This window comes from Podarcis vaucheri (genome assembly GCF_965113315.1).
Source record: "Podarcis vaucheri genome assembly, chromosome: 8".
In the NCBI taxonomy this organism is placed as follows: domain Eukaryota; kingdom Metazoa; phylum Chordata; class Lepidosauria; order Squamata; family Lacertidae; genus Podarcis; species Podarcis vaucheri.
The window spans coordinates 81,867,611-81,939,513 of NC_138766.1; the positions used below are offsets into that span (position 1 = coordinate 81,867,611).

Below are 71,903 nucleotides of genomic sequence, written 5' to 3' on the forward strand. Positions count from 1 at the left end.
TATTTCACACCTTGCAACATTTCTCTGATGGAAATGGGGACGTCCTAATGCTATGTGTGATACCTTTGAACTAAACACTACATTCCAGCCACGCAAGAGCCAGAGTTTTCTACTCTTCCCACAGTCCAGAAAAAGCCAGAAATGTCATGTCAGGGGAAGGATACATTCCAGCAAAAAAAAAAAAAAAAAAAACCAAGGGGTTTAAAGCAGGCCAGAGGTGGGATATGGCCTGAGGATTGTCCTGTAGGTCAAGAGGAGAAGTCTGGCAGGATGCATCCAGTCCACAGGCTGAAGATTCCTCATAGGCCGTACCAAGCAAGATGGATTGATAGTCCATCTCTGCATCAGGCAGCTTCTTATGTTCCTTTGGGAGAACTGCAATAGTCCCTCTAATCCCCCAATTGTTCTGCACGTCAACATCGAAAAGAGAAATCACGGCGATTTCAGAGTTTTAGGTTTAAAAGGAAGGGTAAGGAACGCGGGGAAAGAAAGCTCAGCAGGAAAGCGTGTAAAAGATATTATAAATATTTTATTTCCTCTTAATAACTAGGCAATGCCCTTCATTTTGAAGGAAGTCATACAATCAGGAATCTTCACTTTTCCATGGAAATAACTGGTGTCTGAGCAAACAGCTTTTCAACATTCACCGACGAAAGACGGTAGTGATTCCCAAACCGTACGCCTGGGGCACACTTTGTGCTATGAGATGGGTGAAAGTGGGGTGCCCTGGGGGGAAAGGTCAGAAGTATCCCCATTGTCTGGAAAGAACTAATCCCAGTCTTGAGGCCTTGAAAGGGGGAGATGCCAGGGACAATATAAACTCTCCCCAAGGAAGAGAGTCCACATGGATGAATTAAGAAAACACACACCTTTTGCAAGAATGAAGTGGGCCTTCAGTTTTAAAAACAAAACGCTGTACCCCACGATTAGAAGTTTCGGAAACACAAACTTACAGAATTAACACAGTTCATGGAGAAAACAAGAACTATTGTTGTGGACAGTATCATGACATGTCTTCGTTACATTAAAAAATATAAAGCAAACCTTGCGATGGTTAGAAATACCTAGGCTGAAGTCAGAGATCATCCCAATTTTCATTCACAAGGCTACATATTGTGGATTAAAAAATAAATCATCCTAAGCCATTCACTGATATCCAGATACTCCCTCCAGCTTTTGATTTAGGAAACTGGTGGATGGGAAACAAACCAATGAACAGTGGGGGAGAAACTGGGAAGGAAAGGACAGCTGGCTATATATAGTATATAGTCTAATCTGCTCTACCTGTGAATGTACTCGATTCTGTACAGTACTGCCTTTTATTAAAAGATCTTCATATTTTGCTTTCCCATTTGTTCCTATACTCTTGCTATCAGGAACTGTGAATGGATAATCATTGAAGAGCACAGGTGTTGAAGCAACTGACAAAACAACCCTCTACTGCCCTTGGGGAAACTCTAGCTGTAAATGTGCTAATATGGGGGGGGGGGGCAGTTGGTAGCATATTCACTTTCCAGACAGAAGTTTCCAGGTCTGATTCATAGCATCTCCAGTTAAGGCTGGCAAGAAAACCCTGCCTGAAATCCCACAGATATGCTGCCAGTCAGTGTAGACAATACTAAGTCCTATGGACCAATGGTCTGGCTCAGTATAAAGCAGCTTCCAACATTCCTAGCATTTCACAGATGAACTGCAAAATTCATACCTCTCCTCCGATGAAACCCATTGCCTGTGTTGTAATTTGGAGAATTCAGGTGAAAACAGAATGCTTTATTAAAAAAAACAACAAGGTTGTGATTTGCCAGTATGAAGCAGCATTTTATGTACTGTTTCCTTTAGTAACCTGATTTTTGTTTTTGTTTTAACATCCCTCCTAGATGTTCAAATGTTGATTTTAGTCCTCATGTCAGATGGGGAAAGGTAACCTGGCTGCAGGTTAAGAAATTTTACTTTTGCTTACAGACTTTGTCCCTGATTAGCCAGATTCCAGCCACTGTACCTAATCAGCAAGGCTGTGTACACACAATACATACAAAGCGAATTGTAGTTCACCCACCACAGAGCTACAATTCCCAGCACCCTTCACAAACTACAGTTCCCAGGATTCTTTGGGGGAAATGTGCTCTTAATGTGTGGTGTGTATGGCAAGTGAACAGTAATGTTAGGTTGCATCACCCTATCCTCTTGATGTGGTTTTATCATGAGACGGGGTTCATCTGAACTCCCTTCCAAATATTACAAGGAGGGCTGCTGTTCAAAAGTGTCTACTGGGCTGCAGTTCAGTGACAGAGCTTCTCCTCTGCATGCAGAAGGTGCCAGGTTCAAGTTCTGGCATCTCCAGGTAGGAATGTCACATGTCTGAAGCCCCGAAAAGAAGCTGCCAATCTGTGAAGACAATACTGGGGCTGCCCTTGAGACTGACCCAGAAACTCCAGCGGGTGCAGAATGCCGCGGTGAGACTCCTTATGGGGTCCTTGCTGCAGGATCACATTCACCCAGTGCTATACCAGCTGCACTGGCTCCTGGTGGAGTACAGGATCAGGTTTAAAGTGCTGGTTTTAACCTTTAAAGCCCTATACGGCCTAGGACCCTCATACCTACGGGACCGCCTCTCCTGGTATGTCCCACAGAGGACCTTACAGTCTTCAAACAAAAACATCTTGGAGGTCCCGGGCCACAGAGAAGTTAGGCTGGCCTCAACCAGAGCCAGGGCTTTTCGGCCGTGGCCACGATCTGGTGGAACGCTCTGTCACAAGAGACTAGGGCCCAGCGGTACTTGACATCTTTCCGCAGGGCCTCCAAGACAGCTGTTCCACCAGGCCTTTGGCCAAGGCACAATCTGACCCCGTCCTTTGGTAATCCTCACAGAACTCTAGCCCAATGGTTGCCATTAATCTGATTTGAACTTATAATGAACTGATTTTAGAATGTTGTATCATTTTAATGTTGTTAGCCGCTCTGAGCCTGGCTTCGGCTGGGGAGGGCAGGATATAAATAAAAATGTATTATTATTATTATTACTGAGCTAGATGAACCAATGGTCTGGCTCAGTAGGCAGCTTTTTATGTCATACAAAGCTTTCCATGTTATATGTGGTTCAAAGGCACAAGGCGACAGTCCCAGGGGTGAGGCGATGCCATCTTTTCTTATGCAACATGACCAAATCACTGAACCTTTATTCCAAGGAAAAAAAGAACTCCACCTACATATTCCCCTCCTGTCACACCAGATAAAAAAAGGCACAGAAGCCCTGAATGGGGGGGGGACACACCAAAGTGCGTGTGAGTGTTTGGGGTCCCATAATTAGGATTTTGATGGCCAGGTTGCCAGCATATTTAATATAACTAACAAAGTATTAGAACGTCTGGCCAGAATATTGATTTTACACGGAGCTAGTCTTAAATCAACAGATGATCATGGGGTAAAACTGTTCTTGGAGTTTAGCCCTTCAGGGTACATGTAGAAAGGGTTAGTGTTCAAATGTCAATTCTTTTTTAAAAATGTGACAGAGAAGAGTTCGAGTTGAGCCTTGTCCCTGCTGTGCTAGCTTTCTGCAAGCGGTGATTTCCTCTGCAGAAGGCATGCCACCCCCTGATCTGTACCCAGACGTAGTACAGACTGCCATGTGATCTCTGGCTGGTTTAAAACAGCTCCCCGCAACCGGACAACCTCCAGATGTTCTGAACTACGACTCCCATTCCTGATGCTGGGCTGTCATGGCTGGGGCTGATGGGAAACCTAGCGTGGAGCAGCCCTCGCTCCAGACTAGCCCCAGGGATGTCAGTGACTTGTGCTGTACTGTGTAAACAAGCTACCCCTATAGTTGCAAGTTCTGCCTTAAGGGCTTCTTGCAACACAAGCTACTTTCATTGAAAACACGGTGCTGTTGATTTCACTCAGCCAGCCAGGAATGGCGTACAGACCATCCCTTTTCAGTCATGGCAATGCACTCAAAACAAAACACACACGAGAGATGGATGCAGCAGCAGCAGCAAGCTCCTCCCCTCAAACACTCATATGTATTAATTACACACATGCATTCCTGGAAAAAACAAAGCTCTCCATGGAAACAGTTGCATGTCTGCAGGGACCTTCTCAGACAGTACAATGAATGCTGCCACATCAGGGTGGAGCCTACTGTTGCAACGCAGCCACCACCCCCGTTCCTCCACGAGGATGTCTGGAATAGAGGACCACTTGCTTTGGACAGAGAAGGTTCCCGCTTCAACCAGGTAGGGCTACAAAAGTCCCCAGCCCAAATCCCCGGAGAGCTTCTGCCAGTCAACGTAAACCTTCAGATGTTTGCTAGACTCCAGCTGCCATCATTGCTGACCACTGGTGGGGGCTGATGGGAGTTGGAGTCCAGCAACATCCAGAGGGCACCAGGTTGGTTACCGCTGGTATAAGCAGTACTGAGTGAGATGGCACACTTGCCTGCATATTAAGGCAGTTTCTTGTGTTCAGTTTCCTATACCTGCACGGGCCTCTTTGCATATGCAAGGTAGCCTGAGCACTAAAACATCTTGCCCTATTCGTTTCTCTTGAAAAATAGGGATAATATTGATCAGGCAAATATGCAGAGAGGAGACACCATGGATACGATCCTCTTAGCTGCCTGGTGAGCTGACTTTCCTATCATCCCATCTGCCCAGAAAAAAAATCAAGCTTTTCCTAGAGATGTGTCAGAAGGGCACAATCTTTGAATCAAATGGAAAGTGTGACTTGTTTCAAAAACAAGGGTTCTTTAAAGGCCTTTCTGCTTTCCAATGTCCTACGAATCACCACTTCCTGCAAGTCCAGACAGGCAAATGTGTTTTAAGCTACAGGCTAAAGGTTTCTTTTATAGTTTTTTTTTAAGAAGTGACCTTTTTAATAAGGCATTGGAAACCAAAGCCTAGTTGTGCCCAGGCTACATGCAAATGTATATCCTCAAAGCACTCGTGAGTCATCCCATTAGCGCTAGCCAAGGCCAAATGATTCAGGGAAGGCAGAGTGGGCTAAAGTGTCACCTTGACAAATAGGAAGTTAAGGCTCAAACATTCAAGCCACTTACTCCAGAGGAATCCCATAGGCATTGCTGGGGGGCAGGGACTCAAAGTTAAGCAGTGGAATTCAACACAGTGCTAAGGTCACATTCAGACCATACATTTGAAGTGCTATAAAGCCACTTTGATCAGTCGTGGCTGCCCCTCTCCAGAGAATTCAGGGAGTTGTAGTTTAAGGGGGCTGAGAGTTGCTAGGAGGCCCTTATTCCCTTCATAATTCCCAAAGTGGTTTAATAATTCACTCTTCACAGGACTCTCCAGGAATTGTAGCTCTGGGAGATAAATAGAGGCCTCCTAACAACTCTCAAAGGGATGCGGGTGGTGCTGTGGGTTAAACCACAGAGCCTAGGACTTGCCAATCAGAAGGTCGGCAGTTCGAATCCCCACGACGGGGTGAGCTCCCGTTGCTCGGTTCCTGCTCCAGCCAACCTAGCAGTTCGAAAGCACGTCAAAGTGCAAGTAGATAAATAGGTACCGCTCCGGTGAGAAGGTAAACGGCGTTTCCGTGCGCTGCTCTGGTTCGCCAGAAGCGGCTTAGTCATGCTGGCCACATGACCAGGAAGCCAATAAAGCGAGATGAGCGCCGCAACCCAAGAGTTGGTCACGTCTGGACCTAATGGACAGGGGTCCCTTTACCTTTAACAGCTCTCAGCGCCCTTAACAAACTACAGCTCCCAGAATTTTTTGGAGGGGGGAAGAGGCATGACAGTTTAAATGGGAGCTCTTTAAATGGGAGACTCCAGGAACACAATGGGGTTTCCTCCTCAAATCTACCCAAGAGGGTCAGGTGAAACCCAAAAGCAGAACATGGGGGGAAGAGAGGGGAGATGATTCCATCACTCTGTTAGTGCTAAAATTAAGTCCTACTAAGCGTGGACACACTGAAATTAATGAAATTAGCCATGTCTACTAGCTTAAATGGATCTACTCTGAGTAGGACTAGCACTGAATGCCATGTAGTGAAACAGAAGGCATAGCTGTATCTTGGACACATATAATAGTCATCCCACCCCCACCCTTCACAGAAACTGAAGAACCATCATTGGTGATGGAACCTCCATGGTTCTTGGTGGGAAGCCACAGCAATTACACAACTGTAAGTGCAGATATCCCCACACAGCTCTACTTGTTCCCAGTTTGGGGACAGACCGGTCAAACCAAGGAGTGGAAAGCTGAAGGCCAAAGAACACACACCAAAGCGCAGTCCTAGCAGGCTATTCTTCAGCATCACCAACTCAACGTGTGGACAGGCAGGGAAGCAATGGACATTTGACCAAATCTGTGTCTACACCATGGCTGGGAGAACCTCCCATTCTCCCAGCACAGTGATGGCCAAACTTGGCCCTCCAGCTGTTGTTGGACTACAACTCCCATCATCCCTAGCTGTGTCAGGGATGATGGAAACTGTAGTCCCAAAACCGCTGGAGGGCCAAATTTGGCCATCACTGTCCCAGCACCTGCCGGTGCCTCACCCAAGGGAGGTTTGCCTTGTGCTTTGAGCTCTTGGGACACCAGCAGCCTTCTTATTGAAGTGGAAACAGATCCTACAAGGAGAGAGGGGGAAGATAAGCATGTTTTCAATTAAGGGAGCAGATTATAGCCCCATCTGCAGTACAGCCCCCAGCATGGAGCTCCGAGGGCTGGTGCAGCATTCATAAACCTGCAGACAGCCCTGCTAGCTTGCAAACATCTGCCATCATTCCTGGTCATGTCATTCTGGTTGAGGATTTAGAAAACAAGGAGCTAAGGTGTGACATGGGGTTAGTTCAGGCCTGTATGATTTGTCAGTCACCAAATTCCTGCCCCTACCCTAGACATGTATTGTGGCCCTCCATGGGGCTTGACACGCCTAATTTTGCTGCAAAAAAGAAAGTTTATTGAGGACCTAATGGTTTGTGTTCAACTTGGCAGGTCTCAAGTCATGTGGATCTACTCTCATTAGTAAGCAAGGTTTTCCCCCACCCCCCCTTATGTATATTACTCACAAGGTGCTAAATAGGAGAGTGACTTGTAGTGACCTCCTACACAGAATATTAAGGGGAGATGGTTACTACAGCTTCTTCCTATAATTTTCTGCTCTACAGGGTGTTGTGGGGGCGTTTTTGCAGCCTTTCCTGATCTTTCCATCTGACCAACTCCATGCGCATTAAGCATTTGTCAAGATAAAAGCATGATCATTCCAACACGTCAGTTAACAAATGAGTTTTGTTTAAACCTGAGCAGCTGTCCAACAATGAATAAGTATTTGCTTTTACAAATAAAGCACGTCGTGGTTTTTTTGGGGGTGGGGGAATAAAAGCTGATGGGAAAAGGTCCTTCCCCCAAAACCATCTTCAGTGTTTCGGACACACAGGGGAAAATAATTTTCACAGTAAAGTTACAGTTTAGTACCTTGTAGATACATAGATTCACAATGTTTGACATTTATAGTTTCTTTTACAGTAGATTTATGACCTAGAAAATACTTTTAGATCACCAATGACAAAAATAATAACCGATTTGGAGGATATTCTTTTTTTTTTTTTTGCGTGTGAAAATAATACAACAACTTTCAAGAAATGTAAATATTCTCATTATAGGCTTTCTTTCAAAAAAAATACTTGCGTAAGAAAATATAATTTTACAACCACTCGTTACATAGTGGAATAAATCTCGTCCTACACAAAACTGAGGACCGGAATCATTAATAACTTTATAGAATCGACTCTGGAGCCAGGATACAGTTGAAGGATTTAACAGAAAGCCAAGGCTCCGTTGTGCCTTTAATAGTGGTTTAATGAAAGGAGAATTGCAGCAGGTACTGCTTCCTCACCTGTTATGGCACCAAAGTGCTGGAAGAAGGTGTCATCTGCCACAACCCTCCCTTCTGTAGACTTCGGACAGAGGCCTCATACCGAAGGGAGAGCTAAGTTTTCAGGGGAAAACTCAGATGTGTGACCACCAGAAAAGCTATGGAGGGGAAAGGGGAGGAGGAACATGTGAATGCTTAACCCAGGGGTCAGAAAGGTTTACTGGCCATGGGCTGGATCACTCCCATGGAGATAATCTGTGGGCCGGACTGGTGCAGAGTGAAATCACGTCTGCGCATGTCCACGGTGCCAGAAATCGCTTCTGCGCATGCCCAAGTGATTTTCAGCATCTGGACATTCGCAGATGCAATTTCTGGTATCTGTGCATGCGCAGATGTGATTTCCAGTGCCGCTCGGCGAGTCCCCGTGCTGCACCGGTTTAGCGCAGTGCGCGGGGGACTCACCGAGCGAGCGATTCGGTTAGGGATTGGCTCGTGGGCCGGTAAAACAGTCTTCAAGGGCCGCATCTGGCCCATGGGCCGCACGCTGCCGACCCATGTCTTAACCCTTCCTCCACCTGCTGCTTTTCTCCTACAATCCCTCCCCACTGTTTTCCTTCAGGTGACACTGCACGTCTATGGCTCAAGGGGCAGGAAAACAGCGAAACAAGACATCGCTTCCCACCCACTGCTTCACCCGTTAAAACCACACCAGTCTCACACGCATCCCCTTGCCAAACAAGATGCAGGTTCCAGGATAAGCATTGGCTCCTCCAGCATCAAGCCCAGTTCCGAGACATTGCCCTATTTTAAGGCATCCTTAAAACCTTTTATTCCACGGGGGAGAAGGAGGGAAGAAGCCACTGGTTTCTGGGGAGGCACAATGACAGGAAGTACTCAATTGGTGCTCATAAGTGGCTTGTGTATATAGGAATTTGGGTTCCCCATGATGCTCAGGTGCCATTTCCATCTCACAGGGACAGAGACCAAGCCCACAGCTCACACCCACCAAAGGGACGACATCACCGGAAGCAGGATTTTTCTGGCGTAGGCAGGTGCACCGACAACAGCCTCAGAAGCATGCCAGGAGCCGCATCCTGCTCCTCAATGCCACCTTCAGATCTTGCGCATTGTGCACAGCTGTTTAGGGGGTCGCATGGTCTGGAGCACACGACTCGGAAGCTGGCCCGTGTTTTCAGACACCGGTGGCTTCCTCGAGAAATTAACGTGAACTTTCCGTCATCTCAAAACGAAAAGCTCAGAAACTGGTTGGTGAAATAATAGCATTGCTATCCCTCCACCCAAAAACAAACAGCGATGCAACAGCCCACAACCCAGCTAAGTCAAATCAAGTGTGGGTTTGCTTGGGGTGCAAGAATCAGACAAGCGCTGCAAGTTTCTGTGGAGTTCTACATTCAGCAGAATGAAGCAGCAACTTTGTTTTCCTGGACTGTACTATTTCAAAGTATTGGGGGGGGGGCAATCACATATCTTGAGTGCCGCATTGGATAAGACTCTGTTTACGACACAGAGAAAATTGTGATATGAACATTTGTGGCATGCGTGTTCTATGCTAAGGGAAGGTTTGTGTTTGTTCTGGGAAGAGAAGCATCCAATCATGTGACCCCCCCACACACCTGCAGCCTAAAGTGGTACAGCCCTGGAAAGCTTCTACCACTTTTTTCTGTTGAATGTACAATCTGCTGTCTTCTTTGAGGTGCACCACTAACTTCAGGTTTGAATACTTCAGAGCAAGCCACTTCGGGATTACTGTTGAAAACGGCTTTCAGGACGCCATATTACGTTGGTTTAAGACAAATGATCTGGCTTGTGGGTTTACCTAGTTGCCGCTGCACCAGAACAGTGTATCCCGAGAACAGACAGAAAGTGTTAGGGGAAGCTAAGAAAGCGTTTCCTATGTGCTACAGTTTCCTTAACTTCAGAGTCACGACAACCGAATCAAATTTGAAATTCCTTTGCCTTCCAAACTACTCGCAACCCAAAAGTTGCTTGCCCTGGAACAGACCTGCTAACTCTCATGGGAATACCCCAAAGTATGTTTCATGAGTAGTACAGTCCACTCTCTCCAATTACATGTGATCCAATCTTGCAATGGACAAGGGAATGGGCAAGGGAATTTTTTCTGCATCAGGTAGTGGAGAACTGCAAGCTGTAAGAGAGGGGGAGGGGGGAATATACTATATATTCTGCTTAATTCCATTGAAAACACTTTGCTTTCAAGTACAGTACTAATTCTTGCTACCTCAAGTCAATCCGGTGGCTCATTCAAGAAATAAGCTCTCTCTTCCTCACCCCATTTGTGTGAAGGACCCTGTTGTGTTCTCTGAATGCTAGGAAGTGGGATGCAATTCTCAGGCAGAAAACAACCCATCAAGCATGGCTATTACATAAACCCCATTGAAGTGAAGAGAGCTTTCAAAAAACAGGGCCAATTCAATTGTTACCCTGCACTAGCAAGCCACTACAAAGGAAGGCTTTGCATCTCTCTCCTTTTGCAACTACGATCCCTTGACGAGTCAAAATGGCTTTTAAAAATCAGATCTATCACCAAAAGGAGAACAATTGCTCCCTCTTTCTTCCCCCAACAATATCGTTGTGGCGCAGCGGCACATGGGGATGAACTTAAAAAGGCTTCCGGAGGAATCTACGTGCAGCAGGTGAAGCCAGAACAGAGCTTGAAAACCCACCATAACTTCAGGCAACAGATAAGCCTAGTCTACTGCCAAACCGCTACTCAGAGAGGGAGAGGGCTTTCTACGATCTGCAGATCTTACTGAGGTGCAAAGGGAAAGGGAAAGGGTGAAAAAACCCCAACCTTTCAGAAACAGGTTTCCTGGGATCCTGAAATCAATTTCGTAAGCAAACCAAATTACAATACAAACTGACTGAGACAACCAGTTTCTTCCAAATCACTAAGAACCTGATCTCCAAAAGCAATTAAATCAAAGTATGTCTGCCCTCCAAGCCAACTGTCATGCAAACCCAGAAATTTTGGACCCAGAGACCTTAAAAAAAAGGGGGGGAGGCTATCAGTTCCTATTGTGCAATTAAATTGTGTAGAATTAATTCACATTTTGCAATAACATAGATGTGCCCAAACATTATGTGGCTATGAAGCCAATTCACATCCCAATGGTGCCACGTGGATTTAATCCTTCTCCCACTGCCACCAAAATAGTATGATCCCCCCCCAAAAAAACCCCCCCCAACTGGCCTGTGAGATATATTGAAAGTGGGTCATATGGCTCAACAGAATTCAAGGGAAAGCTTTGCTAACCATTTCAGTAGCACCCGAAGGAAACCTGCCCTGCTACCAGGAAACAAAAGCCAACTTTCTGCCAACATATTTTAGGCTCCTTGGTTAAAAGTGAAAAGAAGTTGCAACTGTCCTCCTACACCAGGGATGTGGAACCAGTAGACCTCTAGATGTTGCAGGACTCCAACACCCATCGTCCCCCAGCCAACATGGCCAATGGACAGGGATGATGGGAGCAGGAGTCTAATAACAAGGGCTCCTTCCAGAGATCCCACAAAGGGGACCCAGGAGCCTCCATCCCACAGCCTTCCAAAGGCTGGCTTCTCTTTATTAAGGAGCCAATACAAACAGGCCAACAACCCCATTCTACAGCGTTAACAGTGATTTAGCCATTAGATCCTTGGAGGAATGGGGGCAGGGGAGGTTGGGGAGGCCAGGACTGAAATAGATTCCAGAAATGCCAATGCAAACTAGGAGGTAAAGGAGGGGGAAAACAGACAGCAGAGGGGAACTTTCCGACTCCGCATTTTAATCATGTAGCCCAGAGCCACTGGACTTCACCCAAATTTAAAGCTGCAGGAGCTAAAAGCACAGACTTGGAGCTGGCTGGGGGAGAGAAAACCACGCCAGAACAGAGAGGAAGGAAGATCTCCCTGAGTTTTAACCCTTGACCAAAAAACAAAACAAAACAAAAAAGTAAAGTTGCTGGTTCTACCAAGCGCGGAAGGAGTTAAGTGCTAAAGCACAGACACTTAATCAGCTTCCCCCCCACACACTTCCCTTCACATGTGATTGGAGTGAAGCCACCCTGAAGCAGCCCAAAGGGGCTTATAACAGCTCAGTTTCTCCGCCTTCAGTTTTAATCCATCACCCAGGGTGGGCCCAGCGGTGCAAGCCCCGCTTACTCGTTGGCTGTCTGGGCCCCGGGATCCTTGCCGTCGGCATCTTCGGCCGGCTGCAGGTGGCTGGACAGTTCTTGGAGGACGGCCACCTTCCCGATCTGGTCATTCCTCCTCTTCTCCATGATGAGGTCCTCCAGACTCTGGAATTCCAGCGTGTGGCTGCGCTTCTCCCCCAGCTGGATCTGCAAGCGATAGGGCTGCTTGCCTATCCGCAGCTCACCGCCGATTTTGAACTCGCGCTTGCCGTAGCGGCACCAGGCGGCAAAGCACTCCGAGTTCCTCCAGCTGAGGTCCCGGTCCTTGCAGCCCACCTGGTCTAGGGCGTTCCGCACCACCGTGGCCGGGCTCAGCGGCTTGTAGTGGTATAGCTGGTTAGCAATACGTCCCCGTCTGCCCTGGCTGGCGTCAGTCAGAAAGCTGTTCACTACCTCCAACCGGTGCAGGTGCACGACTTGGAAATCCCCAACGTAGACCACCCAGTGAGGGTACTGGGCCTGGCAGACAAACTCCACCACGTCCCCAGGCTTGCACTGGTTCAAAAGGTTTTCTGGGGTGTAGGTGGCCAGGTGGCCTCCTCCTTCCACCCCGTCGGACATCGGCGCATCCCCAGAGAAGCTTTTCTGGTATATGCACTCGTCGCGGTAATAGATGGAACATTCCACTTCGTGAAGCCGGGGGTCGTACGGCTGAGACGTGGGGTGCTCTCCGCCTAGGTCAGGTGCCACGGAGTCGTGCTGAGGCTCCACGTCATCGTCGTCGTTAGAAAATATGTAGGAGACCCCAATCCGGGGGCCCTCATCCCTGTCCATGCCCGTCGGGTCTGTGGTGGGAACCTCCTTGTAGTTTAAGTGCGTCAGCTTCTCCACTTGGTTCCCCATGCCTGCTGAAAGGAAAAACCAACAGAGGCATTAGTGCAGGCAGAATCCCCCAAAACTCATCCCTCACTTCACAGGTTGCAGAACTGCATGGCCATTTATCACAATATAGTGGTACAGTGGTGCCTCGCAAGACGAAATTAATCCGTTCCGCGAGTCTCTTCGTCTAGCGGTATTTTCGTCTTGCGAAGCAACCCTATTAGCGGCTTAGCGGCTTAGCGCTGTCAGCGGTTTAGCGGCTATTAAAGGCTTAGCGGCTAAAAGGCTATTAGCGGCTTAGAAAAAGGGGGGAGCGGAAAAAAATTGGAACACTTGCAAGACGTTTTCGTCTTGCAGAGCAAGCCCATAGGGAAAATCGTCTTGCGAAGCAGCTCAAAAACGGAAAACCCTTTTGTCTAGCGGGTTTTCCGTCTTGCGAGGCATTCGTCTTGCGGGGCACCACTGTACCTCGGGTTAAGTACTTAATTCATTCCGGAGGTTCGTACTTAACCTGAAACTGTTCTTAACCTGAAGCACCACTTTAGCTAATGGGGCCTCCTGCTGCTGCTGCGCCGCCAGAGCACGATTTCTGTTCTCATCCTGAAGCAAAGTTCTCAACCTGAAGCACTATTTTTGGGTTAGCGGAGTCTGTAACCTGAAGCGTATGTAACCTGAAGCGTATGTAACCTGAGGTATCACTGTACTGCAACTCTTAGGGGAAAAGTGGGAGATCTTTTCCAACCCAAGGGTTCTTTCTGGGCAACATTTCAGGGGCCACATGCTAGCAACGGACAGGGCCAGAGGCAAAAGAGAGCAGGGCAATGGGTACGAATTTTACCCTTATCCAGTCGGTGAGTTTCTGCATTTGCTTCTCCATCCAGCCAAGAAAGAGATGTTATTCAAGGAGACATTCCAGCTAGGCAAAGCTCTAGAAAGAGCCCTGAGGGCCAGGTTGAAAGACATGGAGGGCCACATTTGGCCACCAAGCCTGAGCTCCCCCCCCCCACCCGGTGTTACAACCACCCCAGTGTCTCTAGTTCAGGCATGGGGGAACCTGTTTCCCTCCAGTTGATGCTAGACAACAGTTTGTAGTGTCCCTGACCATTGGACATGTTGGCCGGGGCAGGTTTTAGTCCAGCAAAATCAGCTGGACTGCCTGAGCTTAACCACCCCAAATCTAGCAATCATACACATGTCCAAAAGTAAGAGACTCTTTTGTGTAACTTGACCTCTGACTTCCAGCCCTCCTTGATGAAAAGGAGCCCCTGGGAACTGCAGCCTTGGGTGTCTAAATCTACCATCTGCTTCTGCCCTCCCTACACTGCTTAGTGACCACTCTCAGGTCCAAACTATACCGGACCGGAGCATTTAAACCCAGGGCACCTCTACCCTGACAAACAGCAGCTCTGTAGGGCCTAAAGCCAAGGATCTTTCACAACTCTGCTACTTGAGATTTCTGAAGCCGAAATGCCAGCGCTTGCACCGGAGATCTTAGACATGCAAAGCATTTGCTTTAACACTTGTGTGTAGGTGGCTGAGCACCTCCCCTAACCCCTTGATCTGGAAATGTACCTGCAGAACAGGATAAAAGCTCCCCATACTGCACAGGCAGGTCTAAAGAGAACGGGGAGGGGAAAACAAAAGAGCAACAACTGACAGAGGAAGAAATATTTTTGGTTATGCACAGAACAGAGTTTTTGAAGAAAGATATTTCAGGCTTGAACTAGGCAGGATGTTAAATACGTCTTTGTGCTGAAACGGCTGTTTTTATAAAAATGCAACAAGCATCAGTTGAGCGGGGTGGGGAGAGGCTGGGGGTGGATTCCCCTTCCCAGCAAACACCAAGGCTAGAAAAGGGATTTTGCTAAAGACCTCAGCAGGAGAGGAGAGGGTCTCATCCCCCCATCTGTTTGCTGCAATCCCCATAATTATCACACACACACACACACACCTCTCAGCTGATGCTCGGCATTTCAGTGCCTCATCTAGGCTCCCTAAGACCACATTAAGAAGACGTGGTGCAAAGGAACACAATGAGCAGCCAAGAGGGGTTGCTACAGAAAACATGGGGTGTGTAGGATGAAATGCATATCGGTTTGGAAACTATAGGGTGTGTGTGTGTGTCTCCAATCAGCAGTTTGAGCCAGTTCCAACTGTAGCAGGAAACAGACTTAAGTATCACATGGTGCAAAGGATGCTGGGAAAGGGAGCTCAGGTAACAAGAAGTTTCCCCACCTGTTAGAAGAGGGAGTTGCAATGCAACAGAGAGAAGAGGAGTTTGGATTTGATATCCCGCTTTATCACTACCCAAAGGAGCCTCAAAGCGGCTGACATTCTCCTTTCCCTTCCTCGCCCACAACAAACACTCTGTGAGGTGAGTGGGGCTGAGAGACTTCAGAGAAGAGTGACTAGCCCAAGGTCACCCAGCAGCTGCATGTGGAGGAGCGGGGAAGCGAACCCGGTTCACCAGATTACGAGTCTACCATTCTTAACCACTACACCACACTGAGAGACATGGGATGAATCTGCAACAGGAACAGGAAGGACTAGACATCACAGAACAGGTGAGAGCCTGAAAGGGTACCACTTTTCCACCTGCCTAGGGTTGCTGCCTTGACTGAAGAGCACACAAAGCAAGCACTTAACACAATGCAGAAGGAGGCCAAATTAAACCCGGCTGCTTTGACAAGGGATGGCTCCCATATATCAGCTATGTAAACAGAAGTGATGCTGATGTCAGACCGCCAGCTGCTTGCTTATAGAGAAGCTATGGGCAGCTGAAGTCTTGGCATTGCACCCTATGATTCAGTTATTTGACAGCTCAGATTTCCCTCCTTATATGTGACTGATGCACACATGCAACACTCTGCAGGTTTCGTTGATTAATGTCATTTTTTTGTATCAAATGTGGTAAAGGAAAAGACAAGGCAACCGCTGCCATGATTATCCTCCCTTCCACCTACCCCCCGCCCACCAAATCATTTGCTACTCTTTGGGAAGGATGAACTTTGAGAGGATACTTGTCTCAATTTCATTGTTGCTAAATGAGATCATATCAGCATACCATGTTACTTTATAGCAGTGTTGCCAAAACCTGGGTCCCTAACAATTTTTGAACAACTCCCACCATTTCTAACTACCAAGGGATGATGTGAATTGTAGTCCCAAAACACCTGAAGACCTGGGTTTGGGAAACACTGCTTGATAACAAAGTTGGCAAAGCTGTGGCCCTCTGGACTCCAATTACCATCAGTCCCAGTGATCAAGGGTGATGGGAGTTGCAGTCCAGGAATGTCCAGAGGGCCACAGTGTACCCATCCCTATAGAACAGGGTTTCACAAACGTAGGTCTCTCCAGTGGTTTTTGGACTACAAATCCCATCATCGCTGACCACTGGTCCTGCTTAGCTAGGGGTGATGGGAGTTGTAGTCTAAAACCAGCTGGACATCCAAGTTTGGGAAACCCTGCTATAGAGTAACAGGAGCAAAGCGACAGGCTCCTTAATCTTAACGAACCACCTACATCTAAAGAGGAGGGAAGAAGCTATCAGAGCAAGGAGAGGAACCAGAAAGGACAAGGGCTGCTAGCCATAAACCTGAGCATTTTATTTAAAGAACCTGGGAGTCAAAGCAAAACCCACAACAACCAAGTCGCCAAAACAAAACAACCCTTTGTTCCTACTTCCCATAGCACCACCAGACGCAAGCTCTGGAAGAGGAGCTCTGGAGCAGTTCCACAAAGCAAAAAGGTTCTACTGCATTACAAAGCTAGGCTTGCAGTCAGTTGTTGTTGGGGTTTTTTTTGGCCCTGTGGCAAGCATCAATAGCCAGTGTTAGAAAGTCGGATAGCTAAGTGCCAAATGTCTCCTTAAACCAGGGTTGCAGTCACCAAAATGGAATGCCTAGTTTGCATTTTGGGAAAAGACTGCTCTAATTTTTCAAATGAAGGACTGGCTGTGATTGATTCTCAATTAAATACCTGGCTAGTTCAGATGACAACCTTGAACTTCAAGAAGAAAATTCCCTTGATCCAGGGACAGTCCACATATATATTAGCCTATTCTGGCCTCTTTTTCTTAATGGTGACATGGACCATTCATAACATAGGAATATCCTTCACAAGTGTGGGCAGGGCAGTTGGGTGGGATAAGTGAAGACAACAGTTAACTGGAATGTTGTTCACTGCACAGAAGGCTGCACAGAAAAAGCATTTTGGTTCTTGAAATTCATTCTGATTGCAGAGATAAAATAGAACTGATTGAATTCTACAGGATGTGTTGCTCGTGTGTGAAAACAATCAAGACCCAAGGATCCCAGACATGTACCTCCAGATGGTGGAGATGTCAGGCACCCAGGCATCTTCACCTGGTCACAAGTGGCCAATAGAAGCCAGGTACAAAATGTGCCTGGCTTAATTCTTAGACTGATCAATACCATGATCTGGCAAGGCCTCAGGAACCCAGGGGGACCATAGAACATAGCAGGGCTAGAGGTTAGAGACGATGATCCACACAAGTCAGAAGCAAGGCAGGGTAAGTTTCAGGCTCCAGCAAAATCTCACTTTGACTCTTGCTGCACAGAGTTTGATGTCTACATCATTCCATCGGCCGACTCCTGTGAGAAGGCCGAGCAGAGCTGAAGGGACCCAAGATGAAAATGCTGCTCTTGCTAGGAGTTTGATCCTGAGGGATTCTCAAAATTCGCAGGGGTGGCCCCTTCCATCACTTATGCCCTTTCTAGTAAGAGCACCAGAAGGATGTTACTGGGTCAGGCAGAGGCCCATATCTGCCTGCTTCATCATCCCACTTCTGACAGTGGCTAGACAGAGGAAGGGCAACTGCTCAGTGGACAAGCACCTCAGGTCTCATGATCAGTCCCTGGTATCTACAGGATGGGTAGCAATGTCCCCTGCCAGTTGCAGTAAATGATACTGACCTAGATGACCAAACCATCCCAGGCAGCTTCCTATGTCTCTGAAGAGCAGATAAGGGCATGAAAAAATAAGCAGCAGTAGAAATGGCAATTAAATGCCAGTATTAAAATTCTGCATTTCTTCCAGAGTCTCCAAAGCACTTCCCATACACCAGTGGTTCCCAAGTGGGAGTTCGCATAACCCACACAGGAGGGACTGTGGTACTATTCACATAACAAAACTACCCAAGAAATACATTAAAAAAATTCAAAAGTAGGGGGTCCATGGCTTGGCTTTTGAAAAACGGGGTCCACAGGACTTAGCTAATTAGGAACCACTGGCATAGACCATCATAATCTAATCAGTTCATCCGACAACCCATTAAGGAAGGCCATTCTTCTCTCCATAGTGCAGAGGAGAGGCTGAGGTTGGAACAGCCCCTTGTCAAGGGCCACCAGCGTACACTCTTATTGAGAGAATGAAGTCCAATTCCATTCAGTAAGACTTCATTCCAAACATTTAGGGCTCTTAAGGGGCAAGACACACATTCTCCTATCAGTATATATATATATATGCAAACGGGACTCTTACAGCGTTACTGAAGCGCCTCTTCCCGAATTGACTTGGAAAGCACCCGAAGGATAACCAAAGCCTTAAAATGCGACTCCACGTCTGGGCTAACTTTGCCTTTGCCTACGAGGCTGTTGATTTTTAAAGGGAGTGTTTGCCGGAGAACACGCTGAAAGCCCAGCCCAGTTGCCGGCCACCTTAGTTTATTTATCGAATCGCGGGTGAGTTTTCCCAGCGGGATCTTTTTCTCCGCGAGCTGCGCTCCCCCTCGCGCTCCTCCATCACATTCTTCCTCCAGCGATCAAAGTTTTTTGGGGGGTGGGGTGGGGTGGGGGAGGGGAGGGAAAGGAGGGGCGGGGTGCCGCCGGCGGCGGCCACCAGGTTGCCCAGCTACAGCCCGAGAGAGACGCGAGCAGCCAGCAGCAGCCCGAGAGAGCCACTCACCTCTCCCGCCGCCTTCTCTGCACAAACAAGCCGGAGATCAGCCCAGGTGTGCCTGGCTCCCGTCACCTGATCCACTCCCCATACCTTCCCCCGCTCCTCCTATTCCTCCTCCTCCGTCCGGAGAGCGGCTGCTGATGGTGGCGACGGCGCTGGAAACTTACCAAGCGACGGCGCTGCTGCGAGGCTCCTGGGGAGCCGGTTAGTCCGCCTGGTTCCTGGAGGCTGGGGGGATTTTATTCGTCCCCCCCCCTTGGGGGGGAGCAACAGCCAACAGAGAGTTGTGGCTTCCCCCCTCCAGCTCAGCCCGGCCGCAGGTGGCTCATGGTCGCCGCGCTGTGCGCTCCGGCTGCGCGCCGCGCGCCCGCCTCGCCAGCCGGCCTGAGCAACAAGCGGGAGCCGGAGCGGGTGGCTGGAGAGAGCGAGGCGGGCGCTGGAGTCCCCAGCATTTAAAGGCACGGCTCTCCCGGGAGGTAGGCGGGTGCGCGCTTTCTCGCCCGCCCGCTTTTTGTTTCCCAAACGCACCAAAGTCGCGCGTCTTTGGTGGCGCTTCCTCCTCCGTGCGCCCTGCTCGGTGCGCGCAGCGCCGATCGCAGCCAGTGGAGGGAGCTTTGGTTCGGGGGCGGGCAAAGATCGGCAGGGGGGGGGGAGAGGAGGAGGAGTTAAAGCAGTCGTTGGTGTGCGTATCTCTGTGCGTTGTTTTTATTTTTTTTTCGCGGGGAGGTGCTGCTCAAAGAAAAAAAAACCCGAGTCGTATGCAGTCAGAATCGGAAAGTACCGAGTTGGTGCGGAGGTTGCCAACTTTAAAAAAACAAAAGCCCAGCCGCGCCGCCTGCGCCTTTAACGGGGAATTGAGCGGAGGGTGGAGGCAGACTGCTTCGTAAGCACATGAGAAGCTGGATCAGGCCATTGCAAAGGAGTTAACTCCTAGGGGCTGAGGTCCTCGCGGTTCCCCCATTAAAATATCTGAGTGGACCAGGTTTCCCCAAAGTTGATGGGCGTTGCCATTTCAATGGTATGTGTGCACCGGGTCTTGTGACTGATTATGCAGGATGGCCCATTTAGATAAGCACCCTGTTTCCCCAGATGTCCGTGGGAAAACCAGTAGGCAGGATTCGAGCGCAGCAGCACTCCCCTCCTGTGGTTTTCAGCAACTGCTGTCCAGAAACATCGCTGCTTCAAGCTGTGGAGGCAGGGCAAAGCCATCATGGCTAGTAGCCGTCGATGAATCCTCTCCTCCACCAATGACTTTTCTCCTTAAAAGCCTCCTTAAAAGCTTCGCCAGCTCTTCGTCTGTAAAATAAGGCTGCTGTTAAAAGCCACGCGCCCAGCCAAGGCTGGATTTCTCCCCGCCCCAATCAAGTGGCGATGCTAATTGCCATCTCCCCACCCACCCCAATCAGCCGATGTAAAACATCGATTCGATGCTCCAAAATTAGCAGGCCATGATGTTTATATCTCCATACCGTAAAAAGTATGTGATTCATAAGCACCAAGCTGTTTTTTTAAGGCACAGGAGGAGCCCAAGCTAGGTTTAAACGACAACACTCGCAGCTATGAGCAGGCCATAGCTCAGTGGTAGAGCACATGCTTTGAACTGGGGAGGGGGAGATATCTGCCCAAGACCCTGGAGAGCTGCTGCCAGTCAGAGTCAATGATATTGGGGCTGGTGAACTGACCCCTGTTTCCTGAGATTGGTGTAAGTGGCACAGGAAGCAAAATTTTAAGCTAGCAGTTCTCAAACTTTTTGTGTGTGCAAACCGCTTGACAATTGCTGGGGGTCTTGCTTTTCCTTTGGCATCTGTATCTTCATCGAAACCAGTGCTGTATTATGAGTGATATTCACAGGCCTTAGGCCAGGCTCCTGGAAAGGACTCCTTTATAATGTAAAGTTGGGGGTGGAAGGATAGTTATATTGACTGGAGATTGATTGATTGAGGATGGCAACATGGCCTTTTCTGTGGTGGCTCCCTGCTTGTCTCCCCTGGCAGGCTCTCCTGGTGCCTTCCTTGCATATCTTGATGTGCCAGGCAAAAACATTCCTCTTCTCCCAGGCCTTTGGCTAATTAAGCAATCTATAGTAATAATAATAATAATAATAATAATAATAATAATAATAATTTATTTATACCCCGCCCATCTGGCTGAGTTTCCCAGCCACTCTGGGCAGCTCCCGATCAAGTGTTAAAAACAGTACAGCATTAAATATTTAAAACTTCCCTGAACAGGGCTGTCTTAAGATGTCTTCTGAATGTCAGGTAGTTATTTATCTCTGACATCTGATGGGAAGGTGTTCCAAAGAGCAGACGCCTTTAAATAGCCTCTAAATCATTGGTTGTTGTTTTTTTGTTACTATGGAATGTATTTTTATCTTTTTATATTGTAAACCATCCTGCCATCCTTGGATGAAGGGAAGTATAAATTTAATAAATTTAATAAATAATAATAATGAAAATTGCTGGCCTGTGTTCAGGAGGGCATTGCTAGCCAGTTGGATATAATCCATCCCTGGTGAAAACAACCTGGTTCTCCATCTTCACACAAAAAAAATTAGCAGCAGGGCCAAGTTACAAGAAAGAAGATTCCAGCTAAGCACCAGGGCTGGGTCGAAGAAGCGTTTCAGTTTAAAGCGTTGTAAAATGAAACAGGGAAAACAGGTAGAGAAAAACCAGGTCTCCACATCGCCCTCTGGTGGCACATACAACGTGTATAAATCGCTTTTTCTTCACCACTCTAGCTGAGTCCCAGGAAGAACTTTCTGATGGCAAGAGCTGTTTGACAGTGGAACAGTCCCCCCACGAGAGGTTGTGGACTCTCCATCCTTGGTGGGTTTTAAGAAGAGATTGGATCTGCCATGGATGCTTTAGCTGAGATTCCTGCATTTCAGGGGGTTGGACTAGATGATCCTTAGGTGACCCTTCCAACTCTATGATTCTTTCACAGTTCTGCAAGCTTTCCGTGGACCACTGGAATGGAGCGAACGAGCCACGGCTTGAGAACTTCTGCATAAGCTATAAATGTTCCAGGCATATATATATTTTTTGGACTGCGTTGTCTGCTGTCAAGTGGTGTGTGGGCAAGTGCTTAATTTCTAAAAAAGAGAGATGCCGGCGTTCAGGCCTATAAGGAAGCTCTGCCATCTGCCTTGGAAGCTTTGTACTTCCAGACAAGCAGGGATGCAAAGTATTTCCTTGCTTGGTGATGAAGGAAAGGCAAGCTGCACGTGCCCATAGGTAATCTTAAACACTAACAGGGTACATCTGAAACTGGCTCTGGAATTGGCACTGGACACCAGGGGGAGGGCTATAGCTCAGTGCCAGAACATCTCTTTTGCATGCAGAATGTCCCAGTGCCATTTCCTGCCATCTCCAGTTACGGCTGTGAATGTACCGAGTCTGGAATCCTGGAAAGACTTTGCCAGTTGGCATAGACCATGGGACGGACGTGGGTGGCGCTGTGGGTTAAACCACAGAGCCTAGGACTTGCCAATCAGAAGGTTAGCAGTTCGAATCCCCACAACGGGGTGAGCTCCCATTGCTCGGTCCCTGCTCTTGCCAACCTAGCAGTTCAAAACCACATCAAAGTGCAAGTAGATAAATAGGTACTGCTCCAGCGGGAAGGTAAACGGCGTTTCCGTGCGCTGCTCTGGTTTGCCGGAAGCGGCTTAGTCATGACCCAGAAGCTGTACACCGGCTCTCTTGGCCAATAAAGCGAGATGAGCATCGCAACCCCAGAGTCGGTCACAACTGTACCTAATGGTCAGGGGTACCTTTATCTTTACCTTTATAGACCACGGGTAGGCAAACTAAGCCCCGGGGGCCGGATCCAGCCCAATCGCCTTCTAAATCCAGCCCGCGGACGATCCAGGAATCAGCGTGTTTTTATACATGAGTAGAATGTGTCCTTTTATTTAAAATGCATCTCTGGGTTATTTGGGGGGGGGGCTGCCTGGTGTTTTCACATGAGTAGAATGTGTGCTTTTATTTAAAATGCATCTCTGGGTTATTTGTGTGGCATAGGAATTCATTCATTTTTTTAAAAAAAAATATAGTCCAGCCCCCCACAAGGTGTGAGCGACAGTGGACTGGCCCCCTGCTGAAAAAGTTTGCTGACCCCTGGCATAGACAATACCAGGCACAATGGAGTAATGGTCAGACAGTGGTATTTTTCTAGGTGCCGGAACTCACAATTAACACCTCCCTCGTTGTCTTAGAATGGCAATGGCACTCACCTGAGAGGTGCTGGAACAGCTGAAAAAAAGTCTTGGGTCAGACACCATGTAAGGTAGCTTTCTATGTTACTATCATAGGCATAGGGGGAGCGGGTGGCGCTTGCTGATCAGTTGGAGATCAGCGGTTCGAATCCACTCGACATGGTGAGCTCCCATTGCTCTGTTCCAGCTCCTGCCAACCTAGCAGTTCGAAAGCACACCAGTGCAAGCAGATAAATAGGTACCACTGCAGTGGGAAGGTAAATGGCGTTTCTGTGCGCTCTGGTTTCCGTCAAGGTGCCTTGTTGCTCCAGAAGCGGTTTAGTCCTGCCGGCCGCATGACCCAGAAAGCTGTTTATGGACAAACACCAGCTCCCTCGGCCTGAAAGCGAGATGAGCACCGCAACCCCATAGTCGCCTTAGACTGGACTTAACTGTCCAGGGGTCCTTTACCTTTTTGACCCATCATAGGCGAACCAGTTCTTGGGGATTTGTTCAGCCTTTCACCTTTTAAGTCTTAACAGATGGCAAATTTGAAATGTGATCTGCTCTTTATTTATCATGCATTTATTTATTTGCAGATTTATACACCGCATCACAACGCAAAGTAACCAAAGTGGCACACAACAGAATAAGATAAAAAACAACAACAAACAAAATAAATAAATATAAACTCGGTGCAATTAAAAACAAGTGTGCAATTATTATTCCATGAAATGACTGGGGCAGACTTCAGGGAAAGCCTTCTTAAACATTAAAAATGTATTCAGTGCTTGCCTAAATGACAACATGGTATACATGCTTGTCAGATTTCTGACCACACTACACTATACGGGTTCTTTTGCGTAGAGGTGGTAAGCTGATGCTATCGTGAGTTGTAGGGTTTCTGTAGACACAGAATCAGAATTGTAGAATTGGAAGGAACCCTAAGGATCATCTAGTCCAACCCCCTGAAATGCTAGAAGCACAGCTACCATGCCCCTGACATGTGGTCATCCAGCCTCTGGTTAAAAACCTCCAGTGAAGGAGAATTCATCACTTCCTGAGTCCATTCCACTCTCAAACGTGCTCTGGTTAGAGTTGCCACCTCTCTCTCCCTCTCCTTTTGCCATATTTCCCCCATTCCTGATCTTTTCTCCTGGTCAGCGTCTTGGCCAGGAGTTCATATACCGTGTGTGAAAGCATGTTCTCCTTCATGGAGAGCACGTGTTGTGGTGGGGGCCGCCAGGACACTCCAAAGTTGTGGGGCGGGCTAATTGATCGTTGGCCACTGATGTGATTGGGCTTCCCTTGTTGTTGGGAAGAAGTTAATGTTGCCATTTGTTGATTGACAGCCAGAAATGCTAAAACTCCTTGCACGAGGCTAGGGCTTCCTCTTTTCGCGCATGCATCGGATTGCCCGTCCTCCCCCCCCCTATATTTAGGGTTGTTCGCTTTGACCTTGCTATGCCTGTCATGGGGTCGTCTGCTCTTGGGGCAGGGGCCCTGTAGGAATTTTGTCCATCTGGCTGATTGGCTGGGGCCATTTGTTTTTTGCCTACTGCATAGCAAATCGTCACAACTTGTAAGGTTGCGGTTAGGCATTGGTTTATGGTTTGGTTGGTTGAGGGGCATGGATTGGCTGTGCCTGCCCCTCTAATGCTCCTGCTGCTGCAAGGGATTCCGTTAAAGGAATCAGGGGCTAACTATTGCTTGTCCCCCTTTCAAGGGGGCTCGGCCATTGCAAGAGCTCCTGGCTGCATTTGGGAAGGGCTGAGGGCAGGTTCCCTGCTCTGTCGCTAGCCCCAAGTGTATTCCCCTTTTCTGACTTTTGCAGGTGTGCGGAATGTCAGTCTGTCCCCGGGCGGGGTCAGATAGTCGCAACCAATGCCTAAGCAACCACTCACAAATTTGTATTTTAATAAAGTTGTGGCCAAAATTATGCCAAAACCTTAAACAAATTTTTTTGTGTGGTGTGTGAGTTATTGGGGTGGCCCTGGGGACCTTGACATGCAAAGGGGTTAGGTTCAGGTGGGGAGGTGGGATCAGCTAAGAAGCAGGTGTAGTGGGCTTGAGAATGAGGAGAGGGCATGATAGCATTGAAGCTGTTACTATTGACTAGATTCCAGTCCATCACTGGACACTTTCAAAATTGTGTGGGATGTCCACGTAGGAGATAGCTTGGGAAAGGATGGAAATGTTGAAGAGGAAAATATTTGTTTGCAATAAAACATTAATAAAACAATAACAACAACAACAAAAATGATGATTTTGCAAGAACTTTCAGTTAGGGCTAAGTTTCTGATGGCCTGAGTCGAGCATTAACTGGAAATTAGTTTTAATATCTGTTTTATAATTTATAGTAAGTGTGCTTTTTAAATAAAATTCTCCACCAAGCCATGGTCACCATTCTCCCACATAAAATAAATGAAGAAAGCAGTACAAAAACAGCACCTCTTATTTGTTTCCAGTATGTAATAAAGGCCAATTGCTTTGCCAGCACAATAATAAACCACAACACTCAGTATTGTTCTGCTTCTGAGGTCAGAAAGGGACAGAATATGGTCACCTGGTCTGTGAATCCGAGATGTTATATCTGGGTAGCTAATGTTGGGCTGTGTGTATTTCTGATCATGCCATAACTCCCCATGCAGCAACCAGGGAGAATCGCCTCCCCTCAAAAGAGGTTGTCCATTGTGTCTCTGTGTGAGTTGCTGCTGTGTTCTAATTCTGCCTCGGGTAGCAAAATGGAATGTGCTGCCCTTGTGTGTTGGGCACGCCCATTTGCTACAACTTGCTGGAGAACAATTTCACAGCGCATTTCAGATGCAGCAGGCCTTATAAGAAGACCTACTGTTTTGTTGATTTTGTCTTAACTTGGTTGAAAGTGAGATGAAGAAGAGATTGAGATCTTTAGTCTCTGTCTTACTAATGGCTGCAAAAAATCGTTTGGGTAAGAAAATGGAAAGACCAGAATGTACCAACTGTTTGGGAATGGCTAATGAATTGTGTCGGAAGTGGCAGCGCAGGATAAATTGATAGGTGCTATTGGGGAAAAAGGAGGTGTAAAATGGAATATTATGTATGCAGAGAGATGGAATTGTTTTGTGCATTACTGGAATGAGCTATACGGTAAGATATTTGTTTATGCAGTTTATCCCATTTTCTGTTTATAAATGTATCTCTAGACTTTGTTTAAATAAAATATTTTTTTAAAAAAGTAGAACCAACACAGTCTCAGCCAGCAAGCTTACAGTCTAACAAACCTGATATGAATGGGAAAATGGATGTGAGCAGATGAGATGGTCCTAAGAGAGATACGGTAGTTCTGGAAGTTAGGGTCTTCTTTTTTCTTCTTCTTTAGTGATCACTCATAACCATGTAAGATTGTCTTCCATGAACACGATTTTAACAGTGAGTCTGTGAGTGACTGTGGAGGCCAATTCTGGATCCACACATCCTTCCACATTGGGAACATAGGTTTCTGGGTGGGAGTTGATCACAGTGAGAGTTTGCCAAATTTGCCTTCCTCTTAGCACGTTTCTCCCTTTCGTCCTGAGTTTGAGCATCTTCAAAGCCCATGACACCTTTGGTAAAGGCTGTTCTCCAATTGAAACGCTCTCAGGCCAGTGTTTCCCAGTTGTCGGAGTTTATACTCCTTTTTTTTTTTTAGATTTGCCTTGAAAGAGTCTTTAAACCTCTTTTCCATTTTTAAGTTCAAAATAGAGTAGTTGCTTTGGAAGACAACAATCGGGCACCCACACAACATGACCAGTCCAACGAAGTTGATGTTGAAGAATCATTGCTTTGACACTGTTTAGGGTCCTAGTGGCAGCTAGCCCCCAATCGGTCAATGAGTTGGTCAGCCTAGCATACCCCACGCATGGAGACTGTTGCTTTCTGAAAGTGACCTGATACATGGCATGATCAACACAGGTCTGCTGTTGAAAATGGCAGTCACCTGACGATCACGTCCAAAGGCACATGGGGCCACCATCTTCCTGAAGCTATTCAGGTCTCCGTCCAGTCAGTTGTCTGTATGGGAGACTTCCTGGAAACCACATTCATGCATACTTGGATACATCTATGAAGTCATGGAGATAGAGGCTAGAGAATAGTTGTTCTCCTTCACTCATGACACTTGATCTGATGGGCATCCAATGAAGTGGAATCTTGGAAGATTTAGGACAGATAGAAGGACTCTCCCAAAAAGACCAGAAGCGTTTCTTTTGGGGATAACCGGGACAGATATATCAAAAAACCAAAGGAATTTATTCTTGTATGCGACAACCGCAGCAAGAATATTACATGTTCAAAAATGGCGAGATGAGGCAGTACATACTGGAAAAGATGGGCCATTGAAACTGATGGGATATGCTGAATTAGCAAGAGGAGGAGAGCAAGATGAGACAGTTTTCAGGGAGGATTGGAATATTTTTGCAGACTATTTAAAAATATGTATTGTAAACATGTTAAAACACAAGCAGGTTTGGAATAAGGACAGCACTAAAATGTATACCTGAGAACACTGTAGAAGAGAAGTTTAGAACAGGCATAGGCAAACTCAGCCCACCACATGTTTTGAGACTACGATTCCCATCATCCCTGACCACTGGTCCTGTTAGCTTGGGATGATGGGAGTTGTAGAACTGATTTTACAGTGAATTGATTTTAGAATGCTGTATTATTTTACTGTTGTTTGCCGCTCTGAGCCCAGCTTCGGCTGGGAAGAGCGGGATATAAATAAAAATTTATTATTATTATTATTATTATTATTATTATTAGTCCCAAAACATCTGGAGGGCCGAGTTTGCCTATGCCTGGTTTAGAATAATCATACAGTGGTACCTTGGTTTTCTAACAGAATGTGTTCTGGAAGTCTGTTTGACTCCTGGAAACATTCAAAAACCAAAGTGTGGCTTCCGATTGGGTGCAGGATGTTCCTGCAGCCAATCGGAAGGTGCAGAAGGCACACCGGACGTTCAGCTTCCGAAAATTGCTTGAAAACCGAAACATTCACTTCTGGGTTTCAATCGTTTGGGAGCCGATTTGTTCGGGAGCCAAGGCGTTTGGCTTCCAAGGTACGACTGTAATATGTAGCAGTATTAGAAAACTTGAGGAAACCATGGAAGGGTGGAGGGGAAGATGAATACTTATGGAATGCTAATTGGAAAATGTTGTACAAATTGTTTTCTTTTCTTTTAGGAAACTAATAATAATAATAATAATAATAATAATATTTTTTAAAAGAAAGTACCGTATTTTTCACTCTATAAGACACACCAGACTACAAGACGCACCTAGTTTTTGGAGGAGGAAAACAAGAAAAAAAATATTCTGAATCTCAGAAGCCAGAACAGCAAGAGGGATCATTGCGCAGTGAAAGCAGCAATCCCTCTTGCTGTTCTGGCTTCTGGGATAGCTGCACAGCCTGCATTCGCTCCATAAGACGCACACACATTTCCCCTTACTCTTTAGGAGGGAAAAAGTGAGTCTTATAGAGCAAAAAATACGGTACTTCACAATGCTCTCATAAGAGTTAATGATGGGCCCCCTTTTGGATGGCTTTAAAGGAGAATTTTTGAAGGAGAGGGCAATTGATGGCTACCAGTTACTGGAAGCCACCAGAGGGGAGAGGGCTCTAATCCTGATTTCAGGTTCCCCACAGACATCTGGTTGGCCACTGTAAGAACAGCCACTGGTTTGATCCACCAGGCTCACCTTCTTATGTTCTTATGGTGGAGGAAAGTGGAGATAGAAATGTAATAAGAGCAGCTCTTCTCTTTCCATAGCCTGGTGAAGCACAACTTTGTACAAATACCTGGTCTCCTGTCCTCAGCAGCCGATGATATGAAGCAGGAGCAGTGAAATGTGTTGCCATGAGGACATTGGAACATCTGGGACATTGCTCTATCTGAGCACTTGACCCAACGCCAGAGGGTAATTAAGGAAGTGACACAACAACACCACTTCAATGTTACATGGTTTCCCCTTCATAAGCTTTAATAGCCTGAATAGTTCGTTTTACGAACACCTCCCCAATGCATTTTTCACTGTGGTGCAGTTATTTGGTCAGTGAATTATTTTCTATCTTTTTTTATTCAACACCCAGACTTGAGAGCTCCTGGCCATGGAAAAAACTGCCTAACAGTGTCTTCCTATCTAGATCTACTCAGAAGTAAGTCCTACTAAATTCTATGGGACATGCTCCCAGTGCACTGTGGTTAGGACTGCAGCCTAAGTCAGTAGTGGACATGATGCCAATTGTGTGAAGGCAATTGAAGGTAAAGGGACCCCTGACCATTAGGTCCTGTCCAGAGCTGTTCGACAGTGGAATTTGCTGCCAAGGAGTGTGGTGGAGTCTCCTTCTTTGGAACTCTTTAAGCAGAGGCTTGACAACCATATGTCAGGAGTGCTCTGATGGTGTTTCCTGCTTGGCAGGGGGTTGGACTCGATGGCCCTTCTGGTCTCTTCCAACTCTATGATTCTATGATTCTATGACCGACTCTGGGGTTGTGGCGCTCATCTCGCTTTATTGGCCAAGGGAGCCGGCGTACAGCTTCCGGGTCATGTGGCTAGCATGACTAAGCTGCTTCTGGCAAACCAGAGCAGTGCATGGAAATGCCGTTTACCTTCCCGCTGGAGCGGTACCTATTTATCTACTTGAACTTTGACGTGCTTTCAAACTGCTAGGTTGGCAGTAGCAGGGACCAAGGAATGGGAGCTCACCCCATTGCGGGGATTCAAACTGCCGGCCTTCTGATCGGCAAGTCCTAGGCTCTGTGATTTATCTGACAGCACCACCCATGTCCCGTGAAGGCAATTAATGTACACTTAATTTTTTTTAATGTAAATAGCAGTCAGGGGAGGGGCATTCAGTATTGTAAGTGAGCCAGAACTGGTCTGTGACCATAATAATAAAATTCATTCATTCATTGCAGGGGTCGGGGCTGCATACACATCAAGATTTCTGGAAGTTGTAGTTTGTTAAGGGTGCTGGAAATTGTGGCTTTGTGTGTGTGTGTGTGTGTGTGGGGTAAACTACAGTTTCCAGGATTCCTTGGTGAAAGTAATGGGCTTTAATTGTGTGGTGTGTTCACCGCCAGGAGAAAGATTTTAATTGTTTTCCCTCCTGCCGCAATTGTGACAAACACTCCCTGCCCCACCCCAAACTGCTATTTGCCTTAGGAGAGGAACCTTCATTTGTGGCAATGGAGGTTTCTCTTACAGTGCAAATAGCTTTGATGGGGAGGCAGTGGCGTAGCGTGGGGGGATCAGGGGGGCCGGCCGCACCGAGTGCAACATCTGGGGGTTAGGGGGAGCAAATCCACGGGTTAGGGGGCGCAAATCCATGGGTTAGGGGGCGCAAATTACTTGCCTTGCCCCGGGTGCTGACAACCCACGCTACACCACTGTGGGGAGCTCACTGGGACCACTGAGGAAGGGGTTAAACTCTTCCTTCCCAGGGTCCCAGTCCTGCTAATGCTTTCCCTTACACTATGATGATTCGTGGCATTCATGTAAGAAACTTCTTGTCTGGTTGGGCCTGGAATAAGCCAGGATTCTCATATATCTGTGTGCAATGAGCATTGACTCCCAAATGGAGGACTTTGATTCTCCCATGAGTTAGAGAACTCTCACACGTCTGACGATTCTGTGTGCTGCTGCATAATAGATGTTCCCGGGACAGGGGGAGCAACTGGGCTGTGTCGTTCCTAGGCCTTTAATCCAGCCACAAGTTGCATATACTCCTGTTGCTTAAAGCCCCAGAGGAGAAGTCAGCAGTATTGAGTTAAGGGTTCTTAGGAAAGCAAAACAAAATAAGAGCTTCGCCGGTGCAATAGAGAAAGGGCAATTAGAGGTTTTCTCTGCTGCGGCTGGATTGACTTTGGCAATGTAGATCTCCCTTGCCTCTCAGATCTTGCAATGGATCAATTGCATCCAATTCGAAAGAAAAGCCATTTCAAGCTGTATAATTTCATATCGACCTCTAGCCGGTGCTGAAGAGGTGCTGTTAGTATCTACCAAGTAGACGGCACGTTGCAGTGCGGGACCAGCAGCAGGGGGGAAGGGAGGGAAGGAGAGGCTCCCCTCTGCCCACAACCTGATGGTTTGTTCCACATTCTTCCAAAATTGGGGGTGGGGGTGGGTTTAGCAGGAGCCACTTACCTCCTCTCTGGCCCCTCCTTGGTGCAACCTTCACTAATCTATTGTAGGGTTTTGCTTTATGCTCAAGAGATGAATGCAACAGGTCACACAACATCCTTTTGACCAGCACACCATTGCCGTTGATGACTTGCTACCTGCTTTGCACCATCAGGTCCCAGGGTGTGATAACAAAAATAATAAAATTCAATGTTAAAAACAGTTAAAACAAATTGCAGGCACAGGTAGGGCTGGCCCACCTATGAGGCTAGGTGAGGCAGGGTCTCCAGGGGCAGCAGCAGATGATGATGATGATGATGATGATGATGATAATAATACCCCACCCATCGGGCTGGGTTTCCCCAGCCACTCTGGGTGGCTTCCAACAAAATATTAAAATACTGTGGTCTGTTAAACCAGAGGGCCTTCTCGGTAGTGGCACCCGCCCTGTGGAACGCCCTCCCAACAGATGTCAAAGAGAAAAATAACTACCAAACTTTTAGAAGACATCTGAAGGCAGCCCTGTTTAGGGAAGCTTTTAATTTTTAATAGGTTATTGTATTTTAGTGTTTTGTTGGAAGCCGCCCAGAGTGGCTGGGGGGACCCAGCCAGATGGGTGGGGTATAAATAAATAAAAATTATTATTATTATTCCATGCCTGCAGTGTGTGTGTGTGCCTGTTCTGTGCTTGACCTGCCTCGTTGACAGCTCCTTGATGCTGACATCTAGAGGGCAGGCGGATACCACTTGGTAGAAACATTACGCCTACGGGCCGGGGGTTCCTTACTGCTGGTGCAGAACAATTTCACAGATGCCACCGTTTTCATTCACGAGCTCATGATTAGAAAAGCATCTGCGACGGGCTCTCTGGGAAGGATTGGCAGCAGCAGATGGATCTTCCTTTAGTCCTCCACACTTGTTGGATTAAAAAACTACCTCACCTCTGGAGAGGAAGCGATTGGCTTGCTTGATGGCGCACTGAGAATGGAGTTATCAAGTTCAGCGTGGATAATGATGCGTGCGCTCGTAAAAATGATTCTGATACCTGTCAGAACTGACAGCTGTGCACGTTTGCCCCCCCCCCCCGCAGACAGATGCCATTCCGCCCGGTGTTGGAAGTTGATTTCCATTGGGCAGAGGGGACGAGGAGAGCAAATGAGATGCTGTAATTCAAGTCTTCTTATTTCCAACCTGCTTTGTGCCCCCGCACCCTGCCTGGCTCTCTCCCAGACAGAAATCTAACTTTAAAGCTTCACTTGCTTCAGGGCAACCTCCCAGCCATTTTCAGTTTCATCTGCCTCCACAGACTGGTTGCAGACCCATATGGAGATGCGCTGTTGCATTGCTTCGGCTCCTGACGCACCAGGCTTAATGCAACTGCCTATGGATAGGCTGGTGGAAAGGACATTATTGCTAATTAGAGCTGAGCTGAAAATACTCAAGTGGGGGGTTTTTTGCCAGCATTTTCAATTCTGCCCAAAAAAGAAAAGGAAAGGAAAAGCTATGGATTTTTTTTTTTTGCTTTTTTGTTTCTGGGTTTTTTCTTTGCTTGTTTGTGGCACTCCTGGCAAAAGTGTTTCATTTATTCATTGACATTCCTCTTGCTTCTAATTACCTGTGGTTATCCTCAGTGATGTCATCATATTGCCAAACTTGATTGGCTACATAGCATTGTGACACCGTGTGGTTCTCTGGGTTATCTGTGATTGCATGGGAACGTCATGTGTCTAATCCAAGTAGCAGGAGAAAACACCCACTAAGGAAACCAAAGGGAACTGAAAGAAAAAGCTATCCTTCAGGGCGGTCAATTTTTGCTTTTGTTTCGTTTTGGGGTTTTTGTTTGCATGTTTTTGGCACTCCTTGCAAAAGTGTTTCGCTTATTCGTTGACATTCCTCTTATTTCCAATTGCCTGTGCTTGTCCTCAGTGATGTCATCATATACTGTTAAACTTGATTGGCTACATAGCGTTGTGACATCATCCGGTTCTCTGGGTCATCCCTGATTGCATGGGAATTCCCATGTGTCTGTCGGGAATCAAGCCTTTATCAGGAGAAACTGGCAACTCTCCCAGGCACCCGGCTTGATCTCCTGTTGACCTCCCTGTCTGCTTTCCCGGCAAGATCCAGGCAGAGGTCGCGATAGGCGATCCTTCTCAGCGTGAGAAGAACACCCCCCTCTTTCCTGCCCCCCCCCCCGGCAGGGGAAAGAGATAGACAGAAACATATTTACATGCCTTTATTTTTGTCTTTGTAGCGTTACAGAAAACATGACTGCTCTCTTCATACTCCTGCAGTCGAGAGAGAACGAACACTTGCTGTACTTCCTGTACAGCTCATATTACACTCTGAGCTAATTCCGGTGCTTCGCACTGTGAATAGACTGTCCCTCTGTTTCCCACGGACAGTCCCAACATTCCCATTATGTTTTGCTTTCAAGCTACCAGCAGCTCGCGGCTGCATTGCTTCAATATCGTAACAGTGTCTAATAGAAGAAAAAGAGTTTGGATTTGATATCACTACCCGAAGGAGTCTCAAAGCGGCTAACATTCTCCTTTCCCTTCCTCCACCACAACAAACACTCTGTGAGGTGAGTGGGGCTGAGAGACTTCAGAGAAGTGTGACTAGCCCAAGGTCACCCAGCAGCTGCATGTGGAGGAGCGGGGAAGCAAACCCGGTTCCCCAGATTACAAGACTACAGCTCTTAACCACTACACCACACTGGCTCTCAGAAGAAGCAGGAGAAAGTACCCGCTAAGGAAACCAAAGGGAATTGAAGCACATGCCTAGTGAACATTGAAATTGGCGAATAGTATTGTCGATGCTAGGGATGCGGGTGGCACTGTGGGTGAAACCACAGAGCCTAGGACTTGCCAATCAGAAGGTCGGCGGTTCAAAACCCCATGATGGGGTGAGCTCCCGTTGTTCAGTCCCAGCTCCTGCCAACCTAACAGTTCGAAAGCATGTCAAAGTGCAAGTAGATAAATAGGTACCGCTCTGGCAGGAAGGTAAACAGCATTTCCGTGCGCTGCTCTGGTACGCCAGAAGCGGCTTGGTCATGCTGGCCACATGTCCTGGAAGCTGTACACCAGCTCCCTCGGCCAATAAAGCGAGATGAGTGCCACAACCCCAGAGTCGGTCACGACTGGACCTAATGGTCAGGGGTCCCTTTACCTTTACCTTTTATTGTCTATGCTGACTGGAGTAGCTCTCTGAGGTTTTGAGGGGGGAGTGTCTCTGAGCGCTACCCGGGGATCCTGGGGTTTGAATCAGGGTCCTTCTGCCTGCAGCTACATCCCTTCCTCCTCTCTCTTCACAACTATTTCTGGAAAGAGAAATAGCTGGGTAACATTCTGCTAGCTGGGTGACGGTCTGACTCAATTATGTTCTCTCCACTTCTATAATTTTTATGTCAAGTGCCGGTTGGTAGTGCTAAGTTTTAAAAGTTTTAAAGGTTGCACTATTTTAAACGTAGCACTGTTTTTATCTTTTGTTTTGCTCGTGAGCTGCTTTGGATGGGTGTTTGCCCAGATTAAAAAACAAAAAGCAGCCTTGATATATTTCAAAGGAATAAAAGTAACAAAATAAGTTAAGCACTAACGGGGGTTGCAGCAGCATTCGGGGCAGATCACAGTTGGTACACCGAGGAGATTTTAACTGCCATGACTCTTGCTTCAAGCAGCAGTTAGGGCTGGGGCGTGCTATCCTTTTCGGGCCTGTGGACACATTTGTAAAATGGAATGTTAGAGCTTGTCTAGTCCATTGTTGTTGTTGTTTAGTCGTTTAGTCGTGTCTGACTCTTCGTGACCCCATGGACCAGAGCACGCCAGGCACTTCTGTCCTCCACTGCCTCCCGCAGTTTGATCAAACTCATGCTGGTAGCTTCAAGAACACCATCCAACCATCTCATTCTCTGTCGTCCCCTTCTCCTGGTGCCCTCCAACTTTCCCAACATCAGGGTCTTTTCCAGTGAGTCTTCTCTTCTCATGAGGTGGCCAAAGTATTGGAGCCTCAGTTTCACGATCTGTCCTTCCAGTGAGCGCTCAGGGCTGATTTCCTTCAGAATGGAGAGGTTTGATCTTCTTGCAGTCCATGGGACTCTCAAGAGTCTCCTCCAGCACCATAAGTCAAAAGCATCAATTCTTCCGCGATCAGCCTTCTTTATGGGCCAGCTCTCACTTCCATACATCACTACTGGGAAAACCATAGCTTTTACTATACGGACCTTTGTTGGCAAGGTGATGTCTCTACTTTTTAAGATGCTGTCTAGGTTTGTCATTGCTTTTCTCCCAAGAAGCAGGCGTCTTTTAATTTCGTGGCTGCTGTAACCATCTGCAGTGATCATGGAGCCCAATAAAGTAAAACCTCTCACTGCCTCCATTATCCCATCCCAAACAGAACTCAAGGACCAGAGCACTTGGCCGTACTATGGCTTCCAACAGAAGTAGATCATAAAGTTCAACAAAAAAGTAGAAGACCCAGTGGATCAGTTCATTCTCTAATCAGTTTATGCATAAGGTCCATATATGTGAAAGTGTCAATTCCACCTGTCTGTTCATAGAGTCCAACAATCCACATGAAAGGTCGTTGCAGTTCCACAGAATCCTTTCACAGAGTCTAAGGCAAGGATTTCCGGAATATTAGCCTTGTTTCGCCGCCCTAGGCTTCATCAGTAGTACAAACACTAGGTAATGCAAATAAATTGTTGTTTGTTGTCTAGTCATTTAGTCGTGTCCAACTCTTCGTGACCCCATGGACCAGAGCACGCCAGGCACTTATATGCCTGTTTTCTTTGTCCATTGAGTTTTCTTGGCAGGGATACTGGAGTGGCTTGCCAGTTCCTGCTCCAGGTGGATCACATTTGGTCAAAACTCTCCACTATGACCTGTCCATCTTGGGTGGCCCTGCACGGCATAGCTCGTGGCTTCTCTGAGTTATTCAAGCCCCTTCGCCACAGCAAGGCAGTGACCCATAAAGGGGAATGCAAATAAATACAATATTGTAATCTCTCACATTTTTACAGCAAAAATAATATAAAACCATCAACAACCATACATACCATATATGATACCACAGGACAGTGGATCTTATAGCATAGTAGTAGCTGCTGTAAGCAGTAACTTTTACAGAGTAGAGTTATACGGACAAGCACAATATTGATTCGAGTGTTGCTCCCTCCAATTGTGGAGGCAGAGTGTTGCCATCATGGCCAGTAGCCATCAATAACCCTCTCCGTGAATTTCTCAGAATCATCTAATTGTAGAGTTGGAAGGGGCCATGAGGATTGTTCAGTCCAATCCCCTGCAAAGCGGGAATCTTTTGCCTAACGTGAGTCTCAAACCCGAGATTAAGAGTCTCATGCTTTACCCAGCGACGGAGCATATGCCCGCGCTGCCCAGGATGGGCACGCTCCCGAGGGGTGTGTGGCATGGAGGGTGCCCTCTCATGTGCGGGATAGCCGCTCGGGTGCCTGGAGCAGCACCTGCGCCCTCCAGCCAGGGGCGGAGTGAGCTGCCCATGGGGACAGAGCAAGCCGCTCACAGCGGCGGAGCAACCTGCCCATGGCGGACATTCGGGGCACCGCCTGCCCGCGACTCCCAAACCTCCCCCAGGTATCAAAATGAAGGGGGAAGGGAGGAATGCCACCGGCAAAGCGGCGCAGCTCCTCCTCTTACCCCAATGCCTCAGGGTAGGCTAGGGAGTCGTAGGTGAGCGGCGTGCCGAATGTCACTCCCCCTCAGGGATGACACCCGGGGTGGTTTGCCCCACCATACCCCTCTTCCTCTGCCACTGGCTTTACCAAGTTAGCTATCCTACATGTGTCTACTCAGAAGTCTCATTGACCCAATGGAGCTTACTCCCAGGTAAAGTATTACAGCCTCAGTCTACAGATTAAACTCTGACTCTGTGAGAGCATGAGGATCACAGAAGCTCTTGGCTAGCCTAATAATAATAATAATAATAATAATAATAATACTACTACAGTGGTACCTTGGGTTACGTACGCTTCAGGTTACAGACACTTCAGGTTACAGACTCCGCAAACCCAGAAATAGTACCCCGGGTTAAGAACTTTGCTTCAGGATGAGAACAGAAATCGTGCAGCAGCAGCGGGAGGCCCCATTAGCTAAAGTGGTGCTTCAGGTTAAGAACAGTTTCAGGTTAAGAACGGACCTCCGGAACAAATTAAGTACTTAACCCGAAGTACCACTGTATTATTAATAATAAAGCAATAAAACATCAAACATTAAAAACTACCCTAAACAGGGCTGCCTTCAGATGTCTTCTAAAAGTCAGATCGTTGCTTATTTCCTTGACATCTGATGGGAGAGCATTCCACAAGGTGGGTGCCACTACCGAGAAGGACCTCTGCCTGGTTCCCTGTAGCTTCACTTCTCACAGTGAGGGAAGTGCCAGAAGGCCCTCGGAGCTGGACCTCAGTGTCCCGGCTGAACGATGGGGGTGGAGACGCTCCTTCATAATTGTGGATGGGGAAAATGTTCCCCATCAGACCACATTAATGGGATCCAGAATTCTGTCTAATCCTCTTTTAAAGCCAGGTAGGCTGGTGGCCATCACCGCCTCTTGCAAGAGTGAGTGTCATAGTTTAAGTAAGTGTTTTTGTGAAGAAGCACTTAATTTTATCTGTCTTGTATCTTCCAAGAATCAGCTTCATTGGTTTCCCATGAGTACAGTGGTACCTCAGGTTAAGTACTTAACCTGAAACTGTTCTTAACCTGAAGCACCACTTTAGCTAATGGGGCTTGCTGTTGCTGCTGCGCCACTGGAGCATGATTTCTGTTCTCATCCTGAAGCAAAGTTCTTAACCCGAGGTACTATTTCTGGGTTAGTGGAGTATGTAACCTAAATCATATGTAACCTGAAGCGTCTGTAACCCGAGGTACCACTGTGATAGCGTTGCAGAGAATCTGTCGTGGGCACACACACAAACACACTCTCCCACCAAGCACACATCACCTCTTACTGTATTGACTTTCTTCCTTCAAGTTAATTTCAGGGCAGGGAGAAGACCACGTGGGAGCCACAGGAGGTCTCTGTGTCTACAGGTGATGATTGAATCATGAGCTATAAGCACTAGGTGCAGCGGAAGGGGAAGGTGTCAAAGCAGCAGCAGCTAGGAGAGACAAACAGGATTTAAAAATACATTGTTTAAAAAAATTACATAGTGAAACGTTGAGGAGGACATAAAAGTAAAAGGGTAAAGGGACCCCTGACCATTAGGTCCAGTCGCAGATGACTCTGGGGTTGCGGCGCTCATCTCCCTTTATTGGCCGAGGGAGCCGGCGTACAGCTTCTAGTTCATGTGGCAAACATGACTAAGCTGCTTCTGGCAAACCAGAGCAGCACATGGAAATGCCGTTTACCTTCCCGCTGGAGTGGTACCTATTTATCTACTTGCACTTTGACATGCTTTCGAACTGCTAGGTTGGCAGGAGCAGGGACCGAGCAACGGGAGCTCACCCCGTCGTGGGGATTCGAACCACCAACCTTCTGATTGGCAAGTCCTAGGCTCTGTGGTGTAACCTACAGCACCACCCGTGTCCCAATGGGGAGGACATAAGTTGCATCAAATGCTGCATGAGCTGTATTCTTCTCATGCAGTCGGATTTCCCTTCTTTTCTCTCCATACTCTCTCAGAATCACCCCCAGAGACTCCCCCAACCCCCTGGAGCAATTTTTGAGGATGTTGGGGGAGGCCTTTAGGAGAGAGCCCAGGTGGGGAAGGTTCCATTGCTACCACAGAATGTCAACACCCAGTAGTTGTACAGTAGTACCTCTAGTTACAAACTTAATTTGTTCCGGAGGTCCGTTATTAACCTGAAACTGTTCTTAACTAGAGACTTGCTTTTGCTAATGGGGCCTCTTGCTGCCGCTGCGCCGCTGGCACTCAATTTCTGTTCTCATCCTGGGGCAAAGTTCTCAATTCGAGGTAACTCTTCCAGGTTAGCGGAGTTTGTAACCTGAAGCGTTTGTAACCTGAGGCGTTTGTAACTCGAGGTACCACCATACTCCTTTGAAATCACTGTTTTGGGGTTGAAAATCAAATCTGGAGATTGTTGGAGACTGTCAACGCCGTCACACACTAATTTCCAGATTTTGGGAGCCCTCCAATATCAATAAACCAAAAGGTCAGAAGTGACGCATCTTCAATTTACAGGCAGCGAGACAAAGAAAAATTGTTTTGAAAATAGCTTTGAACATGGTATTTTGAGGCAAATTCCAGCATCCTTTCTGGATCAAAGACCAGTTTGTCAGGCCATTAATACAATCCTATAGATCAGTGTGGGTCTGCAGACCTCAGGGAGGTCTGTGTAACCCACCCAGGGGGGGTCTGTGGCACCATTCAAATAACAAAAACTACCATGGAGATATCAAAAATATTCAAAAGTAGGGGGCCCCTGACTTGGCTTTTGAAAAAAAAGAGAGGTCCACACTATTTAGCTAATTGGGAGCCACTGCTATAGCTACCTACTCAGAAGAAAGCCCCATTGAGTTCAGTGGGACTTTCTCTCCAGGTAAATGTGTAGCAGAAATGCCATCTTCGTAAGGGGATTGAGGGGGCGTGTGCACAACATTGTACAACATCATGACGTCATGCACATAACAGCTCATGACGTCCTGACGGTCTGTGCACAGCATCAGGGGGTGGAACCAAATGCCTCCTGAATATTGAAGGGGGTTGGTCCCCTCAAAAATACTTTGGGGACCCTGAAACTTCCTCAGCCCCCATGGTGCTTGTTATGTACTGAGTTGAATAGGATCCAAAATGCAGCAGTCTGATTGGTCCTAGAACAATAGGGTTCAGAATGCAGCAGTCTGATTGGTCCTAGAACAATAGGACCCAGAATGCAGCAGTCTGATTGGTCCACATGAGCCACCCAATCCAACTCCAGGTGGAAGTGAATCCGCAACCTGATTGGCCTACAGGAGAATCCCGGAATTAGCCAATCACATGGGGCCCATTGTATAAATAATGTATATAAAGCAGACATTCTGGGGGAACTTCCATTCCTCCTCACCACTGTGAGCTGAATAAAGAGCATGAAATCCACTCTCGACTCCGAGTATATTTCAGCGCTCCTTGGTGTATAGGATTGCAGCCTTAAAGGATGTGAGGCAACCACCAAGAGTCCTGAAAATATCATTTCCTCTGCAGAATGGGAAGCTTGATGCTCCTCCGAACTGCAAGCTGGCTCCTTAATATTCCCAGTAGCATTGTTCACACACTTTATCACAAAAGGAGCTTTGAGTTCTTAGGGTTTAAGCCTGTCCTTGATCAGGTTGGCTTGGAATGTCTCCTCTCCCCACCCCATTGTTTGCCGGTGTCTGATTGGAATGCACAAAAGCCCCCAGTTGCTAAGATTAAGGCTTTGTTTCACAGTTCTTGGATTACTTACTAGGTAGGCCCCCATCTTTCGTTACTCTGCTCATTCATTTGCCAAATGGGGTAAAGGTGCTCTGAATTGGTTGGGCTTAAACTGGGATTAGGAACCACGTGCAACGTTCAAACAATGGGTGGCTTTATGAACCTTTTCTAAAGCCTACCTTCACAGCCGGTCAACTTTTTTTTTAAGTGTGATGATGCCAATAGGAATTCCTGGTCCTTTTACAGGTGCTATCAGACTGTTACTGCTTTCAGGTGAGATTCAATCACATATTTTCAAAGTTGGGTTGTGTGTTCAAAGTGAATCGGGGATTTTTTCCATAACGAACTTGCTTTCCCTAAAATGTAGCCTTTGTGGTAAGCATATCGCTGGGAGGACGCAATTGAAGGTGTAAGATAGCAATTTCTTGCCTAATCTCCCCACAAACACATTAGAATGGAGGCTCAATAAACAGATCACATGGAAGCAGCTTACTGGTTTAGGTTTCACCTTTTTGACACTCGCCTTATACTGCAAGTAAATCTACTAGTTTACTTTCCCCCCTCGCTTTTACTCTCTGTTTTATCGTTTCGATTCCATTGTTTCCATTGCATTTACTATCGCTGGCTGCCCCTGAACTACGTACGCATATCAAAGGGCAGAGTGGACATTTGTAAAATAAAACGATCAAATAAAATAAGATAATGTGAAATGAATAGGAAAAGGCTGGTACATTTTTCCACTTGTGAGCTTTGCTTGATTCGAAACTCCACATCAAAGCCCGGCTCCCCCCTCGGCTATTTCTTCTTGTCCCCACAGAAGGTGCTCAAATCCATAAACATGTTTTGTTTTCTAGGGAAACCAGCCTGGCAACTCCTGAATGCAGAATTCCACACCCACCCTTGACCCAAGTACATACCGAGCGTACATAACTGTCTGGTTTGTTGAGAATGTACTTGAATATTTATATAGATTCTTTGATGTTCTTCTCTTTTGAAGGCCTTCAGAATATCTTCCTTTGTCCCCCACCTGCAACACCTCTCACCACCACCTTGAGAACAAACTGTCATATTCTGACTGTGATGTGATGCCAGTGATGCCGAGTAGGAACCAAAGTGTTCCAAAAATGGTTGCACGGAGGGAAATTTAATAAGGAGGAACACTAAGGAAGGAACAGAAATCAACAGCAACACAGCCATTTTATCAGCGGCATCTTTCTTCATGTCACGGTGTGGGACTCGTCCTTTGGGTAGTGAGTGGAGGTTTCCCAGGCAAACGAAGTCTAAGAAATGTTCAGCTATCCATACTTATGTTGTGTTTGGAGCATGAAAAACCGGGAAAATCAAGTGTCCAATTAGAAAATGTTTTGGACTTTACGGTCCATCATGTATAATCGCTTTGCTTAGCTCCTGGAAGCAACTCCAAGAGAAGTACAGTGGTACCTCGGGTTAAGAACTTAATTCGTTCCAGAGGTCCGTTCTTAACCTGAAACTGTTCTTAACCTGAGGTACCACTTTAGTTAATGGGGCCTCCTGCTGCCACCGTGCTGCCGCCACAAAATTGCTGTTCTCATCCTGAAGCAAAGTTCTTAACCTGAGGTACTATTTCTGGGTTAGTAGAGTCTGTAACCTGAAGCGTCTATAACCTGAAGTGTCTGTAACCCGAGGTACCACTGACTTCCTTTCCCTTGGTGCCAGGCTTAATCCAAAGGAACCACTATCCTGCATATCCATACAAGGCTCAGGTTTGCATGTGTCACCTACCCTTGGTGTTATGGAAGGATGAAACCCGTAGCAGATACATGGGAGGCACGCTCACAACCCACAGTGTTCGCAACCCGCAGTGCCACGTCTGCGCACGCGCAGGTCGCGATTCAGTGCTTCTATGCATGTGCAAAGCGCGGCTTAGCACTTCTGCGCATGCACAAGCTCTGAAACCTGGAAGTAACCTGTTCTGGTACTTCTGGGTTCGGCGCGGCACGCAACCCGAAAATGCGTAACCTGAAGCATCTGTAACCCAAGGTACCACTGTACAGTATAGCGATTCTGAAGGAAAAAGAGCTTTGTAGCTCTCAGCACAACTGTAAGATCAGAATTTGGAAACAGACCACTTAACTAATGGGGGGTGGTATGTAATTTCTATTGAGGCTTTATTTTTTGATTCTGCCTCCATTTACTATGTGATTTTCTAGTGATGTTACAAACTATTTTGCTTTTTAAAAAAGAAAAGAAATATTTACCTGAACGTTCATTCTTCCCCCTTCCTGTCAAGTCTAGGTAATTACCGTATTTTTCGCTCTATAACACGCACCAGATCATAACACGCACGTAGTTTTTAGAGGAGGAAAACAAGAAAAAAAATATTCTAAATGAAACAGTGGATATATGATTTTTGTGGTTCATGCTGTGGCCACAGACATGTGATCTGACAGTAAGTTTGGAGTAGCCCAATGCAAAAATCCTGAGGATCCATGTGGATCCATGCTTTGTAACCACGGAGGAGGGAAGGAAGGGGAACCATGGATCCTCTGCTCACTACTGCAGCAGATCCCCCCCGCCACCCACAGGCATTCGCTCCATAACACGCACAGACATTTCCCCTTACTTTCTAGGAGGAAAAAAGTGAGTGTTGTGGTGCAAAAAATACGGTATCTTTGCACGGGGAGAATGTTTTAAGATGTTGTGTGTGTGTGTGTGTGTGTGTGTGTGTGTGTGTGTGTTATGGACTAAGCTTCTATCCTAGAACAATAGGCAGGTAGGATCCCAGAATGCAACAACCTGATTGGCCTGCAGGGGCAGCCCAATCAGACCCCAGAAGGAAGTTAATCAGCCTATTAGGTTGGTAGGAACCTAGGATGCAACAACTGATTGGCCTGCAGTAGCAGCCGAATCAGACTCCAGGAGGGAAACAGAATAAACCAATCAGATGGGACTCATTGTGTAAATAATGTATATAAAGCCTGAGGTTTTGGGGGAAAATTCATTCACTGTTTTTCGAGCTGAAATAAAGAGCATGCAATCACTATGTGATTCTGAGTATATGTCGGGGGGACACACCAGAAATAAGGAGGTCTTTGCCACTGCAAGGGCACGACCGCACCCGTGACCTTGTAAAGGCCCTGCGTCTTTAAGGGTATATGAATGAGAATTTAGCCAGCCTGCAGACTCCGAACAAAATATAGATCATAGGTTGCGCCTAATTGTATGTGCTGGTTTTATGAGACCCGTGGCCACTGAGCCAAGACTGTTGGTGTCAAAGAGCTATTGTTCAAACCTCCTCGGCTGTAATGTATGCTCTGTTTCCTCCTTCGCCAGGCCTCCTTGGGTTCTGCCTCCTTGGGTCATTACCCGCATTTCATTTCAGAAACTGCCACTCGCAGCCATTAAGCATTGGTATTAAAATACATGATGCATTAGGCCTATATATAGGTGGGAAATGTGGATAATGGTCAGAACGTTCCCTGAACTGGAAGGTTTTCGCTTTGATCCACCAAGAGCAAAAAGAGAGAGCGAAGGGCGGAAGCAGAGTCCTTCCCGCAGGATTTGCCAAAAGAACGAGACATCTTGTTCATGGGTCCCGTAGCTCAGCATCCTTCTCCAATGTACTAATGCACTTTCTCTTCTCTAGTATTTCTCATGTGTGTGTGTTTAAACATATCATTTTCTTTTTTTAAATTTCTTTTTTTAGTTAAAATTATAACAAGACATATTATCCAAAAACATATTATCCTTGTTTCCCCCCATTTTTCCTCCCTTCCCCCTCCCACACAAAACCCACCCCCCACCCCACCCCCCAACTTCCCTCAGTTCCAGTCGATGGTTTCTCTAAGAATGCTATTTTCTGCATGCTACAAAGTTGTATAGATCCTCAAACTATTTAGCTAATTATTATCAATAAAAAGTTTGTGAATGTTTATTCAAAACCTGCCAAGGAGTCCAGTTCGCTTTGTTGTGTCTTCAGATACAGCTTCCGGGCCATGTGGCCAGCATGACTAAGCCATTTCTGGCGAACCAGAGCAGCGAAGTGAAACACCGTTTACCTTCCCGCCAGAGCGATACCTATTTATCTACTTGCGCTTTGATGTGCTTTCAAACTGCTAGGTTGGCAGGAGCAGGGACTGAGCAACGGGAGCTCACCCCGTCGTGGGGATTCGAACCGCCAACCTTCTGATTGGCAAGTCCTAGGCTCTGTGGTTTAACCCACAGCGCCACCCGTGTCCCGAATGCTTGTTGTGGAAGGCATCAATTGGCTAGTGCCTGGATGATCAGCAAAGCAGTCTCTCTTCACCCCAGATCAGATTTGCAATTGTTTTTTTAAAATGTTTTGACATTTTTTTTAAAAAAAAATAAGGTGAAGGATTTGTATGGGAGTGGCCACCGAGGAGAAGAAGTAGAAGAAGAAGAGTTTGGACTTGATATCCAGCCTTTCACTCCCCTTAAGCAGTCTCAAAGCGGCTAACATTCTCCTTTCCCTGCCTCCCCCACAACAAACATTCTGTGAGGTGAGTGGGGCTGAGAGACTTCAAAGAAGTATGACTAGCCCAAGGTCACCCAGCAGCTGCATGTGGAGGAGCGGGGAATCGAACCCAGTTCACTAGATTACAAGTCCACTGCTCTTAACCACTACACTACACTGGCTCTCAAGACCATATAACACCGTTCCTGAAAGATCTGCATTGGCTCCCAGTATGTTTCCGAGCACAATTCAAAGTCTTGGTGCTGACCTTTAAAGCCCTAAAAGGCCCGCGGCGCTGGACCTCAGTGTCCGGGCAGAACGGGGGGTGGGGAGGTGGAGACCCTCCTTCAGGTATACTGGACCAAGGCCATTTAGGGCTTTAAAGGTCAGCACCAGCACTTTGAATTATGCTTGGAAACGTACCAGGAGCCAATGCATATCTCTCAGGACAAGTGTTATATCGTCTCAGTGGCCACTCCCAGTCACCAGTCTAGGTGCCACATTCTGGATTAATTGCAGTTTCCGAGTCAGCTTCAAGGTAGCCCCAGGTAAAGCGCATTGCAGTAGTCCAACGAGAGATAACCAGGGCATGCACCACTCTGGCAAGGCAGTCTGTGGGCAGGTAGGAGTTCAGCTAGTGTACCAGATGGAACTGGTAGACAGTCGCCCTGGGCACAGAATTGACCTGCGCCTTCATGGACAGCTGTGAGTCCAAAATGACTCCCAGGCTGCGCACTTTGTCCTTCAGGGGCACAGTTACCCCATTCAGGACCAGGGAGTCCTCCACATCAGTCTACCCCCTGTCCCCCAAGAACAGCACTTCTGTCTTGTCAGGATTCAACCTCAATCCGTTAGCTGCCATCCACCCTCCAACCGCCTTCAGACATTCAGGTCAGGCCACGGATAGGAAATTGATTGGGTACACCACATAGACGGTCTTAAGATCCATTGCGAAAATAGGCAGGATCCAGATGAAACCAAAACAGAGCTGGAAAAAGCAGAAGATGGAAATTTGAATTTTTCATGGAAAAATACGGATGGATAAGTATAGTTGACATGAAAAGAGACCGGGATACATGGATTTGGGTGTGGATTAAAGATTGTATAATAACTAATTATGGACTGGTGCTGTAATACATAAACACAGTGAAGAAATCTTGGAGGGAATGAAGAAGATGGATTGAATGTTTCCTAATACTGGAGGTAACGTTGTGATGCTGGACCCGAGGAGAATCTATTGTAGACTATTATATTATTTGGAGAAGCTTCCTTGGACTTATTGCATTGAAAGAACTAATGAACTGGAGAGTCCTGGATTAAAGACTGGAAAATCACCTAGCATCTGAATGCTAATTTGAACTGAACATTTGACTATTTTGAAGAACTATTGCATATATAACTGACAGACGGATCGTTGGAAGTCCTATTTCCTTGCTTTCTGTCCTTCCTTCCTTCCTTCCTTCCCTCCCTCCCTCCCTCCCTCCCTCCCTTATTCCTTTCTTTAGTACTTTCTATTGCTCTTTCTATATTCTTTCATTGTCTTTAGGTTAGTTTGACTTTTATTGTATTTTTCATTGAAAACTTTTAATAAAGAATTGATTTAAAAATAAAAAAAACCAGGCAGGATCGAGATGAAACAGAAACAGAGCCAGCCCTACTATTTGACAAAGTGAGGCAACTGCCTCAGGTGGCAGATCCCTCCTCACCACCGACTCTGGGCCGTTCCTCACCTTTGGAAGAAAGAGCTTTTCCAATCTTAAAGTAGCTTGTTCTTTCCGCTCTCTAAACTGCTGCTAAACGGAGTTTGGATCTGCTGCAACTTTATGCCAGCTTCTTTTACATAGAATTGCTCCCTTAGAATTCCTGACCAATGCTGGGTACAAGGCCGCTGGTTTATTGAAGATCAAACTCTCTTACAGTCGTACCTTGGTTGTTGAATGCCTTGGTACTCATCCATTTTGGCTGCCGAACGCCGCAAACCCAGAAGTGAGTGTTCCGGTTTGCAAACGTTCTTTGATAACCGAATGTCTGATCGTGCTTCTGTGGCTTCTGATTGGCTGCAAGAGCTTCCTGCAGCCATTCGGAAGCCGCACCTTGGTTTCTGAACGTTTTGGAAGTCGAACGGACTTCCGGAATGGATTCCATACCACTGTATTTTCTGTCTTCTCCTTAGCAGCATCCATTGAGAGCAGTAAGAAAAAGGTGGACTACGAAAGAGAAATCTAGCCCATTGTTTCCAGAGCAGTCATCCCATCATAATGCTCTATGCACCACTGTTAACTCCTGAAGACAGAAACCAGTGTCTAAACCCGGGAGGAGGGGAGCATTCAGAAGCCAGAGCTGCAGATTTCCACCCTCTCAGTCAAATCTCCATGTTTGCCCACCCAAGCAAAATTTGCAACTGAGCTGGCTGGCTTCTTTCAAAAAGTTTAAAGCGACAGCTTGGGCCTCAGCGAGAAAGGGGTGAAAAGGCGAAATGGAAAGGGAAGGGGGAAAAAAACATATTAGTGATATTTTGTGGACTCTGTGAAAGGTAGGGATATGTGGCAATCAGAAATGGAGCTTTGCAGCATCACAGCTGGAAGCTGAACGCAGGCTGGGGCTTGCTGAGTGTTCAGTTCTATCAGTCTTACACAGTGTAACCGAACTTGAAATGTAATTTATTTTCTTGGCACTCTTGTGCCCTAAATTGCATTTGGTTGAAAAATACAGCCGGATGATGGTGTTTTAACTATTTCTGCATCCCTGATGTAGCCAGTATCAGCGGTGGGGGAGTAGAGACAACACTAATGGTTCTAATAGAAATGTGTTGTGTCTCAGCTATGTGTTGTTGTGCTGCTGGTTTGTAAACCATCTAGATTTTTTCCAGAATATAATCCCTGCCCACAGGCATGGCACAAAAGGAGAAAAGGGGTGGGTAAGGAAGAGGAAATGGGAACTCAAGGTACCAGTCATTCAAGTTACAAAACCGGGCTTATGATCAACCAGTTGGAATGAAGACAGTTCAGGAAGAGGCATTTTAGCTGTGCTCCTTCCCAGCCATGTCTTCCTCTGTTGCAGCCAGGGAAAATGCCTTCACATAATATACTTATAGATAATGTACAATTATTAAGGAATCCGGTAGCTGCCAACCCACAGTAGGTGAGCATATGAACACAGTACACAGCCTTCTGTTGAGTCAGATCATTGGCACATCTAACGCCTGGTCCAAATGCCACCAGCTCTCCATTGGAAAGTCACCAGGGTCCTTTGGCAAACCTAACTGGGGATGCCAAGGCTTGAACCTAGATCTTATCCATGCAAAGCTTGTGCGTGCAGGGCCGGCCCACTCAAGAGGCAAGGTGAGGCAGCCACCTCAGGCAGCAGGATCCACAGGGGCAGCAGGTCTAGTCTCCAAAGAATGTATTTCTCACTGCCACTGCTGCCATGGTAGCAGTGGCAGCTGTGTTGTGCTCCTTTGATCTGCCATCTCCTCTGTAGCCCTGCTCCCAGTGCCCAAATCGGAGGCGTTGCTGGTCTCCTCCCTCCCTTGTTCCTGATCTGCGAGTATAGGGTAGTATACTAAACAAACAAAAAACAAATCTTCACTCATCCCTTCTTCCCTCGTAGTGGTCAGGGTGCCATTTTGTGACTTGCCTCAGGGTGTAATATACCATCCATATATCATTTTCATATAATTCTCTTTTAACAATATACATGTTCTTGCCCAGATGTCCCCATCAGCAGTCTGACCGTTGCATTCTGCATCAACTGGAGCTTCTAAACTAGACCCAAGGGAAGTCCCACATAGCACTGCAGCTTCAAGGTCACCAACACATAGACTACAGTGGTCAAGCTATCCCTGTCCAGCAATGGCCAGACCTGGAGAACCAGACTATGTTCATAAAAGGAACTGCTAGCCACAGAGGACACTATAGGTTTAATGCTGAACCTATAGACAGCTTGCTTGTTCTTTGAAGCACAGACAGGAGGAACAAATGAACAGTGGGGCAGGAAGAACTGGGAAGCGGGTGGTCCGGGAAGTAGCAACCCACCCCCACTGAAGTTCTATCTCATCCACCCCCAGCATGGAGGTTTCAAGATGTATAGACTACAGCTCCTTTTACTCCAGGCAGCGTTGCTGATGGGCTGATGGGAATTGTAGTCCAAAACATCTGGAAGACACCAGTTTGGGGAGGGCTGTTCTATACTCTAGGCTGGGTAAGAGACAGTTAATTAAGTTTAAAAGCTTGGGGAGCACAGAGATCTTTTTTTATTGGGGTGGGGGTGTTGAAATTGCCAGAAGCGCAGAAACCTGATTTGAATTTTCCTATTATGCTCCCTGCCGAGATCTCAGAAACAACCCTGCTTAGACTCTGTGTTTTGCAAATACAGACAGTTCTTCAGTGTTAGATTTCTTAGCATGAAGCCCAAAAGACCTTTGCTGTTCGGATTTCAAATTAGGCCTTTTGCAAAAAAAGAAAGAAAAGATAGAAAAAAGTCGAGAGAAACAGATTTTGGACATTAATTTCAGCTGCATTTCCAGGCTTTGGGGATTTTTATTTTTATTTTTTTTAAAAAAAGATGAACCAACAGTCTTTGTTGGGGCGCCTGGGAGGGGGAAATGCAGAATCTTTGGAGGGTAATTCAGATGGGGACATGGGTGGGGTTTACCAGTGAATCGGAACAAACGTCATAGAAACTTAGAGTTGGAAGGGAGCCAAGGGTCATCTAGTCCAACCCCCTGCAGAAATCTCAGCTGAAGAATCCATGACAGATGGCCATCCAACCTCTGCTTAAAAACTTCCAAGGAAGGAGAGTCCATCACCCATCATGGGAGTCTGCTGTAGCATTGTCCCTGTAAGTCAGGGGTCAGCAAACTTTTTCAGCAGGGGGCCGGTCCACTGTCCTTCAGACTTTGTGGGGGGGCTGGACTATATTTTGAAAAAAATATACGAACGTATTCCTATGCCCCACAAATAACCCAGAGGTGTATTTAAATAAAAGCACATATTCTACTCATTGTAAAAACACCAGGCAGGCACCACAAATAACCCAGAGATGCATTTTAAATAAAAGGACTCATTCTACTCACATAAAAACATGCTGATTCCCGGGACCATCGCAGGCTGGATTTAGAATGTGATTGGGCTGGATCCGGCCCCTGGGCCTTATTTTGCCTATCCATGCTGTAAGTGCTTGGAAAATGCAACTTCACTCCAGCAATTGAAAGGAACAATCATTGAGATACCCTTTTTACGACACTAGAAATCTCTCTCCCTGCATGAAGAAAGGAAGCTTTTGGCAAGACTTTCCTTTTTCAAAATTAGTAAAGCACCTAGTACAGCATGGGATGCCCAATTAACTGTAAATTGCCTTTTCCTTTTCTCTGTAAATAGCAAATTGCTATCATTAATGAATTACAATTATTAAGAAAGAGAAGTTCCACCAGTGTTTCAGACTCTGTTGTGCACGGTTGGGTGAATCTGTCGACTTTTTGCAGTCTTGCGTGTCTTTTTGGCAAGCAACTTTCCCCTAACGGAATGCACTTTTGTACATTGCTTACACTAGCGTATCCCTTCCTGCAGGCACTTCTTGCAGATTTTCATATTTTTGTACGCATTTTTTTGTCACAACTAATGCTAGTCCGATTTGGAGTAGACATACTGTAGCTATTGGAAATTACTAGCTACATTCAATAATTTCAATGGGTCTACTCAGAACTTTGTTTCAGCCAGAACTCACTCGAACTTAGTTCCGGCACCTCTCTGGTGAGTGCCATTGCCATTCTAAAAGAACAAGGGAGGTGTTTGTGGTGAGCTCCAGCAACTCATTTTCTAGAAAAATAGCATTGGGTCTACTTAGATTAGGACTAGTAGCACAAACCTAGATCTTCATTTTTTAAAGTCCTTCTCTTCTTACTTTCCCAACTTCGTTAGTTTGCAGAATTCACATGCCCCACAATTATTATTCTTGTTTATTCACCCCATGCCCCAGTTTATAGAAGGTACCTCAGCATCTAACTGCATATACCTGACTGCTTAGATGCCATCTCTAGAATGCAACCTGTGATTCTACCAGCAGCGATGATGAGGTTCATTTTGACATGCTAAGTGTGATCAGCGTTACATCACCAGTGACTCAAACTGAGAAATCTGGTATCAGGGCCAAGGTATATTTGTCTCTGCACCACCAGGACAGCTCACAAATGGAGGGAATGGCTGGCCTGATCCAGACTGCTCTCTATCACCAACCTTAAACATGGCTGGAAATCTTATCAGACCACTTGGACTGAATGATCTGGAGAGGCAGTAAGACAAATGAGTTTCCCTCCAGATGTGGTGGACTACAAGTCCCATCCTCCATGACCATTGGCCATGCTGGCTGAGACTGGAGGTTGGCTATTTCTGCAATATGGGGTGATAACTGCTGTCTCCAGTTCTAGTTTCTCTAGTTTGAGCAACTTGTCAGCCACCGCAGCTGTACCACAGTTTCCTGATTGATTGTCCTGCTACCATCATCTCCATGTTTTTGAATCCCAACTATCTCCATGACCTTTGGAGGCAGTGTATCTCTGAAGGCCACTTGATGGGAATCATAAGCAGGGAGAGCTTTGCAATCCTCAGGTTCCATTTTCGGGCTATCCCAGGCCTCTGGTTGGCCACGGTGAGAGCAGAATGCTGGACTAGATGGGTCTTTGGCCTGATCTTGCAGGGCTTTTCTTGCATTCTCATGGGCTTGGAATATGTCACCTCTGTAACTTGCCCTGTGCCTGCCCCAGATGGTTCTTCTCCCTGGTCTCTTAGACTGACATCCAGCACACTCACAGAACCTGAAACCCGACTGTCTGAATATCTCTGCCAAATATGTGCTCTACAGGGAGCTGGCTTCGAGCACCAGACCAAATTGCACTACAAGGATGGCTGCAAATCAGATATGAAGGCTGGTAACATCAACCCCGCCAGGTGGGGATTCCTTGCAGGTGACCGCTTTGCCTGGAGACAGGCAGTCAAGTTGTGTATATATGTAGCAGTGACCTGAGGAGAAATGACTGTAGAGAGAAGAAACGCTATGGTACATCTGCAGCAGCAGCACAACTGGACACATTCATCTGCCCCAGCTGCAACGAAACATGTCTGTCCCATATCAATTTGTCCCATTTACAGCCATAGCAGGCGCCGTAGCCTTCCAACAGTTTGTCTTTGCCCCCAAAGGCCCACTCCTCCATTGTCTCCTGAGACAGACAGATTCCAGCTATGGGATGGCAGGCACATGCTCAGTCTAGTACAAGTTTGAACGTACTGTGGTTCACTTCTCTACAATGCGGCCTATTCCCAAGTTTTACCGAATAACATCTATCACATGCATCCCTCTCAACATGTCCTGGTGCTCCATCAAGCAAGCATTTGCTCCTGTAAAAAGAGACAGAGATTGAGAACTCCCCAGAGACCAAAAGAAAAAGGAGCAGCAACAGCAGCAGGAACAACGAAGACAGGTACAGCTGCCATTAATATTAATGTTAGGAGTTGAGTGAGAAAAAGAGTAGTCGAGAGGAAGAACGACAAAGCCTGTAGCTTTGATATGTTGGTTTTTCCACAAGACTGATAGTAGCAAGGGGAATACAGAACCATTACAAACGAGAGAGTGAGTTGGATTCTGTTTTCCAAAGCTTTGGGTCATGTCAGAGGTCCATACTGAAGTAGGGATGCGGGTGGTGCTGTGGTCTAAACCACTGAACCTCTTGGGCTTGTGGATTGGAAGGTCGGCGGTTCGAATCCTCACGATGGGGTGAGCTCTGTCTGTTGCTCTGTCCCTGCTCCTGCCAACCTAGCAGTTTGAAAGCATGCCAGTGCAAGTAGATAAATAGGTACTGCGGTGGCGGCAAGGTAAACGGTGTTTCCAGTAAACGGCATTTCCAGTAGTGGTTTAGTCCTGCTGGCCACATGACCTGGAAAACTGTGGACAAACACTGGGTCCCTCGGTCCGAAAGCGAGATGAGCGCTGCAACCCCATAGTCGCCTTTGATTGGACTGTCTTTTACCCAGACTGAAGTGTAGGTGGGTTCCCACAAGGCAAGACATAGAGATAACAGCAAGAATCTTTATTGAATGAACCGAAGTGGACAACAGGGGCAAAGCAACTGAAGGCCTGAGCCACTGCCACTCCCAACGTGATTGGCTATCTAAGCTTCCAAGGTGCGAATCATAACTCAGAGTTTAAGGGCCAATGGCAGAGGCCCACATCCTGAAATGTTTTGTGATTGGATATCAGGTATCCAATCAGAACACAGAATCCTTAGTCCAGACTCAAGCTCAGGCAAACACAGAGCATGGAATACATAACACATACTGTGACTCCTCCGCATCCCATTGTTAACTCAGGATTTCGAGCAGTGCCATACTGTAGATTGGGTTCCTCCCACATGACCCTATGCATCTCATATTACCTGGACATGGGGTGGTGGTGGTTGTGGCTCAAGGGAGTGCATCTCCCTTGCAAAGGGGGTTGGACTCGATGGCCCTTGTGGTCTCTTCCAACTCTATGATTCTATGATTCTAGAAGGTCTCAGGTTCAATTCATGGCATCTCCAGATAAGGTTGGAATAGAAACCCTGGAGAGCCTTGGGTTCTTGTTTATGGACTTCCCATGGGTATCAGGATGGCCACTGTCAGAACAGAGGGGTGGACAAGATGGCCATTGCCCTGATTATGCAGGTCATTCTTAGGAGAGATCTTGACAGTCAGTGTGGACAACACTGAGCTAGACAGACCAAGGGTATATGGCAGCCTGTTGTCTTTGTCCATGGAGTTTTATTGGCAGGGATACTGGATTGGCTGGCCAGTTCCTGCTCCAGGTGGATCACGTTTGGTCAAAACTCTCCACTATGACCTGTCCATCTTGGGTGGCCCTGCACGGCATAGCTCATAGCTTCTCTGGGCATGTTTAGCCTGGAGAAGAGGAGGTTAAGGGGTGATATGATAGCCATGTTCAAATATATAAAAGGATGTCACATAGAGGAGGGAGAAAGGTTGTTTTCTGCTGCTCCAGAGAAGCGGACATGGAGCAATGGATCCAAACTACAAGAAAGAAGATTCCACCTAAACATTAGGAAGAACTTCCTGACAGTAAGAGCTGTTCGACAGTGGAATTTGCTGCCAAGGAGTGTGGTGGAGTCTCCTACTTTGGAGGTCTTTAAGCAGAGGCTTGACAACCATATGTCAGGAGTGCTCTGATGGTGTTTCCTGCTTGGCAGGGGGTTGGACTCGATGGCCCTTGTGGTCTCTTCCAACTCTATGATTCTATGATTCTATGATTCTATGATTCTATGATTCTATGATTCTATGATTCTATGATTCTATGATTCTATGAATTATTCAAGCCCCTTCGCCACAGCAAGGCAGTGATCGACAGCAAGGACGAGATGGTTGGACAGTGTTCTCGAAGCTATGAACATGGGTCTGACCAAACTGCGGGAGGCAGTGGAAGACAGGAGTGCCTGGCATGCTCTGGTCCATGGGGTCACAAAGAGTCGGACACAACTAAACAACTAAACAACAACATATGAGAGCTTCCCACATACACAGGAGCAATGGGAAGCAGAACCACATATGGAATAATAATAATTATTACTATTATATTTAAAATTATAATTTATTTATACCCCGCCCATCTGGCTGGGTTTCCCCAGTCACTCTGGGCGGCTTCCAACAAAGTATTAAAATACAGTAGTCTGTTAAACATTAAAAGCTTCCCTAAAGAGGGCTGCCTTCGGATGTCTTCTAAAAGTCTGGAAGTTGTTCCTCTCTTTGACATCTGGGGGGAGGGCGTTCCACAGGGTGGGTGCCACTACTGATAAGGCCCTCTGCCTGGTTCCCTGTAACTTGGCTTCTCGCAGTGAGGGAACCACCAGAAGGCCCTTGGTGCTGGACCTCAGTGTCCGGGCTGAACGATGGGGTGGAGACGCTCCTTCAGGTATACTGGACCGAGGCCATTTAGGGCTTTAAAGGTCAGCACCAGCACTTTGAATTGTGCTCGGAAATGTACTGGGATCCAATGTAGGTCTTTCAAGACCGGTGTTATGTGGTCTCGGTCCCTGGTTCAATTCCTGGCCACTGCAATTTAATAGGATCCGTTGCCAGTGAGTGATGGGAAAGACTCTTACCTCGAGACTCTAGAGAGCTTCTGCTAGCCACAGAATGGACAATACAGGCCTAGGTGGGCAAATAGCATTACCTGGTTGAAGGCAGCTTCTGTGTCATGTTGTTATTACATTGTGGGGGGGCTCTGGATGGTCTCTCAAGGATTCTTCGCAAACCTTTGAGTTTGTAGTTTGTTTAGATCTGGCCTGGGCATGTGCTGAAGAACCTGGAAATTTCAGTTTCTCATTTTTCCTCCTCTGTCATCCGCATCCATTTGTCACTTTCTCTGTGTGTGTGTGTTTGCATGCATTTTTGTCAAATATAATATGTGCACATTAATGCAAAGTATTTGCTTGGGGTACTGCATCACAAGCTTCAGAGAAGTGTGACTTTAGAAGGATAGCTGTGTTTCAGTGTGCATAATTGTTTCGGGAAGTGAGAGATTGGGTAGGTCTGCATTATGCCTCAGCTCCTCAGCAAACTCTGCAAAGGCCTCTTCTGCCTTCCTCTTGCGACTCCTGAAGTGGGTCCTGATCCAAACTGTGGGTCCAAGGAACCCCCAAATTGCAGGGGGTTGGACTAGATTAGGGTCCCTATGATTCTAGATAGCTCTTCATTTTCTTCTATGGGAGATTAATAATAATAATAATAATAATAATAATAATAATAATAATAATAATTTATTTCTACCCTGCCCATGCCTATCTGGCTGGGTTTCCCCACCCATTTTTGGCGGCTTCCAACAGAACATTAAAAACTTCCCTAAACAGGGCTGCCTTCAGATGTCTTCTAAAAGTTGGATAGTTGTTTATTTCCTTGACATCTGATGGGAGGGTGTTCCACAGGGAGGGCACCACTACTGAGAAGGCCCTCTGTCTGGTTCCCTGTAACCTCACTTCTCACAGTGAGGGAACCACCAGAAGGCCCTAGGAGCTGGACCTCAGTGTCCGGGCTGAACGATGGGGGTGGAGACACTCCTTCAGGTATACTGGACCAAGGCCATTTAGGACTTTAAAGGTCAGCAACAACACTTTGAATTGTGCTCAGAAATGTACTGAGAGCCAATGTAGGCCTCTCAGGACCAGTGCTATATGGTCTCGGCGGCCACTCCCAGTCACCAGTCTAGGGCCGCATTCTGGATTAGTTGCAGTTTCTGGGTCACCTTCAAAGGTAGCCCCACATAGTAGTCCAAGCTTGCAGTTGTCCAAGCGGGAGATAACCAGAGCATGCACCACTCTGGCGAGACAGTCCATGGGCAGGTAGGGTCTCAGCTTGCATAGCAGATGGAGCTGGTAGACAGCTGCCCTGGACACAGAATTGACCTGCGCCTCCATGGACAGCTGTGAGTCCAAAATGACTCCCAGGCTGCGCACCTGGTCCTTCAGGGGCACAGTTACCCCATACAGGACCAGGGAGTCTCCCACACCCATCCTCCCCCTGTCTCCCCAAAACAGTACTTCTGTCTTGTCAGGATTCAACCTCAATCCATTAGCCACCATCCATCCTCTAACTGCCTCCAGGCACTCACACAGGACCTTCACCACCTTCACTTGTTCTGATTTAAAAGAGAGGTAGAGCTGGGTATCGTGTGGGAGCCTGCCCCAAATCATCCCATTTTACTTTGTGTTTGGGATCTACACTGTTTGTCTACAACAGGGTTTCCCAAACCTGGGTCTCCAGCTGTTGTTGGACTACAACTCCCATCATCCCTAGCTAGCAGGACTAGGGATTAGGGGATGATGGGAGTTTCATAGTTTAGCTGGGCACTGTATGAGAAGACCTTTCTTGCATCTGTCCTGAATCTTCCAGCATTCAGTTTCTTGGTGTGTCCACAGGTTCTAGTTTTAAAAAAATTAGAGTGGTTGGGGAAACCAGCCAGATGGCCAGGGTACAAATAAAATAATAATAATAATAATAATAATAATAATAATAATAATAATAATAATAATTATCATCTTCATCATCATACATTTTTTGTTTTTAAACAAATACAATAACCATTAAACACTTATCCAGCAGTACATCTGATGGTATTTGTTTTATCCATTGTCTCTAGACATATATTTACACATTCAACGTTCAAACAGATTACTTAATGTAACCTCTCCACTGAGAATGTTGAGCGGTTGATATAAGGAGCTCTTGACTTTGGCCATTAACATAGTTAAATAAAGGGGTCCATGTTTCTTGGAAGGTGTCTCTATTCATTAGGTCTTTAATTACCCTCTTGTGCCTGGTGAGATGCCTGGATATTGCTGTATCCCATATATTATTTCCCCATATATTCAGGACTATTTCAGACTGGTCCTTCCATTGTTGAGCAATCGCTATTCGTGCTGCGGTCAGGAAGAAGCCTACTAGTTCCCTGTGGTGCATTGTGAAACCTGTGTCCAAAGATAGTAGGGCTAAGCTTGCTAACCAAATTGAAATTTGGTTTTAATGTTATGAGGAAGGGATAAAAAAAACATTTTCTCTATTCTTTAATAACAGCCTGTGGTGCGCATAACTGCTTTCTTCGGAAGAACAACAAACCTGCACAACCTGCTTGGAGACATTAGCAGGATTTATATTTTTTAATGAGTCTGTCCATGCGCTACACAAGCAAAAATAGCTCTTTCACGCTATCTTCAGCTTTTGGTGTGCATGTGTGAGAGAAAATCTCTCTCCATCCGTCGGGCTGCTTCTCTTTCTCCTGTGTCAGTGAAGCAGAAGGAGCTGCAAAAAGGAATGTATGTGGCCTCTGACAATTTGTCCTCCTGTTGCACACACAAACATCTTTCTGCTGCTTTCTTCCTTGAGCCCAGCAGGCTTCCTGCTGCACATCACTCAGCTGAGACGAACAAACATGGGTGGATTCCCTTTTTGTCCAAATGTTCTTTTCTTTTTAAGGAGTTGCACAGATGGATCTGTTACTTCCACCTGCCTCTTTCAAAAAAGACATCCTCGTTTCCTTCAAATGTCTTCAAGACTGGGGTTTCATGCAACCTCGCTGGCCAAAGCAGCACACACAGTGTTGCTTGTTGTGGCTGTGACATTTGCATTCTACCTTTATCTCCAAGGGCAGAGAGAGAGAGAGAGAGAGAGAGAGAGAGAGAGAGAGAGAGAGACTGGCCCAAGATCACACAGTGAGCTTCTTGGCTGGGTGGGGATTTGACCCCTGGTCTCCCAGGTCCTAGTCTGAAACTCTAACCACTACACCACACTCCTGTGCATGTTGACTCCCCTGTGCTGGTCCCGTGGGTTCCCGAGAGGCAAGGTCCAAGTCTGGTCCGTGGTCAAAGGTGCAACGTGGAGGCAGTCCGTAGTAGCTGAAGCTGGGTGCAGGGCAGGGAGTCGGGTGAAGTCAGGAACAGGCTTCCAAGCAGGAAGCAAGGGTGGGTCAGGAGCTCAGGCAGAAAAGCAGGACAGGGTTCAAGCAGGAACTAGCAACCAACAATGTTGCTCCCACAACTTGGGACTGGGGCTGGCCGGCTTTTATCTACCCCAAAGCATAGGGCGGCCCCGATCCTGTGGTGACTCGCCTCTCCTGGCCTGGAGGCGAGCACTCCTCCTGTGGGAACTTAGTTCCCTCCGCCTCTCTACCCTGAGCCTCTGCAGCTCAGGAGAGGCTGGAGGGTTACTGGACCCAGAGGCAACCTCACCTTCTCCTGACGGGGCTGAGAGTGGAGCACCTGCAGGCAATGGGTCCTCCATCACCTCAGGAGCCAGAGCAGACTCAGCTGGTGCCTGCACCTGAGGATCCAGCACAGGTGAGGACCCTTCAGGCTCATGCCCCAGCTCCAGCTCAGCTGGTTCTGGAGGCGGGGAATCCTGTGCATGCTTCCGAGTCCGAATCCCAGGCCATCACATCCCCTTTCAAGCAGTGAGATGCTTCAGGAGATCAGCATTCATTTCAAATTCAGTATCCTTTAGAAGGTCACAAAAGACCTGCGACATTTTGTAACATTCTTTGCATTTATTTACAAGTTTATGAGTTGAGGAGAAGGTGGAGGCTTATAGCTCTAATATTCCAACAGATACTGCTTCGCCATTAGGTTTTGTGGGCACTGGGGTGCACTGGTATCACAGGGCTCTTGCAGAGAGCAATTCAGCTTTCTTCATTTCCCAGTACAGTCCAAATCCACAACAGAAAGTTTAGCTTGCCTGGCCAAGAAGAGGATAAACAGATGAATCATTTTCTCAGCTTTCTTGCCAATTCACAAAAGTAGCAGCTGAACACACAGGACTATGGAGGGGGAGAGCTTTGGTTTGGTTGACAGACAGGAAACTGCATTTGGTGTGGTCCACTCTTTTTTTTTTTGAATTTTTTTTATTGGTTTTTCACATTTTATATAGACAAATACAAACACAAAAACAGACAAATAAAAAACACAAAAAACATGTATAATTTCAGAAAGTATTATTTTCCTAACCTTACTCCTTGACTTCCCCCCACCCCCTCCCTTGCATCCCTATTCCCAAAATTATATCAGCAAATTGGCAGTTCTCCTCTTATGCATCATAATATTAGTCCATATATATATATATATATATATATATATATATATATATATATATATATATATATATATATATATAGCAAAATAATTTTTTCTAAGTTGGACCCCAGTTCTCTTCCGTCGATTTCCCGAATTATCTTAGATAAAAGTCATATTAACTAAACCACATAATTTTGAGTGTTGTTAAATACATCCTTCCCTCCCTCCCCTCCCCGGTTTGTGCCCCTTCCCAATACGTGTCCAAAATGTCAGTTCTTAGCCTGGGTCCCACACGTCCGAGGCTCTCAAGTCTCTTTCAGTCCCTCTCCGCCGGTCTTGTTGGTAGTCTTTTATGTCGGTCATCAAGTCTCGAAAAAGTTCTGTCAGAATCAACCCATAATCTCTTCCCATACGCATTTTTGGAAACAGCTGCTGAAGAATTTCCACAAGGCCTGGATCTTCAAAATCGTAGTCAAAGTCAGAGTCAGTGTGAGTGTGGAGGCCCCAATTATATTTCTTTATTTTAAAGTCCTGTATTCCATAAATTCCCGGGGCCTCCACTTTCGTCTTTTGCATCTTTCGTAGATTTGTAGTAAACTTAATCCAAAAATCTCCTTGCTTATATTCCACAGGTGTCAGTTCCTGGTTGGTACTTTCCAACTTTACTTTCTCTTTTTCTTGTTTAGTCTCTTGCACTTCTTTAGATATCATTTCAAATTCAGCTGTGGATTCTTTCTCATTCAGGTCCTCACTACATTCAGCAAAACTGCTTGTTCCAGGAGTCAAGGTCATAAGTTGTTTACTCATAGCTGAAGTCTGCTCTTGTAGGATTCCCACCAGCTGAAACATTCTTTCGATTTCCCCTAGTATTTTTTCCATCCACAGCCATTGTAGTTTCACAGAATTCCCCCTAGAGGGAATCTGGATACTTAGTGTTCTTTTCTCCAACAATCCTCAAACTTATTGTTGTTACTTTATTTCCAACAATTTTATTCAATTGTAACTCATTTTAATCCAGAGGGATCTTAAGTAAAAGTTTTTCCACTTTAAATTGTCAAACTCTGCTCCTCTTACACAAGCTCCGAAACAGGGCGCTCCCGGGCCCGGGAGGGGGGTTGTTTACAACAAAAAAAGAGACTTCCGAAACTCCACTCTCCGGCTCAAAATTACTTTTTTACGAAATCTTGGAAGTTACTGTCTTTTTTAACTCACCCCTTATAGGGTGGACTCTCCAGCTTAGTTCTTATGTCGTTGCTCTAAATCGTCTGCAAAGGGGGGGTGCGGACTTCCTTTTAGCACACCCCCCGGTCGTCTCAAATTCACAGGAAAAGTTTCTAAAAGTCCAATTCCATTTTACTCACGGGTTATTTTTCAGTCCGAATTTCAAGGAAGGAAGTCAGCGCTCTCCAGTCATGGCTCGCGGCTTCACTCGGCGGAGGTAGCGATCGACTCTCAGCGCCGCGCCGCCCCCGTATCCCCTCCGCAGCCTTTATAAAGGCTCTTCGTGAATCGGGGGGGCGTTTAAGGCACCCACCGAGTCTTCAGTCCACAGGCTTCCGCGCCTGCGGTTTTTAAGGGTCCCCGTGTCGCCGGCACGGCAAAGACCCATCCTCCGCTGAGCCGATTCCCTCCGGAGCTCGGAGGGGATCCGCCATTTCCAGATCACGCCAACCCCGGAAGTCTGGTGTGGTCCACTCTTCATGTTGGCAAGATATCCCGGGAAGACGATCTTTCTCAGTTTGAATTAATCTCCCAAACAAATGGCTTGGATGAAGGGTGGGAATCCTAGCAACCAGCCTTAGTGGGCCAGCTCTGGTAGTCTCGGTCCAGTATACCTGAAGGAGCGTCTCCACCCCCATCGTTCAGCCCGGACACTGAGGTCCAGCGCCGAGGGCCTTCTGGCGGTTCCCTCACTGCGAGAAGCCAGGTTACAGGCAGAGGGCCTTCTTGGTAGTGGCGCCCGCCCTGCGGAACGCCCTCCCACCAGATTTCAAAGAGAAAAACTACCAGACTTTTAGAAGACATCTGAAGGCAGCCCTGTTTAGATAAGCTTTTAATGTTTGACGGACTATTGTAATATATTGTTGGAAGCCACCCAGGGTAGCTGGGGAAACCCAGCCAGATGGGCGGGGTATAAATAATTTATTATTATTATTATTATTATTATTATTATTATTGATATACAATCATATCATCAACAAAGCTTGCTCAGGTCAATGAGGAAGTCCCCAGCCTTCATAGTAGCTATGTTGCCTTGGGGTCCCCGTCCCTCCACAACAAAAGATTAAACACAAAACATTCCCCCTTCCTTTTCTTAGGCAATTGGGGAGGCCTACTTCTTCGCCAATCATTCTTTTTCTTAAACAATTTAAAATCAGAATTCTCTCCCCGTCCTACTTTCTTCCTGCACGGTATTTCCAGGAAGAGTTAACAGCAGGAAAAAATGGTGACTTTCCCCATTCTTTTTTTAATAGAATGAAGGTAAAATCACCTAACTCAATAGCTCCTGGACCTATTTGTCTAAACATTGGCAGTACAAGAAGAAGAGGAGTTTGGATTTGATATCCCGCTTTATCACTACCCAAAGGAATCTCAAAGTGGCTAACATTCTGCTTTCCCTTCCTCCCCCACAACAAACACTCTGTGAGGTGAGTGGGGCCGAGAGACTTCAAAGAAGTGTGACTGGCCCAAGGTCACCCAGCAGCTGCTTGTGGAGGAGCGGAGATGCGAACCCAGTTACCCAGATTACAAGTCTACCGCTCTTAACCACTACACCACACTGGCTCTCCCTCATGCCCTCAGTTTTCAAACTGATTGAAAAGAAAGGGGAGGGAGACAATGGAGGAGCACACATTTGGGGGTGAAGTCAAACTGTTGAAGAGTCACAATGCCTGCTGTGGCTGTAGAGACCAATGTGGGAGAGACATGTTTTATTGCAACTGGGGCAGATGAAGGTGCCCAGTTGTGAAGGTGCCCAGTTGTGCTGCTACAGATACATCCTCCAACATTTCTCTGATGAAAATAGGACTGTCCTATTAGTAAGAATAATTTTATTTTTTATAAGCCAGCCATCTGACTTGGTAGCCCCAGCCACTGCATGCGGCTTACAAAATAATAAAACCATAATAAAACATTACACACACACACACACACATCTCTATACAGAGCTGCCTCCAGATGTATTTTCTTAAGGTTGTATAGTTATTTATCTACTTTGCTTGGGGGTCACATAGCTCCATGCCCTTCAACATTTCTCTGGTGAAAAGACAGCATCTTAAAAAGCAGAGACATCACCTTGCCGACAAAGGTCCATATAGTTAAAAATATGGTTTTCCCAGTAGTGATGTATGGAAGTGAGAGATGGACCATAAAGAAGGCTGATTGAAGAAGAATTGATACTTTTGAATTATGGTGCTGGAGGAGACTCTTGAGAGTCCCATGGAGTGCAAAAACATAAAACACATCCATTCTTAAGGAAATCAGCCCGGAGTGCTCACTGGAAGGACAGATCCTGAAGCTGAGACTCCAATACTTTGGCTACCTCATGAGAAGAGAAGACTCCCTGGAAAAGACCCTGATTTTGGGAAAGATGGAGGGCACAAGGAGAAGGGGACAACAGAGGACGAGATGTTTGGACAGTGTTCTTGAAGCTACCAACATGAGTTTGACCAAACTGCGGGAGGCAGTGGAAGACAGGAGTGCCTGGCGTGCTCTGGTCCATGGGGTCACGAAGAGTTGGACATGACTAAACGACTAAACAACAACAAGGAAAAGCAGGACATTCCAGGATCAAATCAGAAACCGGGACGGCTTCTGTAAATTGGTGGCTGTTCCTTGAAAACAGGGACACTTGGAGGGCCTGACCATGGCATTTTCTTCTCTCTGCACTCCTCACAGCGGTCATTCCTCTTCTGGTCACTGGTGTGGATGCATGATCTAACGGTCTCTAGGCATTTCAGCCACCTGCAAGGGACTCTCAGATGGCAGGGCTGATATTGTCAGCCTTCCTATCTCATTTGCAGACATCTTTGTAATGCAGAACTGGCCTGCCAGCAGGCCTGATGCCTGAATCCACCTCTCCATAAAGCACGTCATTGGAGATTCTGCCATCTTCCATTCTGTGGACATGAACAAGTCGGCAAAGACGTCGCTGAGACAGGAGTGCGAACATGTTCAGAATGTGGACTTGGGAGAGTACATCTTTGTTTGAGACGGTCCTGCTATGTGATACCCAAAATCTTCCTGACACAGTGCACGTGGAAGGCATTGAGGTGTTACTTGTAACACTTGTAAGTTACTCATGATTTCAATTTTCTCACCCCCAAACAGTAAATTCTTCCGTCGCAGAACTACTGCAACTATGCTTGCCATTTTCATGCAAATCTGACTCAGAACAAGCTAGTCTGGCTCTTAATTTGGTATGCTTAACCCATTTCATAGGAACATCTTTCCCTGCAAATCTTATCCACTTCTGTGAAGATAGTGGGGGGAAACCTACAGACATTTTTAGATTCCCTGTTAGAGTCAAAGAAGGTGAAACAGAGCTTCAGAGTGAACAGCTTTGTACCCAAACAGTGGATTGAATTAGAATCCATTCAGGGTGGATCCAGAACTGATCAGGCTACTTACAAGTGCTACAGATAGAAGGTGAAACTGATTGCCACTGAACATCGCTAGTTGAAGGTAGCTTTCTATGTTCCTATAAGAGCTGACATAGGGGAGTGATCCAGAGACAAGTGGTCCCTAGTTCAAACTGTGTTTTTTTTTCATGAGCTTGCTAGGCGATCATAGACAAGCAGCTCTCACCTTCAGCCCTTTCCCTGCCTACAATATGTCAATAATAATAATTCAGCGAAGCTTTCAATAGACTTTGATTTCATGACAATGGGTGTACTTGGAAACACGGCTATAGAAAAAGGTGACCAGTTTACCTTCAAAGCTATGATATTAGCGGGAAAGGCAACGATAGCTTTAGGTTGGAAAGATAGAGAAAAATGGACAGTAGAGGCATGGAATAGTTATTTGTTTGAACTTATTCAGTCGGACATTGTCGCAGTGATGTCACAGGAAACAATGTGGAAGGTCAAGTCCACCATGATAAGGAACAGATGGAACCCCTATCTTCAATGGATAAAAACTACTGGAACAAAAGACATTCGGTGGAAACTAAAGACGCTATGCCCATAGCTGAGGATAATTGTTTGAACCCTTCAATGGATATGGGGGTAAAGGAAAAATTTGTACAGGAAATTTAAAAATTGGAAGGAGATAATGTATGTAGAAATCCTGAACTCGAATAAATAATAATAATAATAATAATAATAATAATAATAATAATAATAATTCAGACCTACTTTACAAGGTCATGCATGTGAAGTCCTTTTCAAAAGGGGTGGAGAAGCTGTGCCCCTCCAGTTGTTGCTGGACCGAACTTCTATCATCCACAGAGAGCATAGCCTGTAGACAAGAATGATGGAAATTGTAACCCAGTAACATACAAAGGGCACCAGGTTCCATGCTCTTGCCTGAAGTGCTTTCTTAGGGCTCAGTGGTCCACCTTTAGAAAGGCACTTGTCAAGGATGCTTCAGCTTTAAACCCTTAAAAGGTGCTCTACAATATGTTAAGGGTTGTTATTAATTACCAGATGCTAGGGTAAACAATAGGAGATGGAGATCCTCCTTAGGCCCTTGTGAATTTCCAGGAGACATCTGGGCTGGCTACCGTGGGAGACGAGTGTCAAATGAGATGAATCTTTGGTTTGGCCCAGCAAGGCAATTCTTATGTTCTTAATCTACAAAGCGAAGGTCTCTTCAGACTAACTACCATATCCATCATATCTTGAAGGCGAGAGAAAATTTACAGTTCATACTATATAGATATGAACATCTCTGCAGAGTAAATATGGAAGAGAGCTAAGATGCTGCAGCATGACTAGAATATTAAAGAGGTGGTCTGTTTTACACACACACACACACACACACACACACACACACACACACAACATGACTTCCTACCTGTAATTGTAGGGATTGTGTTGTGGTTGGAGTTCAATGGGCCCTTCAATCATCTATTGCAATGGCGGCTGCCCAGCCTTCTTGAATCTTAGCCCCAGTGATGTGCCCCATATTTCTTCTTCCAAAAGGCTTCCTACTGCAGCCAGAAGTGCCTTCTTTTCACAGGGAAGGAAATGTTATATATGTGTTATATAATTTCCCTGAACGTACTAATGCTAGCACCTTGCCACCATTAAAGGACAATTAGCAGAACCGATAAGCGACAGAAAATCAAAATATCACCAGGTCCAATAGCCTTCAAGTCACTAGTGTAAATTATACATTCACACACCTGACACCCAAGATGACTGCCTGTTCTGCTGTTGCCATTGTAAACTGAAGTGAATTATGGTCCAGGATGGTTCTCTCTCTCGTGGAGAACCAAAGGAGCTAATTAAAATACAAAAGCATTAGATGTAATCACTACTTAATGCTAAAAGCGGAACATGACCTAATGCTATTATGAACTCAGCACAAATTTCAATTAAGGCTCCAGCTGGTGAAATGTTGTGCGTGATAATGGTTCTCCGATCACTCATTAGGTAAAGAAACCTAAAGCAACAAAACAAGTTAACCCGTTCAGCATCTGCATGTGGCAGGATGCACATTTTGTGCAAAAGGAAGACACAGGTTGGCTATTTAATAGTCTCTAAAACTGATTATATTCTTCATTCTTTCAAAGTGTATGTGAGGGGACTTTTATGGCCCAGGAGCTTCACTTTCTTACAGATAAGTATCTGGGAGCCACATAGATATGGTGATTAGTGAAAGAGGCATAAAGTGGGCAGGGGCTGTGGTGGATTTCTTCAGTGAAAACACCATTGTGATACAGTCATACCTCGGGTTACAGACGCTTCAGGTTGTGTGTTTTTGGGTTGCGCACTGCGCTGAACCCCGAAGTACCGGAATGGGTTACTTCCGGGTTTCTGCACTTGCGCATGTGCAGAAAGACTAAACCACACTTTGCGCATGCACAGAAGTGCCAAATTGCAACCCACACAGTGGCACTGTGGGTTGCAAACGCTGCAGGTTGCGAACATGCCTCTCGCATGGACCACGTTCGCAACCCGAGCGTCCACTGTATTTGAGGTGACTTTACTTGGTCAAACGAGACAGCAGCCATTGAGGGAGCCAGAAAGTGGAGTCTACGAGCCTATACTCCTACTTATTGCTCCAACACATATAAAAACATAATAAAACATCAAAAATTAAAAACTTCCCAATACAGGGCTGCCTTCAGATGTCTTTTAAAATACAGTGGTACCTCGGGTTACATACGCTTCAGGTTACAGACTCCGCTAACCCAAAAATAGTACCTCGGGTTAAGAACTTTGCTTCAGGATGAGAACAGAAATCGTGCTCCGGCGGCGCAGTGGCAGTGGGAGTCCCTATTAGCTAAAGTGGTGCTTCAGGTTAAGAACAGACCTCTGGAACAAATTAAGTTCTTAACCCGAGGTACCACTGTACTTCTTTTACACATGCTTATACAAAGGCATTCCCGCATCATAGCTTTGCACGTGCATAGAAATTAAGTCACGTTCTCTGAGGAAAAGCTTTTCTGCATTATCAGAGCTAGATGCTTGGTTCAGTGAAAAGAACAAGGTGCCTCTTCTCTATCTACGAGTTTTTCCTGCACAAACATTCTCGACGCATTCCTAATACAGTCCGAGTTAGCAGGTTCTCCTAAGAATATCCTTAATACAGTCAAAGCAAGAGGAATCAGCAGAAGATGTCTGAAGGCACTCTTGTACAGGGAAGCTTTTTATTTTTATTTTAAAAATGATGTTTATTAATGTTTCACAAACAATAAAAACCAATTCCAACATTTAAACTACAAAAGCAAAACCAATAAAAAATACACAATAGAAAAACAGTTGATAGAAGAAAGAAAAGAAAAATAAAGAATAAAGAATAAAGACAAAGAAAAACACCAAAGTTCAGAGCTAAACACAAAAAATAGATTAATATTTTCAAATCTTATATTTTCTTCACTAGTTTCTTGACCTCCTCACACCTCCCATTTTGTATTCCAATTCAAATATTAAATTCAGCAAATCCTTACCCTCTGACGTTTATCCTTACTCCATATATTACCTATTATTATAAATATCCATTTCCAATTATCAATCCCTATTTACATTTTCTTAAGCATCTCTTTATCAGTACCACTTATTTTCAACCAAACGTCATTTCAACATTCCTTAATTTTACAGTGCTTCTGCAGGTAATCTTTAAATTTCTTCCAGTCTTCCTCCACCGACTCTTCTCCCTGGTCACGGATTCTGCCAGTCATCTCCGCCAATTCCATGTAGTCCATGACCTTCATCTGCCATTCTTCCAGTGTGGGTAGCTCCTGTGTCTTCCAATATTTCGCGATGAGTAATTATTTCGCGATGAGTAATTTTGCTGCTGCTGTTGCATACATAAAGAAAGTTCTATCCTTCTTTAACACCAATTGGCCGACAATGCCCAGGAGAAAGGCCTCTGGTTTCTTGTATAGGGAAGCTTTTTAATGTTTGCTGTTTTGTTATATGTGTTTTTATATCTGTTGGAAGCTGCCCAGAGTGGCTGGGGCAAAACCCAGTCAGATGGGTGGTGTATGGACACCAACCCGTCAAATTTACCCAAATGGCGAGAAGTTTCCCCAAATAAAATAAAACATCTCACTGAAGGCTTAAAAGCAAACAAAGGCCCAGGAGAAGACATTACGCCCCCAGAGCTCTTCAAACTAGGAATGGTGGTTAGGGTATTTTGGCCAGGCTATTTACACATATAAATAACACAGCCCAAATTCCTCCCAGCTGGAAGACAAACACCATTGTTCCAATTTTCAAGAAAGGAGACAGATCTTTGCCACAAATTCACTGCCCCACCAGCCTGTTAGATATCCCTTCAAAGTTATATGTTCTGCATTTACAAATAAAGTTAACTGACTGGCTACATACAAATAACACTTGGGGTTTAGAGAAGGATTCAGCACCATTGACCAATGCTTTACGCTAAATCATATCATCAGAACGTATACTAGAGTTAAAGTGCCAGCTGTTTTCTGCCTTCATAGATTGGTCCGCTGCCTTTGACTCCATTAATTGTAGCAGATTGTGGGAGAAACTCCTAAACACCAATTTAGAACATAGACTCCTCCTGTGATCCGAAAGCTGTACAGCGATACTGACACAAGAGTCAGCCTAAATGGCTGCTTGTCTCAATCTTTCAAGTCAACTAGTGGTGTGAAACAAGGCTGCATTTTAGTCCTCACACTTTTTAACTTCATTATTATTATTATTATTATTATTATTATTATTATTATTATTCCCTTACAAGCCAGAGGTGAAAGTGAACTAAGCGGTGGATATGTTATCTTAGTTTGGTACAGTAAGATAGTCCCAGCCACACAAAAGCCAGAGATTTTTCTATGCGCATGCAAACGCATACCTACCAATCCAGGTGTGCAAGAGGTATTATCACAGTTGAGAAATACATTCCACTCAGGTGAGGACCCTCAAGGAGCAGAGGCAGCGAGGAGGGCAGCCTGGGAGGATCCTTGGATAGAGGGGCCAGCCCACCAGATAGGACTGAAAAAACCTCCCACCCAAGGCCCTTGAGAGCTGCTGGCAGTCAGTGTAGATGACACTGAACCAGGTAGACCAAGCTTCCAACTTCGTACATAGCAGTTCCCTGTGTATGTTCCTGGGCTCCCTCCTCTGCTAGCAGCCACCATTCCTTCTCGGACTGCGCTGCCTTAACTCTCTGAGAAATGTGGTTCCTTATCCTACAGTTTACTTAGCACGGCAGTTAATTCGAGCCTGCTCAGAAACATATTCACCGAAGCCCTGGAAATCATAATAATCATCAAAAATTGCTGAGAACCAATCCGATTCCCCGAGACTGTAAATGAGCCTGCGGTGCTTAACTCGCAGCAAAACACCCCACTGCAGAAAGCGAGTGAAATATTTCTGGGCAGATTCATTATGGCGATGGACATTTTGGGCAGCTAACTAAACTCCAATCAATCTTTCAAACGCTGTTCATGGAGTGGGTTTCATTAGAAGCCCAGAATAATCAGTCACTCATCTCTCCCGCCCAGACCTGTCTTTTGATTTGTGTTCTTTTATTGCAGGGACTAATGTGTATCCCATAAGATCTCGAATTTCCTCTTGAAGAGAGGAGCCCCCCCTTTTTTGAATGCGTCCCTATTTATTACCTGCGTGCTAAGAATACACATTAGCTTTTATTATATAGACATTAGAGGGTAGAGATTTGGCAGGGGATTTGAACAGCATTCAGGATATGCATAATAGTAAATTCTGGGTAGGTGTGAAATGTATCCCCTTGCTAGAATATTCACGGAGTTATCAAACAGCAGTCCCCCATGAAACAGATTAATTCATATCCCTCAGAAGCCCATTAGACCTTCTCTTTTTTTATTACAACACTTCAGGCTCTTGGCTCCTGCCTTTATTTCCAGCTCAGAACCTCACAGTGTTTAAACATATTTGGAGGAAGGAGGAGGGCAGCTTCACACTGCTTCCTCTTTCAAATAATTCAAAGGTGCACACTCGCTGCCTTCCCATTATAGAATCATAAAATTTAAAAGCCAGGATGTATCTCAAAAGGCCATGGAGTGAATCACCCGGTGCTAATGTAAAAGTGATTAAGGTTACAACTCTATTCAGTCTTACTCGGGAGTAGGTCCCGGTGAAGTTGGAAGAGCTTAAGTTCTGAACAAACAAGAACCAGTCTAGGTTGCAAAGGCAAAGTGAGTAGGATGGACAAGGACGTTTCACGTGCTCCCAGATTACTAGCTCAGAGGGTTTCTGTATAGATTATAAACATTGCAGCATTCTTGTGTGGGGCAATTAGGTTGACTGGTGTCAGGACGCGGCCAATGACTCCCGGCTGGTTGCCCAGGAAAGTATAAAGAGGAGGAAAAGTTTCTTACAGTCCTTTTTAATTCCAAACTTTACAGAGAAAGGCTATAGAACCCAGCCTCTTGGATAATGGTGCCATCCCAAGTGAATCTCCATCCCCGATCTCATTCGTCATCATCATCATCACCTCCTCTACCAGTGCTGCTACCTGCCCTCTGTCTTTGAGCTCTTTGCTCTCCTACTTTTAAGGCTCGCCGGGTTCTGGGAGGTGGTGGGTCTGAAATGTTTTCTAATGACGATGTGTCAGCCAGCTGCTGCTCTGGCTCTCCCGTTATTGCCTAACTTTCCTCTTCATCTGCCTCTGAGCTGTGACCTCCCTCAAACCCCTATTGTAAATCTATACTGTCTTCCTCTTCCTCCTCCCTGGAAGGGTCAGGATGGGGAGTTGGTTTCCACCATCCTTCCTCCTCTACCCAGACCCTGACAACTGGGGTGTTAGGGGAAGGATAGTATCTCTGATGGAAGACACATCATGCTCCTTCTGGGGTAGTTTGTCCACCTTTGGTTGCCACCCTGCAATCAGCTCTTACCTGGTGGCTCCAAAAGTTGTCCATCTAGAGCACTATTATCTACTTTGACCAGCAGTGACTCTTGTCACATCACCCATTGCCCTTTTAGCTGGAGGTGGCAGGTCTTGAACTAAGATCCTTCTGCGTTCAACCATCAGCTCGATGATTGAGCATTGGTCCCTACCTAGGGTGCCCATTTTAGGGGTATTATTAGGCAAGCCAGTCTAAAGAGCAGCAGTCCACCATTATTTAACTGCTCATGGAAGAAACACTGGTAAATTTCCTGGAAATGTGGGGAACCCAATCTGAAGACTACCACCTAAGGCATAGTCTTACAGGAGAACCTTGAGATAGAGAAGAGCTGGGGTGGCCCAGTGGCTAAGAGCTTGTGCTGCAAATCAAGACGTCTGTGGTTCAAATCTCATCCATCTCATCTCCGCCATTAACTCAAGAAGTTGTTGTTTAGTCATTTAGTCGTGTCCGACTCTTCGTGACCCCATGGACCAGAGCACGCCAGGCACTCCTGTCTCCCACTGCCTCCCGCAGTTTGGTCAAACTCATGTTGGTAGCTTCGAGAACACTGTCCCACCATCTCGCCCTCTGTCGTCCCCTTCTCCTTGTGCCCTCCATCTTTCCCAACATCAGAGTCTTTTCCAGGGAGTCTTCTCTTCTCATGAGGTGGCCAAAGTACTGGAGCCTCAGCTTCAGGATCTGTCCTTCCAGTGAGCACTCAGGGCTGATTTCCTTCAGAATGGGTAGGTTTGATCCATGGGACTCTCAAGAGTCTCCTCCAGCACCATAATTCAAAAGCATCAATTCTTTGGCGATCAGCCTTCTTTATGGTCTAGCTGTC

At 46.3% G+C, this 71,903-nt stretch overlaps 1 protein-coding gene and 1 long non-coding RNA gene across 8 annotated transcripts; one reads left to right on the forward strand and one right to left on the reverse strand.

The window, feature by feature from the left end:
- Window positions 1–7,232: 7,232 nt before the first annotated feature.
- LRATD2 (LRAT domain containing 2) lies at window positions 7,233–19,335 on the reverse strand. Of its 6 annotated transcripts, none has more exons than XM_082235901.1 (2): window positions 19,314–19,335; window positions 7,233–12,895 (listed from the first exon to the last, which is right to left on the reverse strand). In XM_082235901.1, exon 2 carries the CDS (start codon window positions 12,888–12,890, stop codon window positions 12,012–12,014), a length of 879 nt encoding a protein of 292 aa, XP_082092027.1. In that variant the 5' UTR covers window positions 12,891–12,895; window positions 19,314–19,335; the 3' UTR covers window positions 7,233–12,011. The 6 variants fall into 6 exon arrangements, with proteins under 6 accessions (XP_082092027.1, XP_082092026.1, XP_082092023.1 ...); XM_082235900.1 differs by lacking the exon at window positions 19,314–19,335 and adding an exon at window positions 18,953–19,306 and having other exon boundaries at window positions 7,233–12,892; XM_082235897.1 differs by lacking the exon at window positions 19,314–19,335 and adding an exon at window positions 18,953–19,306.
- LOC309539655 lies at window positions 18,911–42,782 on the forward strand. 2 transcript variants are annotated; one of them, XR_014222917.1, is made up of 5 exons: window positions 18,911–18,989; window positions 29,090–29,155; window positions 30,444–30,497; window positions 40,754–40,780; window positions 41,362–42,782. It is a non-coding gene; the product is annotated as an uncharacterized lncRNA (long non-coding RNA). The 2 variants fall into 2 exon arrangements; XR_014222918.1 differs by lacking the exon at window positions 30,444–30,497.
- The last annotated feature ends 29,121 nt before the right edge of the window (window positions 42,783–71,903 follow it).

What these genes read in the sequence shown, in the direction of transcription:
- LRATD2 (XM_082235901.1), bottom strand. Translation starts at nt 12,890, where the DNA reads ATGGGGAACCAAGTGGAGAAGCTGACGCACTTAAACTACAAGGAGGTT.